General features: G+C 34.3%; 4 protein-coding genes and 1 pseudogene across 4 annotated transcripts; 4 read left to right on the plus strand and 1 right to left on the minus strand.

Annotated features, from left to right (window-relative positions):
- Window positions 1-10,617: 10,617 nt before the first annotated feature.
- LOC100023021 (olfactory receptor 14A2-like) lies at window positions 10,618-11,574 on the plus strand. The gene has a single exon (XM_001374652.3). The coding sequence runs from the start codon at window positions 10,618-10,620 to the stop codon at window positions 11,572-11,574; it is 957 nt and encodes a 318-aa protein (XP_001374689.3).
- Window positions 11,575-29,993: 18,419 nt separating this feature from the next.
- Window positions 29,994-30,920, plus strand: LOC100023047 (olfactory receptor 14A2-like). The gene has a single exon (XM_001374674.4). The coding sequence runs from the start codon at window positions 29,994-29,996 to the stop codon at window positions 30,918-30,920; it is 927 nt and encodes a 308-aa protein (XP_001374711.3).
- Window positions 30,921-40,811: 9,891 nt separating this feature from the next.
- LOC100023080 (olfactory receptor 14A2-like) lies at window positions 40,812-41,768 on the plus strand. The gene has a single exon (XM_001374694.3). The coding sequence runs from the start codon at window positions 40,812-40,814 to the stop codon at window positions 41,766-41,768; it is 957 nt and encodes a 318-aa protein (XP_001374731.3).
- A 9,471-nt stretch (window positions 41,769-51,239) lies between these two features.
- LOC100619381 (olfactory receptor 14A2-like) lies at window positions 51,240-52,194 on the plus strand (annotated as a pseudogene).
- Window positions 52,195-58,571: 6,377 nt separating this feature from the next.
- On the minus strand, window positions 58,572-59,519 carry LOC100619417 (olfactory receptor 13G1-like). Its single transcript, XM_007485197.1, has one exon. It carries the CDS (start codon window positions 59,517-59,519, stop codon window positions 58,572-58,574), a length of 948 nt encoding a protein of 315 aa, XP_007485259.1.
- Between the last annotated feature and the right edge of the window lie 12,570 nt (window positions 59,520-72,089).

The following is a 72,089-nucleotide window of genomic DNA, read 5'->3' on the forward strand; positions in this document are numbered from 1 at the left end:
GAGTTCCTTTATGGGGCCTCTTCTCTAAGATTTTGGGCTCAAAAATAGAGCCCTCATCAACGCACTGATAAACTACAAATCAAAAAAAGAATGAAAATGGGATAATCCCACTGACCTCTTATAGAAGAGGTCATAAACTTAAACTGCAAAAAAAGATATGTATTAGGGGGTTATGGTAAACCTAGTCATTTATTTTTATCATACTATGTATGTATGTATATATATATATATATATATATATATGTTCTGAGGGCTTTGGTTTTTCTTTTTTAATTTGTTCTGAGAGAGAGATTAATAAAATGAAATGAAGAGAGAATGAACAGGAAAGGGAAGAGAAGAGAAAGGAATAGGAAAGGAAGAGGAAGGTTAAAGAAGAGGAACAAAGAAAGAGGAATGGAAGGGTGGAGATGAGAGAGGGAAGAGTGGATACTATATTTCGGGACTGGCCAGGTACTTAACCCAGGATTACTACACTGTCTTTAGAATTTCCTGGTGAGCAACACCTATGTGTTGCTACTAGACTCTGATGAGGAGCTGAGTACCAAGAGACAAAAGGATGTACCATTAGTCATTGCAAAAATATCCAGGTCTCATTGTCCTGAATATGAGTATAATATTTCTTTCACTGATTTTAGAATTATATTGTTAACATTTCAGGTGAGTTAAAGGACATAAGCCTAAAAAATGTTTTCTTTTCAAAATTAAATATGTTGAAATTGATACTTCAGGTTTCTGATTCAAAACTTTTCTCTATAGCAGCAGTTCAAAATCCAAAAAGAAGACTGGGGATTTTGTTTTGTTTGTTTGTAATGCCAAGGTTTCAAATTCTCCTAACCCACTGGTAGTTAAAAGAGTTATATTGTCAATTGTTGGGAATTTTATTTCAATTATTTTTACATTTACTTCTAGATTTACATATGGAATATGTAGACTCATACTAATTTAACTGTGCCTTAAAACTTCTTTCTTTCCCACTGCAAAGGTAGAGCTTTATGATTCTTTTTCATAAGATTTCAAACTCTTGTCCAGGTCACACATGTAAATTAATATCAGAGCAAGTACACATTTGCTTCATCTATACCATAATCAGGGGAAAAAACAAAGTTATGATTAATTCACAAATATTCTAAAAGTTTTACTTATTCAGAGTCATTTAACTTTGGGATTAGAATATATGAGACCACACTTGGAAATTTATATTCCTCTAGATCTATCTTTGGTTATCAGCAAATTTAAAAGAATAAAATATACCTTAAACAAAATAAGGCAAATTTTAATTCAACAAAATGAAAAATAGCTTAGTTGGTTAGTTTTTGGTATAACATTTAATTTCAAGAGTTTCTGATAATAAAATACAGACATTACAGCTCTGCTGAGACAGCAATAAAAGTTCTTTTATACTGGGGAAATTATTATTAATACATGAATATGTGTTTCACAAAATATTCCCCTTCATAATAATGTTACTTCATGTGGAAGAACAGAGAAGGGAAAGAAGAAAAGGGGGGGTAAGAGGAGCAAAAAGGGGAAAGAGAGAAGGATTAGGTAAGGAGAAGAAAGGAAGGGAAGCAACAAAGGTATGTCAGAAAAGAATAATCTAAAAGAATTTAAGGATTCATTGTGCTATAAGAAATGATGAGAAAAATACTTTCATAAAAACCTTGCAAGACCTATTTTAATCAAAAGATATGGAAATATGCTTTACATGATTTAGCATGTATAATTGATTTCATAGTGGCTGCCTTTTTATTGAGTAGTGGAGGGGTGGGAGGAAGTGAGAGAATTCAAACCTCAAATTTAAAAAGAAAAGAAAATTAAATATTTTAAAAGGATTCAAGTATTTCAATGTCTAATAACCATAGTGCCTGGAATATACTAGCCATTTAGTAATTGCTTTACTATATAGTTCATCTCAATAAAACTCTTGTAGAGACTTTTCAAGAGGAAATTGGTATACAAAGTCAACCCTGTTATACTTTGCACTAAACCCCTCCATTTAATATATTATCATATATTACATATTTGCACATTCATCGTGTTATAAAAAAGACTCATATTCCTGACAGTAGAAAAGAATTCTTGAAAGAAATAAAGATTGGTATTTTTAAGTCTGCATGCAGTGGATATACTGTTTTGACATGAGAACTTTGGAGTTATCCAAGATCCTTGCATTCTTGATAATACATAAGTCATTCACAGTTTATCTTCATATATTATTATTATTATTTTGTAAGACATTCTCCAGGTTCTGCTCACTTCAGTTGGATTAATTTCATATAAATCTTTGAAGGTATTTTTTTGTGATCATCTTCTTTCTCATTACTTAAGGCGCGATAGTATTGTATTATAATTATATACCATAACTTGTTCAGCCATTTCTCAATTGATGGATATTCTTTCATTTTCTACATCTCTGCCACAACAAAAAGCTGTTATAAATATTTTTATACAAGTAGGTTCTTTCCCCTATCTTTAATCTCTCTGGGATACAAACCTAGTAGTGGTTTTGCTAGATCAAAGGATATACAGTTTAATAACCCTCTTAACATGGTTACAGACTGTTCCCCAAACCAGTGTATTAGTGTTCTGATTTTTCCACATCTTCAACATTTCTCATTTTCCTTTTTTTGTCATGTTAAACCAGTCTGATTGGTGTGAGATGATACCATAGAGTTATTTTAATTTCTATGGGTATTTAAATTTAACATATTAATCAACAGTCATTTGGAGTTCTTTTTTCATATGGCTAAAGATAGTTTTAATTTCTCCACCTGAAAATTGTCTGTTCCTCATCCTTTGATGATTTGTCAATTAGGAAATGCTCTGTATTCTCAAAAATTTGGCTCACTTCTCTATTTATCTGAAAAATGAAGCCATTGTCAGAGAAATTTGGTATGAATATATTTCCCAGTTTATTTTTTGTCTTTTGCTTTTATTTGTGCAAAACCTTTTTAATTTAATGTCCCCAAAGTTCCCTATTTTACATCTCATAATGTTCTACATTCTTCCTCTGTTTGTGTATATGTGTGTCCATACACACACATATATAGACACATATATGACAAGTAAATTGTTTTCTGCTCCCCTAAACTGTTGATTGTATCACCCTTTATTTTATAAATCATGTATGGCATGTGTCATTGGTCTATGCCTAATTTCTGCCATATGGTTTTCCACATTTCCTAGCAGTTTTTAGTGAATAGTGAATTCTTCCAAAACACTAGGTTACAACAGTCACTTCTCAATGTATGGGGAGTGACTAATCTATTCCATTAGTCATCCACTCTACTTCTTAATTACCACCAGATTGTTGTGATAATCGCACCTTTATAATATAGTCTGAGGTGCAGTACAGCTAAGCCATTTTTTCTATTTTATTTCATTTTTCACTTGATAATTCTGTATCTTTTGGGCTTCCAGTTGAATTTTGTTATTTTTTCTGGCTTTATAAGATAATTTTTCAGTAATTTGATTTGTATAATACTGAATAAGTAAATTAAAACAGGAAAATAGTCATTTTTATTATATTGGCTCAGCCAACACATGAAGAAATAACATTTTTTCCAATTTTTAGATCAGACTTTAATTCTAAAAAAAGTATTTTATAGTTGTAAACATATGGTTCTTGGATTTGTCTTGTCAGGTGGGCTTCAAGGTATTTTATATTGTTTGTAGATGTTTTAAATGGGATTTCTCTTTCTATTTCTTGTTGGACTTTTTGGTAGAATAAATAGATGGTTTGTGTGGATTTATTTTATATCTTGAAATTTTGCTAAGTTAATTGTACTGATTAGTTTTGGGGGGATTCTTTAGGATTCTTGAGGCAAGCCATCATATCATCTGCAAGTTGTCATAGCTTTATTCCCTCATTTTTATTCTAATACTTCAATTTCATCTTCTATTATTGTCATACCAAATATTTCTATTACAATATTGAAAATATATTGAAAAAAAGTGGAATTAATGGAAAACATTGTTTCACTGCTGATTTTATTGGGAACCCTTAGAGCTTATCCAAAATATAGATATTATTTGCTACTAGTTTTAGCTAGATACTATTTATAATTTTGAGGAATATTCCATTTACTCCAATGTTCTCTAGTATCTTCAAAAGGAATTGTTGGTGTATTTTGTCAAAGGTTTGTTTGTTTTTTTGTATTTATTGAAATAATCATATGGTTTTGTTGTTAATATAGTCAATTATGCTGAGAGTTTTTCAAATATTGAATCATCCCTATATTCCTGGTATTAAAACCCATTGAGTCAAAAGGATGTATGATCCTTTTGATACATTACTATAATCTCTTTCTTTATATTTTGTTTAAAATTTTTATATCAATATTCATTAGAGATATTGGTCTATAATTTTCCTTCTCTGTTTTTGTTCATCCTGGTTTAGGTATCAATGCTATATTTATGAAATAAAAGAATTTGGCATTCATCAGCTCTTTCCCCAAATACTTTATAGAATAATGGAATTGATTTTTCTTTTAATATTTGGTAGAATTTAATTATGAATCCATCTGATTCTGGAGTTTATTTCTCAGAAAATTCATTGATAGCTTTTTCAATTTACTTTTCCCAAAATCTTATTATTTAACCATTCTATTTCACCTTTTATTAATGTGGGCAATGTATATGTCTTTAAATAGCCATCATTTTCATTTAGATTATCAGATTTGATCATGTGATGAGTGAAAAAGCTGACTCCTTTCCTGGCTTTTCTGAAGAGACTAACCTCAGGAGAGACCTATCCTCTTGAGAGAGGCTCCCTGTATCTTCAGGTCCTCAGCTATAAGGGCCAAGGCCTCTCAGGTTAAGGACTAAACTCCCCTGCATGGTTTTGAGCTAGAGGTAGGAGAAAATTACTTAGTGCTTAAGTTAGATATCTTGCCCAATCCTCTCTCTGATTTTCTTACTTCACTCTTTCTATATTTTGTAAATAAATCTCTTTAGAATAAATTAAATTCCTGGCAACCCTATTCTTAAGTACTCCAGTACAACCTTTTGATTAAAAAAAACAAAACTGTTTCCCTTTAAAATGGGAAGGGCTTGGGGGAGAAAATTTAGAACGTGATCATTTTGATTGAATTCTGAAAATGTTTACATAGAATTGGGAATATTTACAGAAAAATATTCTTTAAAAAAGACTGAATATTGTACATTGGAAAAGGTGGGGAATTTGGTTAATTTGGTTATGCTCATGGGGTTTCATCCACTCTTACCATCATGAGAGGATTTGATTTCTTCTTGAGGCACATTCCTGAGCACACACCAGAAAATTACCCAAATGGTGTCAAAATAGGAATTACTTCCAAATTATTCAGGTATCTCATGGACACTAATAGCATTGTCAGTAGGAACACAAAAAGCATTCCCATGAAGCACATGAGGAAGCAGGTGGTGCTTTCCACATGCAGAAGGGAAAAAATAATTTGGGTAATGATGAGATACTTACAAGATGATTAACTAAAAACAGGTTTGGATTTCTGAATGTTGGTTTAATACAAACAAATGCCTCTTGTTTAGGAAGATAGTAACCCTAATAGAAGTTCATAAGAATGTATATGCTCCTACCACTACTAGGTTTGTGCCTTAAAGAAATAATAATGAAAAATATTTGTACAAAAATATTCAGAGCTGCACTCTTTGTGGGGGCAAAAATTTGAAAATGGGGAAGGGGGGTGTCCCTCAACAAGGGAATGGCTGAATAAATTGTGGTAGCTGATGGTAATGGAAGACTATTGTGCTGTAAGGAATGATGAACTGGAGGATTTCTATATGAACTGAAAGAACCTCCAGGTACTGACACAGAGTGAAATGAGAAGAACTAAGAGAATATTGTACACAGAAAGTGAAACATTGTGTAACAAAACAACATAATGGACTTTGCTAATACAAGACAATCCCAAGGGACATATGAGGAAGAATACTATCCACACCAAGAAGAAGAACTGTGGTAGTAGAAACACAAAAGAAAAACAAATGACTCATTTGTATATATAGACATATGATTTGGGGTTTGGGTTTTAAAAGAATGTTCAATTTCAAAAATGAATAATATGGAAATAGATATCAAGTGACAACATTTGTATAACCCAATGGAAGTGTTTATTGAATCCAGGAGGGGGGAGGGCAGAAGAGAGAGAGAAAGAAAACAAAATATGAAAATATGGGGAAATACTTTAAAAATAGAAACAGAAAAAAATTTAAATATATATGTTCACCTAAACACCTTTAAAGTGAAAAAAGATGAGAGAATGTTTCCTATTCATATCCACCAAGATAAATGGCATAGAGCAGGCATAAAATGGGGAAAGGATAGCTTTTGGGAGTCTTAGGAGGCAATAACAGAAGATCCAAGAATGGACCCAAAAATAATATTAATGGGTTATTTGTGTCTAAATATAGGTAACAAACAAGAAGAATTAGAGGTCATATTCAAAAAGCAAATTTGACCTCATATATATCACTGTTTCTGTCATAGTCAATAGGATTAGTTTATTTAAAAATACTAGGAGGGCAAGCAAATTATGGAGTGTGGTGAAGTAGTAAAATAATTTTAGAAATTATACTAATGGGAGGAAATCTTAGAAACATAAAATGGTATAGAGCACTTAAGTGGAGATCAGTGTATTTACTAACAGCATTGGTGTGCAGAGCATGGAAAAATTGCCTATATGTAAAGAGGAAAGCAATGAGAAATTACAAAAAATTATCAGAAAGCAGACACTGGGACAGGATGTGATAGTGATAGGGAGATTTTAATATTAACACAGCTGCTACAACACTATTTCTCTCAAAAACATAAAATTACATAGATTCATTATTACCTCTTTCTACATGATAATTAATACCTGTTATGTGTTAGGTACTATGCCAGGCACTGGGAATAGAGAGACAATATTTGTACACATTTGCTAAATGATGCCCCCTTTCTTTTAACAAATGGAAAATCACAAAATATAACAATTGTTAATAGACATGCTGCTTTTTCTGAGAACTGCAAAGGAATGTATTTTGTTGTTGGGTTAGTTTGTTGTTTGATGTATGACGTAGGGGTGGTATTAATGTTAGTTTGTAGGATATGAAACTTTTTCTGAATTAAAATTTTAATTTAAATATGATTTATGGTTATTGGGATGTTTTCAAGATAAGTCATGGGATATAGGCATCACAGAGTTCTCACATGCCCAAAACCTCAAGGGCCACCCTAACAAGCTAGCTGGTGGTTCTGAGATCTGAACTCTTAAGGGACTGTAGGGCCTAAAACAAATAACATCTGTAGAAACACTCAGGAGATCTCCAGTTCTATCATCCTCAGAGAATCTATAACACAAAATTAAAGGGCTTGAATCACAGAAGTAAAATTAAATGACCAAAAAATATAGCAAATATTTGAACCTCAGAAAAAAAACTAGACTCGATATTAAGAAATTTGATTTCTTAAAAATATTTAAATGTGACAGCCTAAGTACAAATCTGTTAATCATAGCTCAACAAACATCAGTACTACCCACCTCAATGTCTTACAGTGACTGATAATATTGGGGGATCCACAGGGATCAGAAATTAGAAGAAAAGAAATTAGAAATTTTTCTCAATTGCTTCTGACTCTACTGGGCATATGAATACACTACTGTTGAAAACTTCATATCCTTCTATATATAGGCCATAGGTCCCAAAAAAGAGAACTGAGACTCATCTTACAAAAGTACAGGGAATAAGAGGTATAAATTTCCATTTTTATTATCAAATATAGATATATTATTGATTTGATGACCAAGATTAGGAAAAAAGCAACAAAAACTATCTTACATATCTAGAAATATTAAAGACTATGTTAGCACAAGTAATAGTTTGTATTTGTGACTTTAAACAGTTCCTCAGGAATGAAGATCAAAGGCAAGTGTGGAAAAAATGAGGATAATGTGAACCTTGCTTTATGTAATCTTCTACTTCTTTATATTCTCTACTAAATTTTAGTACCCTCTAGCTCCAACACACTTCATCCTTTCTACCTACTAATCATTGTATTTAGACTCTTTATCTCTCAATTATCACTCTATTCACACAGGACTAACATTCTTTGAGATGTAGTCACCTTTAAAATCATATATCCTGTCTCTAGAACATTCTATCATGACACAGATTTGATGAATTTTGAAAAATAACATTTTAATTTTAGAAATATAGACACTGTCATTATACAGTACATATGGGACAGTATCTGGACTTATTTCACAGTCCCATGAATCAGTATGAGATCCTCCTTGCTTGGATCTATGTATCTACAGTTAACCAAAGTTAACTTGCATCTGGATTCATTCTCCATCTTGTCTTATCATAGTTAACATCATGCAAATCCCAACTCCTGTATTTCTTAGCCATCAGAATTTTATATTTTTAATCCTGGAGCTGGGCAAAGTCACAACTCCACTATTTGAATTCACTACCAATTTATGGCATATAATCACAATAGTTATTCACTTTAATCAGGCAGTCCTTTGATTCCTCTCATATAGATTCTTTATCCCATTCCTTACCTTTGCCAATCCAAATCTTAACTTCTCTATGTCTCCAGTACTTTCCCCAAAAAACATTCTCATAAGTAAAGAAAGAGATGAAAATAAAATCAGATCAAGAGTGATAGCAGATATATTGTTGAGTAGTCTAAGAACCAGAGGTCCTAAAGGAAAAAAGACCTAATAAAAATAATTAAGATGTGGATATTTTAGTAAAAGTACAAATTTAATTGAAAGTATACCTCTTAATATCAGTATTTGAATGTCAAATGACTTTTTAGTTAAGAAAATAAACAATCTTTCTTCTTTTTCCTGCTCATCTCTGCATTTGATTTTGCTTGTAACATACATGCAATAACTGCTCTTGGAACCTCAATATTTAGGACTATTTTAAATTCTTCCACAACTCCAAGGACTTCTCTATAAACTTCCACATACACTCCAGGAAGCAACAACAGTCAGAAATCAGGTGTCTCACATCTCTCTAGACACTTTGTTTTTCTTCTATAAATTTATCCCATTCTACTCTGTATGGTAATTATTTATATGTATTTCTTGCCCACCTGAGTCACTGGAAACATCTTGAAGCATATGAATGGAGATGATTTGTGGGGTTTTTTTGTTAACTATACAGGTTTAGAATAGAGACTTGTATAGATCAAGGACTTGGTAAGTGTTTTGTCAAACGTTCTGGTTGATTCATTCTTTTCAATTACCTTGACCCTTGCCCAAATGCATATATGTTTAGTTATGACCTTGTAGACATAAACAATAGGTTCAAGAGATATGTTCTGGGAAATAATTCATGAGTATATGAAGATATGACTCTCTGATCTTGAAGAGTGTTTTAAACTAGGGAGAAGCTGTGTGGCTCAGTGGATTAAGAGCCAGGTCTAGAGATGGGAGGTGCTGGATTCAAAACTGGATTAAGACACTTCCTACCTGTGTGACCCTAGGCAAGTCTTAACCCCCATTGCCTAGCCCTTAAAATACTTCTGACTTACTACCAATAGAAGGTACAGGGTTTTTTTAAGTGTTTTAACTAGGACCAGGTAAATCAAATACAAAGTGGACTTTCAGAAGTAGAAGAGCAGTTTTTCCACATTAGCAATTCCACAAATAAGTAGAAGAGAAGCAATACTGAAGAAAATGCATTGAGAGTTATTTTTACATTGAGGATAGATTTATTTATGACATGGCTGGATTGGATTGGTGCTAGCCAAAGAAGAGTTTGAAAATAAACATATAATGTGGAAGTCTTATACATGACGATGCATTCTTGTATATATCATTTGTCAGTTGGATTGACGATGATGTCAAAATGCCTTGAATACTGAATCAATCCAGGGAGTGGTTAGTCTTGAAGAATGGGAAGAAAATAATTTTTTTATAAACAACCTTAAGGTATTCCTCAACAAGAGAACATATTGGAACTTTTGAGACAGTCTTGAAATCAGGAAACATGGATTAACATATTTGTTCTAATGTTTCTTGTATAAAACTGAAAAGTTATATGACTTTTCTATGTTTTTTGTGTTTTATGAGTAAAATTTAATTTAATGCAATAAAATATAATGATACTAGTCAAACTGTCTAGCTCAAAGAAACTTATGAGGAATATACTTGCATGATAATGAAAATCATTTGCTGAGATAAAAATATTATTAATAACTTTTTCAAGGTAATAATCTTAATCATAAATTCCTAAACCATCTGAGGTATAGAAGAGCTTTGAAAATCATTTAAATAGGAGTCTTAGTATTTTTGTATCTTGGGCTCCTTTGGAAGTCTGGTGAAACTCATGAATCCATTTTTTATTATCATGAATTTCAATGTATAAAATATTTATGATTACAATGGAAATAAACCATATGGAAATGCATTTTATTTGTTAAAAAAAAATTTGGGCTATGGACCTGAGGTTAAAATCCTCTGAACTAGTTCCATTCATTCATTTTAAAGTTGAGAAAATTAAGGCAAATAATGTCATTTGCCCAAGAACATCTTGACACAAAAAACAATGAGTGTTTTCATAATTTACCATTTCTTTCTTTCATTCATGCAGACAGTGAAGATAATCCTCTATCAAAGAATGGCCAATCTCACCATAGTAACAGGATTCCTCCTCAAAGATTTTTCTGACATCTGGGAGCTACAAATCTTACATGCCATGCTCTTCTTGCTGATCTATCTGGTGACTCTGATTGGGAACTTCCTCATCTTCACCATCATCTCTCTTGATAGGAAACTCCATACTCCTATGTACTTCTTCCTAAAGAATCTGTCCTTTTTAGATCTTTGTCTTATTTCCATCACAGTGCCCAAATCAATTGCAAACTCTCTCAGTCACAACTGTTCCATCTCTTTCTTGGGGTGTGTATCGCAACTATTTTTAATGATATTGTTTGCTATAACAGAACTTTTTCTCCTAACAGCAATGTCCTATGACCGCTATGTAGCCATCTGTCAGCCCTTAAACTATGAAGTCATCATGAACAGTGAAACCTGTGTAAAGATGGCAGCCACTTCCTGGCTCAGTGGAGTCTTGTTTGGAGTCCTCTACTCAGCTAGTATATTCACTTTGCCATTCTGTCACTCCAAGGAGATCCATCAGTTCTTCTGTGATGTTCCTTCTTTACTCAGGATTTCCTGTTCAGATTCACACCTTGCAGTTGACATCACTATAAGTTTAGCATTTTCTTTAGCGGTTCTCTCCTCTATTTACATTATAATCTCTTATAGTTACATCTTCTCTACTGTCTTGAAGATTCCAACCACAGAAGGTAGGTCAAAAGCCTTCTCCACTTGCCTGCCCCACCTCATTGTTCTCATAGTATTTGTCACAACTGGTTCTATTTCTTATCTAAAGCCATCCCAAGATTCTGACTCAATTCTAGAGCTATTGTTGGCTATGTTCTATACAGTGGTGCCCCCAACCTTGAACCCTGTCATCTATAGCCTGAAGAATAAGGACATGAAGACTGCTCTAAGAAAGTTCATAACCTGGAAATATTTCTCAAAGGGATTAATACTAAAGTCTTTTCCATAATCATATGCCTATATGTACATGTTCATTCTTATATACATATTTTGTTGATATTTCATATGTATACACATTTATGCTTATGTATATTTGATATATTTCATATTGATATATCTTTTTTGTGTCTCCTGGTTTAAATTCTTTACCTGTATGGCCATATAAAGCTCACTAATTTTCTAAGGTTTCCTTGTATGGTACCTGAAGCAACATTACATTTTGCTCTTTAAAGTTCATAGTGGGTGTATAGCCACTCCAGCCCTAAAATTAAGAGGTGACCACTTTTCAGGAAAAGGGTACTTATTTGAAAATAATGAATTTGAGGACTCTTTTATCAATGTGTCAACTGATTACTTAACAACTGGATTCATGGAATAACAGAAATTACTATCTAACTTGAAAATAGATGAAGCATTTGAATGAGGACTCCACAAATTACTCTAAAGTACCAAAGTGTTCTACATGTCTATTTTCCTAAACAATTAATTTAAGTAGTTTCACAAAACATTATTTGATCACAACAATAACAGTAAAGAGTAATTAGCAAAGGCATGATTACCACGATTTTATATTTAAAGAAAATAAACTTCAACATTGGCAGTATGGATGGTATCCTGATTCAAATGTTTCATCTGTTTTCAAGTCAGAAGATATTGTTTTATTATTCCATGAAGCCAGTTTTTAAGTAATCAGTTGATATAAGTGGATAAGAGCACCTTTCAATACATCACATTAAATATGTAATTTTCTTTCAAGATTAAAATAGAATTACAGAAATACAGAAGGGGAGAGACATCAAAAGCCATTCTTACAGTCCAAACTATACCAGTACTAGACATCCATATTAAACATTTACAATTAGTGGTCATCATAAGTGGTCATCCTAACTTCATGTGAGCATTTTCAGGAAGGCAGGATAACTTCAAGCAAAGGCAACCCATTCCATATTTGGCAGTTTTTAATTGTTCAGATTTTCTTCACATTGAGCCAAAAGTTGCCTCTCAGTATTTTTGTACTTAGACCTTACTTAGTCCTTTAACTTCACTAGGACATAATTTACTTGGTCTTGTTGTATTGTGGAGAGGAAGGGGCAAATGATACATAAATTAGTGACTAAGTCTGTTGTGTTTTCTGACTATTCAGATCTATAATATATTTAATGTCTGAGATCCCATTTAAAGAACATTTCTTGTTGAACAAGAAGAGTGCATAACGTTATTTCTTTGACTTGCAATTTACATAGAGAAAAGACACTCTATTTGCTACTACTTTGTTATTCCAAAGATTTATGGCCTTATGTCCACATTGACAGGAAGTAAATAAAAATTCAAGACCATACTTAAAGGTGTTTAGCTAAGTCCATAATTTAAATATATGTTTAAAATTTTCTGTGAGGGGGCAGCAGGTTAGCTCAATGGATTGAGAGCCAAGCCTAGAGATGGGAGATCCTAGGTTCAAATCTGGCCTCAGACACATCCCAACTGTGTGACCCTGGGCAAGTCACTAAAACCCCATTGCCTAAACCTTACCACTCTTCTGCCTTGGGTCTAATACACAGTATTGATTCCAAGATGGTAAGGGTTTTAAATTTTTTTTTAAAAAATTTTGTGAATATGTATATCTATAGAGGACCCTTCAAGTAAGTAAGAGGTTTTTATATTAAATTTCTCATATTCAAATATGTATGTACTTCTCTCTATATCTAATATTATATAACATTATATTAATTTATAGTGATAATTACACACAAAACCACAAAATTTTATTATATAATATTCAATATTGGAGGGGAAATGGCTAAGAGAAAAGTACAATTGGAAAAATTGTCCCTGAAAAGAAAAAGACTGGCTTCAATCATGACTCTACTACAATCTCTCTAATACTCAACTCTTTTTTGTTCAAAATATAAGCATATCTTTGGTCTTGATAGGTTTTTCCATACAACTTTCATGAACTGTTTTAATGCCACTCTTTGGACTTACAAAAAAAAGGAGGAGGAGGAGGAGGAGGAAGGTAAGGAGAGTGAGGAGAAGGGTGAGGAAGAGGAGGAGAAGGAAGAGAAAGAGGAGGAGGAAGAAGAAGATGAGGAGGAGATGGAAGAGGAATAGGAGGAGGAGATGGAAGAGGAAGAAGAGGAGGGATAAGAGGAGGAGGAAGAGAAGGATAAGGAGGATAAGGAAGAAGAAGAAGAAGAGGAACCATTGCTATAATATTGCTATACATACCCAAACAGCTTCAGACTGTGGGAACCTGCCATTTATTGATAATTGTTATGGGACTGTGGTTAATGTTTGTGTCTGATTCTAGGAAATAGAATCAAAAAGGAGCCCAGACTTAACCTGAAAAGTGCAAAAAAATAAGTAAATAAAAGAGCACACAAGTCAAAAAAGGAGAAACCAATGCAGGTAGGATTGATGCACTTCTAAGCCAATACAAAGGAATTGAACCTAATGTGAGAATCGAGGTTGCAATGCTTGACTCTGTTAAGACATAGGCCTTCCTTGTATCTACACTCTTCGTGAAAATACTTACAGACAAGTACCAAAGGTTTCGCTATCATCATGGCTCCCTCTATCTCTGAGAGTGAAGGTAAAATCAGTCTGGGGAATGACACTTCCTTATCAAAATAAAAATCTGGTCCTTTTTTCTCTCCTATAGTATGGCAACTTCCTGTAGTCTTGGCTGCAAATGGGCAAGAGAAATATTACTGCATTCTGTCCTACAGACTTGTAGGATTAGAAATTACTTTAATTGGACCCTAATACAATAGCCTTTTAGAAATTTATTCTTGCTTACTCAAAATTTTGTATATGTAGATTTTTGATATTTTGATACTGATTTTGAATTCTTCTTAAATATATATATATGTATAATAAAAGGGTTTAATTTTTCTTTCATTATTTTTTCTCTTTTGCTTTTGTTTTTATTTTTTTTAATTGACTCACACACCCTCATAACTAAACCTTACATCCTGAGCTGAACTGGGTGGCTTTCAACACCTTCTTCAGGGAGAATTGTATTTTCATAAAATCCAAGATTTAAATGTTTGTTTGAGAAAGATCTTCAGAGAAGAAATTTGCTAACTCCTGAATCCAGAGAATGAACTGTTTGCAGAAAGATATCTAAACCCTTGACACTATAGGAAGATGCAGAATGAACCTTAGGGTGTGGTTGATTGAACTGAAGGTTGATTGAACATTTATTTTAAATGTACACTCTTATGCCAAAGGGGACTGCCCCCAAATTGGCTTTTGTCAATGTACCTAGCAAACATTGGTTTTGCTGTCTCTCTCTCTCTCTCTCTCTCTCTCTCTCTCTCTCTCTCTCTCTCTCTCTCTCTCTCTCTCTCTTCTATTTTCCCCTTATCTCTAACAATTGTAGTTTCTCTCATAGAGGATGAAATTTTGCATATATATGCAATTAGAAATTTTTGGTGTGCAGGATGCTTATGCTTAGTGATCAGTTGGGGAGATTAGTCTCCCAATCATTATCAGGGAGGATTGTGATTTTTAAATTTTCTCCATCTTGCTTGGTCAAGCACCCAGGAATGTGCACACCCACATTACACAGATATGTGCTAGAAAATGACAAATCAGAAACAACTGACTGTCCTCTGGGCTGTCCTAAGCCAAGCTTGTGTCACAATTGGCACATGTCAGACACAGGAAGTGATGTAGAGAACTGCCTCTGGAGTTCCCATCCCTTCCTGTGGAGAGGACTAGTTCAATCCTGGAGCTTGAGCTTAAAGGAGATCCGCAGACAGATTTCCTTCAGATTGGTCACATGAGTGATAAGGACTGACTCCCTTCTTTCCCTTGGTGCTCCAAAGCCTTAAACTCCTGCCTGGCTCAGCCTGAGCCAGAGCAGTTTTGAGTTAACTCCTTTCCCTCTCTCCCTCTCTCTCTCTCTTAATTTCTTCCTCCTGCTGTAATTAAATCACCATAAAACTCCATTCTGACTTGAGTGTTTCATTTAGGATTTTATAAGTAAAATCCTTGGTGACCAAATAATTATTACATTCAGTCTCAACCCTAAATTTAACCCTTACAATACCATTCATGCAGTAAGAGTAAAAGGAAAATTAGTTGGAGTTCCATAGGGTAACATACAACACAAGACCTTATGAAAATGAAGACTAGTCTTAGGTAGAAAAGAAAATATTCCAGCAAAAGAAGAACAAGTAATTCAACAACAATAATAACACTCCTAAGCTTGAAGCATAAAACTGCAATTTCATAATTATAAGAGACACAACTACATAAAATGATAGAGAAGCATAGATTCATATTGGATGCATTTGTTATCAAAGATTTTAACATCAAGTAATAGTTGAGAACTGAAACAGGTTATCCATATCTCTCAACCTTCACTCTAAACAATCTCTACTGGGAAGAGATGGGTGGTATACCACGAAAATATTACTTCATAGTTTCAGATAACTCACTAGACACAACAATATGATCATGTCAACAATAAAGATACATACAAATGACATATGATAAGAATAAAAAAGCCCTAGTCATGAGAAGAAACACAAGTAGCCCTAGAAAAATAATCAACAATTAATAACAGTCCCTATAGAAAACAAAGGAAAGCATACACAAAACTACTCATCAACAGATAGTACAGACAAGAGAGTATTGCACATGTTAAAATGAAAACCTACGAATGGAAAACAAAGGAAAGCTCACACAAGACTATGGTATCAACAGAAATTACAGACAAGAGAGCATTGCACATGTTAAAATGATAACAGGAAAGCACCCCTGAAGCAAATAGAACAGTTCCAGAAAGAAATACAGCCAGTAACACAGACAGAGTGAAGGAAAATATAAATTTAAAAGATTAGCACCAATGATAAAGTCCTTACATTTTCTACACAGACTCTCTGCCAACCATAGTAACAGAAAAGAACGAAACAATGTTATCTCAAATGAAAACATACTCCATGACCAAACAAAATACATTATATCCAAATTCTATCTCCAAAACATAACTAAAGACATGCAATAAATCTCTGTGAAAAATTCAAACATCAAAAAGATAAGAAAACTTCAAATTCATTTTCTTAACAAAATTCTAAGAACGTATGCACACTGCTATACTGTTTACACCCACCCATGAAGATGAACGCAAGTAAAGCTGACTTCCATGGATGAAGATGAACACATGTAATGTTTACTTCCACACATGAAGAATAACTGATGAATTCTGACAAGCACTCATAAAGAACTCTTAGCTTACTTCCATGCACAATGAAAATTTCAAACTTACATACATGCACATGTAAAAACCTTACACACATGCATGTTCCTGATTGTTCCACTATGTTCTTGATTGTTCTAGTTTGTTCCTGAATTGAAGAACACAGGACTACAATCAAGAGTGACAGCAGACATTAGTGGCATGCTGACCAGATGATGAAGGACACCCAGAGTTTCTACAATCAACATCGAAGGACAAGGAAGGACTTTAAAAGTTTGGACTTATGATCGATCATGAGGTTAGGTAAGAATATGGCATACATGTTAACATCATATATATGCATATACATGCTACACTAAAATATGATGTAGGGAGATATCTCATGGAATGGGTAAGTATACAACATAGTTGCAAAACTCAAAAGTCACACTGATATAAATTTCTATGGAAAATTCAAACAGATAAAGATATTCCTTTGAGTTTGCACAGAAATCAAGAACAATGTATATGGATGTACATATGTAAATCTGTATAAGTATAATCTATGTACATATGTAGATACTAATGTGCTAACAAACTAACTATATTAGAATAATTTATTAATTTCTAATAATTAAACTATAGGGACAGTTTAGAATTTGTTCAAAGTTTAGGGAATAGAACTACTTAAGTATAGAAGTTAGATTACATTACGATTTTACGTTAGCAATTGTTAGTAATAAAATTATACTTATTTGAATTATAGACATTAGGAGATAAAGCAATTATATATCAAAAATGCTATTGAAATTGTTTAAATTGTTTAAATGAGTTGTTATGTCAAAACCATGTTCATGTACAATCCCTATTACCTAAACCTTTTTCCTATACCCAAACTTAGCACAGAACTAGATAGACAGAATAGCTAGGAGAAGATTAGGATTTGTTATTTTGGGAGAGTAAAGGAATAACTAAAAGGTAAGTATCATTAAAAATTGCAAGGTGCAATTTTTTAAGACAAAAAGGGAGGTATGCAGAAGAGAGAATTTACAAGGCATGCAAAGTACAGAAGCTGGAGATGGATCAATCAGCCCCCAAGTCAAATGAAGATTCCATTTGGAATGTGACTGGGAAACAGTTGGAGGCAACAGTCGACTGCTAAACTGTTTTTCTGTTCTTTGGGAGCTGATGGTAGTGACCTGAAGAAAGGCTTTTGGCTGGCTGGCTGATGTGGAGAAAGAAGCTACTTTTATCTCTGGGATTTGGGATAATCAAGTTGGAGGTGACCTGGCTGACTTGAAGGAAGAAGAAGGACAATTTTCCTTATATCTCTCTCTGACTGGAATTCAAGCTATAGTGACTGAAATGCCATTTCTCTCAATATCCTCCATCTAAAAAATAAGACTCACTGTAGAGAATAGGGATATCCCACCACTCTTACATTATCCTCCACCCTTGTCCTATCTTCCTGAAATAAACCCATTGTTTGACAAAGAAGATGAAAAACTATTTCATTGAAACCTCACAGCTCACACTGAGTGACTTGAGGGAGACTGAAGAAAGAGGGAGTGGAGGCTGAAAGGCTTCTGAAGAGGGAGGAAAATGGGAGGCCTAGGGAGGAGGGTAGGCAAAAGAAGATAACTATCTGATCGATTAGTTATCTAGTATACCAACAAATATACCCTCTAAAATATTATCTATTACAAAACTTACTGTAAAGCAACAAAACTGTTCTTCATGTCTTTTTTCCTAAAGTTAATTTAAATAATTTCACAATCCAATATTTGATCACAACAATAACAGTAAAGAGTAATTAGCAAAGGCATGATTACCACGATTTTATATTTAAAGAAACTAAGCTTCAACACTGACAGTAGGTGATGACATTCTGATTCAAATGTTTCATCTATTTTCAAGTCAGAAGATATTGTTTTATTAATCCATGAAGTCAGTTGTTAAGTAATCAGTTGACATAAATGGAATAAGAGCACATTTGAATACATCACATTAAATAAGTAATTTTCTTTCAAGCTTAAAATAGAATCACAGAAATACAGAAGGGGGAGAGACATCAAAAGTCATTCTTATAGTCCAACCTGTACCAGTACTTGACATCCATATTAAACATTTACAATTAGTGGTCATCATAAGTGGTCATCCAAACTTCACGTGAGCATTTTCAGGAAGGCAGGATAACTTCAAGCAAAGGCAACCCATTCCATATTTTCCAGTTTAATTCTGAAAATTTCCTTCACATTGAGCCAAAAGTTGCCTCTCAATATTTTTGTACTTTGATCTTACTTAGTCCTTTAACTTCACTAGGACATAATTTACTTGATCTTGTATTGTGGAGAAGAAGGGGAAAATGATACATGAATAAGTGACTAAGTCTGTTGTGCTTTCTGATTATTCAGATATATAATAAAGTTAATGTATGAGATCCCACTAAAAGAACATTTCTTGTTGAACAAGAAGAGTGCATAACATTATTTCTTTGACTTGCAATTTACATAGAGAAAAGACATTCTATTTTCTACTACTTTGTTATTCCAAAGATTTATGGCCTTATGTCCACATTGACAGGAAGTAAATAAAAATCCAAGACCATACTTAAAGGTGTTTAGCTAAGTCCATAATTTAAATAGATGTTTAAAATTTTCTGTGAGGGGGCAGCTGGGTAGCTCAGTGGATTGAGAGCCAGGCCTAGAAATGGGAGATCCTAGGTTGAAATCTGGCCTCAGACACATCCCAACTGTGTCACACTGGGCAAGTCACTTAACCCCATGTCTACCACTTAACACTCTTCTGTCTTGGATCTATTAATTTTTTTTTAATTTTGTGTGAATATATATACCTATCAAGGTCTTTCAAGTAAGAAAGAGGTTTTTATATTAAATTTCTGATATTGAAATATGTATGTATTTCTCTATATATCTAATATTATATAATATTATATGAATTTATAGTGATAATTATGTACAAAACCACAAAAAATTTATTATATATTATTCAATATTAGAGGCAAAATGGCAAAAAGAAAAGCATAATTGGAAAAATTGTCCCTGAAAAGAAAAAGACAGGTTTCAACCATGACACCACTACAAGCTCTCTAATACTTAACTCTTTTTCGTTCAAAATATAATCATATCTTTGGTCTTGATAGGTTTTTCCCTACAACTTCCATGAACCATTTTAATGCCACTCTTTATCATTACAAAAAGAAGGAGGAGGAGGAGGAGGGTAAGGAGGCTGAGGAGGAGGGTGAGGAAGAGGAGGAGAAGGAAGCGAAGGAGGAGGAGGAAGAGGAAGAGGAGGAGGAGGAGGAGGAAAGGAGGCAGAGGAGAGAGAAGAGGAGGAGGAAGAGGAAGAAGAAGAGGAAGAAGAAGGAGGAGGAGGCAGAAAAGGAGAAGGAGAAGAAACAGAAGGGGAGGAGAAGGAGAAGAAGGAGGATGAGGAGGAGAAGGAAGAAGAAGAAGAAGAAGAAGAAGAAGAAGAAGAAGAAGAAGAAGAAGAAGAAGAAGAAGAAGAAGAAGAAGAAGAAGAAGAAGAAGAAGAAGAAGAAGAAGAAGAAGAAGAAGAAGAAGAAGAAGAAGAAGAAGAAGAAGAAGAAGAAGAAGAAGAAGAAGAAGAAGAAGAAGAAGAAGAAGAAGAAGAAGAAGAAGAAAAAGAAGAAGAAGAAGAAGAAGAAACATGGAAAACCTTTTTAGAACAGCCATGGATTCAGACAGCCTTACAACAACTACAATATACCAAAAAAAAAGTGTGTCTATGAGAATGGATGTATAAACCCTTATCCTGTTATCAGTCAAAACACTAAAAAGACCAAGAGATTTTAAAGCTGAGAGATGATAATTAAGAGAAACTATTCTCAAATCAATCAGTAGTTCAAAATAAACAAATAATTAAATCATTGATTTTGGTATCCCTTGAATGGATACCCCAAAATAGGTAACTGAAGTAGTGGTGGGTACCACTTTATATGGGTTCTTTTATAAGCAGAGACAAAAATGTGCTCCTCATCTGAAAGTACCCAAAGAGAGTGGGGTCAAAAGCAACTGCATTCTTAGCTCTCATTATCAACCTGAGGTCCAGACACTTTGAGATTCCATATATTTTTCAATTAACTTCACTAGGATATATTGAATGTTCCACTGACTTTTCATTTCATTTTCCTGATAGGTCTGCCTGCTTGCCATACAGTAATATATATAATGATGATTCAGCACCAGATATCAATTACCTCTCTGACATCCAATTATAAATCACTTTATAAATCAATGCATGAAACAGCTTAATTTGAGTACATCAAGGACAGTAATATTTGTATTATTCCTCTCATACTCCTTTATCCCAAGGAGATCATCTTCAAATAAGAGGAGACAACAGAATTCATAAGGGAGAGAGATGGAAAGGTCTAGTTGTCTTTAGGGTACAACAGCAATACAAGTGCCTAGACATCTTCTTCAATGTTATTTCTGCTGATAAAATTATATGAATTTCTGATATGCCATTTGACACGGTGGAGGATCTTTTTTCTGAGTCATCAATTGCTATGGCTACTGAAAAATAACTGCAGAAGAAGTTGCAAAGTCACTTTTCCATAGGGGTAATTCCCTGGATAGTAGCTATAGAGTCTAGACTAGAAACTAAAGTGGTCTAATGGGATACTATTTCCAGCATAACAGGGCTCAAAGTCAAAGACTGTCTCCAACCAAGTTTAAGGAGTAGAATTGATCAATGTAGACATCATAATTGGACTTACCTGACACATGAATCCTTCTATCTTTTCCCTAACCTCAGCTACTTCAGGTAACCTGACTATATAATCAGTTGTCAAATATTGCCCTTTGTCCTCCACAAATCATTCGGAATTGATCCCTTCTCTCCACTCAATCATTATCATCTTAGTTCAGGTTTTCATTTATAGCCAAGATTACTGCAACATTTTCCAACTCAGCCTTCCTGATACAAGTCTCTCATTTACTCCAAAAAGATAGAACAAGGAAATGGAAAAAGTTACTTTAGTTCCTCTGTTTACAAATGTAATTGAAATCATGGCTCCTTTGAGGAAGGCATAAAGACACTTGCAGACAAAGGGTCAATAACATGCTATTCCTGGTAAACAATGCCATATTGCTGCAAACTGTAGGAACAATAATTAGGATAATAGGAATAGAAGCTGTAGAAATAATGATAATAGAACCTCCAAATTGGGCTAATGATTAAAATGGGGAAAATCATAACTCAAATCAGGCAACTTGTACTCAATATGGACAGAGAAATAGAAATAGAAATCTTTATGGTCTTGTGAGGGAGAAGAGACCTTGGAATCAGGGGTTTAGACCTTCATATTCCCAGATCTGGATTTTTAAAAGCAGTTATTCCAAAAGTTTGTAACACACATTGTGATTGCCTCCTTAATACTATAACCTCTAGGTCAGTTTTAGTGAGAAAACTTAATTCTGTATGTAATTCTATTGGTTCTTTAAATGTAATAGGTGTGTAAGGAAAGTATCAAAATGTCCCTAAGCTCTCTCTTCACATGGTAGAGGAAGGCTCTCTGATCTCTTCCTGGACTTCTGCAATAGAGACAAGATAGCCTTGCTGCTGCTGGGTTAGCCAACCAAATAGAGAATCAATCCTAATCAAGTTAATCTTTCCTCAAGGGAAATATGATCTATATCTACTCTCTCTCACCTCTCACTCTCTCATTTTATTAACAAGTGCTTATAAATCCAGCCAGACCACTTTTTATTCCTAACAATTGAATTTAAAAGATTTTCCACAAACAGAAACAATGTTGTCAAGATATTAAGGAAAGCAAGAAATTAAGGGGAATTTTTTACAGAATGTTTCTCTGATAAAGATCTCATTTTTCAAATTTCTAAAGAAGATTCCCCATTCATATTTTGTCAAATACAAATAGAAAGTCATTAGGAAAAGAAATTAAAGCCTTCTGTCATAACAAAAAATGCTCTATTGAGTAATGCAAATTAAAACAATCTGAGGTATTGAATCACCAATCAGATTGGCAATGACAGAAGAAAATGACAAATATTGGAGGGGATATGGAAAAATTGGAACACTAATGTACTGTTGGTGGAGTTGTGGACTGATTCAAATATTCTGAAGAACAATTTGGAACTATGCCCAAAGGGCTATGAAACTCATCATATCCTTTGATTCAGAAATACTGTAATCGAAATCAAAGGAAAAGGACTATATATATACACAAATATTTATAGCAGTCCATTTGTGGTGACAAAGAATTAGAAACAGGGTGAAGGCTCATTGATTAGGGAATTGCTAAAGGAGTTTTGGTGTGTAGTTGTCACAAAAAACTATTATCCTATATGAAATGGCAAGCATCATTGTTTCAGGAAAATATGAAGTGAACAGAACCATAACATTATAAACAATAATAGCAATTTTGATCAATGGTGAATGACTTACATATTCCAATCAATACAATTATCCTAGATGATTCAAAATATGAAAAGATAAAAAATGGCAACCACTTCCAAAGAAATGATGAAGTCTGAAAACAGATTGAAGCATTATTTTTCTCATTTTTTTATTTTTTCCTGCTTTTTTTCAACAAAGCTAATATTTAAATGTTTCTGTATAATTTTAAATATTTTCACATAATTTCAAATGATACAACATTTCATGTTTTTTTCCTAAGTGGAAGAGGTGCAAGAGGTTGAGAAAAAATGTGGAACTTAAAAAGTTTTTATTAACATTGAAAAATGAATAAAAATCCAGAAAAGATATGAGAAAAAAATTTCATGGGATAAAAAGTCTATTCATAAATATCTTCAAAGTTTAGCAAACAGAAAGTTATAGTTGAAAATAGAAAACTTGATGCCATATATGTAATTGTAGTTTTAGGGCATGAATCCTATCACTAGAAAACAAACTAGAGATGGAAATATATTATCAAAGAATTTTTAAAAAGAGAAGAAATAAGAGATGGAGCATGGAGTAGCAGCATAACAATTAAGAAATTCTACTCAGGGGCAGAAAAAATGAATTAAAAGAAAAAAGAATTATCTAGAGTATTTAGTGAAAGATCAATGGAGGAGACATTCTCTGTAAACAGAGTGTGCTATGAATAATCCAAATGAAAAAGAGAAGAGCAATGAAGAATTTAGGAAACTGATCAAAAACAAGACACAGAAGCATCATATGTTAGTGGTGTGGGAATTTTGTTGAATAAGATTTTTACTAAAAGAGATGCTTTGATTTCCATCAGAAGATATGAAGTGAATAATGTCATGAATTCACTCTAGAATTCAATAAATACCTACGCTGTGCCAGGCACTGGGAATGCAAAGACAACATATGTGTCAAATTTAAAACACATTCTGTTTCTCTTAACAAATGGAAAATTATAAAAAATTAATGCTTGTATGACAGTAATAATCCCCTTTCTGTGTAGATTTTCCTGACACTTTAAAGAGCATTTTTGTTATTGGGATTGTTTTCTTTTGCCAGGGTGAGCACTTAATTTATATTTATCTGTAGAACATGAATATTGGGGGTTGGGTAAATAAAAAAACTAATAAATTTAATTCAACACTGGGATTTAATAAGATTGTCAGAATGAGACATAAGATATCACAAAGTCCAAAACTATCACTCAACTCCCAGGAGTTGTACTAATAAGCTAGCAGTAGATTCATGAGTCTGAATTATTCTGGGACTTAAGGCACTGAATGTTTGTAGAAACACTCTGGAGAATGCCTACTCTATGGATCTGAAAGAGTGCCCAAAAAGTCAAGGACTTGTATCCCTAAAGGAAACTAAAATGATGAAAGCATCTAGCAAGTATTTTAGAATCAAAGAAAACATTGAATTCTAAGAAACTTGATTCTTTACTGACACTGAATGCTATAGACAAGGTAGAAAGGTATTAAATTGTAGCTAAGATGAAAAGGTTTCCTATCCCAATAGATTTGCAGTGAATCTAGGAAATTGTGGGGTCATACTGGATTCAAAAATTAGAAGAAGGTTCACTAGACTATTTTGTTACCTTTCATGTCACAATTGGAAATAGGAATCTATTCCATTTGTGAAAAATTATGCAAACTCCATTTAAGTATCTTGGATAATGTATAGAGAATTCATGTTATAACCCTCAAGAAATAAATGGAAAACAAGGTATGAATTTCAATTTTCCTTATGTAAGAATATGTGCTTAAGTATTTTATAATTAATATAACTTCATAAGATTATGAAATTATGTTAACCAGAATCTGAAATTGTCAAAGATGAGAAAGACCATTTATGTCAATGTAGAGAGAATTTCTGGAAAATTGTGTAACTATAAATAAGGTCTCAAGTACAAAAATGAAGGCAACATGTAAGAGAAATTGAAAAGAAAATGAAGATTGCTTTAGGCATCATCTTACTTCCTTTTTATTCTCTCTTAAATTTTGGCACCTTATCTTCTTTATGCTCTAATAATATATATCCCTGATGCTGCTCTCTTGCTTTTCAGTCAGACTTCAGAGTTGGCTCTCCTCTTTGCAAATGCCTCCTTAACCACTAACTTTCTTTATGCTTTCTCCAGTTCCAAGAGTAGACATCTATTTTCAATAAGACATTCAAAACATTCATTCTGTGTTCAAAACACTCATTAAAAAACTCAATAACCTATTAAGAGGTTATTGAATAATTTACTGAAAAAGGATTAGAGACTGAACTATGGTGGTGGTTGAGTGAATGAAAGTAAGAGACAATATAAGATGTGGACATAAAAAGCACAACATGTAGAAATTCACTGGATGACTCTGGCAGGTGAGTAAGTTCATAACAATATCAGTAAAGTTCTGAATCTGAGAATCTAAAAGAATTAGAATGTCCCTTGTTCAGAAGAAAGGATTCTATTGAAATGTGATGGAGGAAGAGTTAGTAGAGATTATAATTTCTCTTTTGGATGTACTGACTTTGAGATTTCTATAAGATATCTATTTTGAAATGCCCAAAAGGAATTTCCAATAGGCAGTTGGTGATGCAAAATTGGTGCTCAGGAAAGAAACCAGGTCAGGAAATATACATTTCCATGGCCAATTTCCTTTTTTTTTTTTTGTTTCTCAGTTTACTTTAATTTTCCAATATTGATATTTCATTTTGGGCCTCAAAATTCCAAGCACAATTCTTTTTTTTTTAATTTTTAAACATTATTTTATTTGGTCATTTTCATACATTATTCACTGGAAACAAAGATCATTTTCTTTTCCTCCCCTCCCCCCCACCTTTCCCTCTCCCATAGCCGACGCACGATTCCACTGGTTATCACATGTGTTCTTGACTCGAACCCATTTCCCTGTTGTTAGAATTTGCATTATAGTGTTCATTTAGAGTCTCTCCTCAGTCTTATCCCCTCCAACCCTGTAGTCAAGCAGTTGCTTTTCATTGGTGTTTTTACTTCCACAGATTATCCTCTGCTTGTGGGTAGTATTTTTTAGATCCCTGCAGATTGTTCAGGGACATTGCATTGATACTAATGGAGAAGTCCATCACCTTCGATTGTACCACAATGTATCAGTCTCTGTGTACAATGGTTTTTTTGGTTCTGCTCCTTTCACTCTGCATCACTTCCTGGAGGTTGTTCCAGTCTCCATGGAATTCCTCTACTTTATTATTCCTTTTAGAACAATAGTATTCCATCACCAACATTTACAACAATTTGTTCAGCCATTCCCCAATTGATGGGCATCCCCTCGTTTTCCAATTTTTGGCCACCACAAAGAGTGAAGCTATGAATATTCTTGTACAAGTCTTTTTCCTAATTATCTCTTTGGGGTACAAACCCAGCAGTGCTATGGCTGGATCAAAGGGCAGACAGTCATTTATCACCCTTTGGGCATAGTTCCAAATTGCAAGGCCAATTTTCTTAACAAAAATAAATAAACCTCTGTGAATTGATCTCTTTATAAAGAAAATCTAGGAAGAGTATAAAAAGCAAAACTTGGCTCCTAACCACTCTTAGAAAGCATATTGTAAGAATGAAGCAACAAAGAGAAACAGAATGATTCATAAAATAGATAAGCAGAGAACCAATTGTGGGCAGGGTCAAAAAAATCCAGAGAGGAAAGCCTATAAAAGCAACTACCAAGCAGTTTCAGATAGTGCACATGAGCCAAAAGTGAGTCTGGAGAAAGGAAATCAGAACAATCAAGAAAAAATTGATTACATGGGGAAGCATCATTTCAAGTGACTGATGAGTAATATAGCAGGTTAGAAAGTATGAGAGTCCAGGAAATGTAGTCCAAAAGTATAAACCACATTTTTCTAAGAGTTTTCTAGGTTAAGAAATTAAAAAAAAAAGCCAATGAAAGATAAGTCGTCAAAAACCTTAATGTCTAATAAGAATTTTTTTGGAATAGGAAAAATTTAAATGTGTTTTTAAGTAGCAGGGAAGAAATCAGTAGATAGAAATGATTAGAGAGAAAAGCATGAAATCAATGAAGACAGAATGGGAAAGAATCAAGGATATATGTAGAGTTTCACTTTTGTCTGGACACATCACCTCACATTTCTATCAAGTAGGGGTAGAGGAGAAGAGAATGGAGGATTTCAATGAATGGAAAATAAAAATCTCACCAAGAATGGTTTCTATCTTTTTAAAATTAAGAATGAAATGACATCTGGACTTACAAGGATATTGAGTTTTTAAAGGGTGTTGGAAATTTAAAGAAAGAAAGTTAGGGAGAAGACAAGGTGAAGAATGTGATTAGAAAATAAAATTAAGAGAAGATAAAAAAGAATTGCCTGGTTGAATTGAGAGAATTAAAATTTACAATGGCCCCAGTTGGTACAGTTTTTTACTTTCATCAGTTCCATTCAGTAGCACCAATGTAGGATTAATGCAGGTGGATTGAGAAGTATAAACAAGTTGATTTTGTTAGGTTGTGATCTGCAGGAATTTAACAGGACACAAATTGATTAAGTAAAAGGTGCCAATTAGGAAATTTAAATCAGAGCAGGGGTGACTGCCAAGGAGAGCACTGAGGAATATGAGGTCTAGAGGATCCAGGGAAGACAAAGAAGATGATAATGCAAAGTAAGATTTGGGAAAATGTGAATATTTTATTAAATAACAAATTTCCAGTTTCTAGCACACCTATGAAAATAAATGTTTGTGATTTTAAAGGTCTTTATGTTTAAAAACAAGTAGAGAATTCAACTTTCCCAACTTGGACCTTTCCACTTCTACATCTGTGTATTTGCTAGCAAGGTATATGGAATATTTGCTTTAAAAAACAAAATATTTCTGGCTAAGAAAATCCAATTTTCTAAAACCTACCTTACTACATAAAGTAATATGTGTGCATGTGTCAGAAGTTAACCCTCCCTCATATCTCCTTTGCTATTATTTCATGCATTTATCAACCTTTAATTAGTATTCTAATTATTTGCATCTTTTTCTTGCCCACCAGGCAAAAGTCTAGAATATTCATAAGTTCTACAAATGGACATTATTCATCTATATGACCTATATAGTCCAGAACAGAGGTTTGTATACAATTGATAAAATTTATGTTGAAAAGTATATTTAAAGATTCTTATTGGTCATTCCATTGTCTCTGTCCTTATTTGTTTCTGTATAACTTTAATGAAAATAGAGGGCCCTACAGGCATCAGTTTCTATGTTAACTCATAAAGTTATAAGAATAGATAATAAAAAACAAGCTAACATTTATGTAAACACATATCAAATGACTGATACTGTTCTAAGAGCCTTACAATTATTATCTTATTTGAGACTCACAATAACTTTGGGAAGAAAGAATGGTTTCTTTTGAAATCTATGTATTTCAATTTATGCATTAATTATGCAGTTCTATGGAAGGGGTGGTAGGCTTCACAAGAACGACCCAGGACAAAAGACTAAGATCCCCTGTGAAAGATGTAGCTTTGGCCACTCAAAAAGGTTAGTAAAAGCAGAAGTCTGTTGTCTCTGCTTCTCTCAGGCTCAGAGGGCAAGATGACAGCCCTCAGTCCTGGACATCCTACAAATGCAATCTGACTGCTGTATAGTTATCCCAAAAACTTTTAATGAAGTAAAATAACAAGAACTGGGTGTGGGACAAGGGACAAGGTGGTCCCTAGGCTAAGAAATCTAGACTCCACCCACCAATTACTAGGATTATAAAAAGCTTTTTTTCAGTATCTTCTAAACTATCTCACACCCTAACCTGACTCTGCTGTAACCCCAAAATCCCTGCCCTGGTTGCCCTAATCTATAACCTCTCCAAAGCAGTCTTCAGAAAAAGTCAATAGATCAAGTTGGCTGGATAGGATTTTGATGACCAGGTGAAAGGGTCACCAGGGTCTGCAAGCTACTTCCTGTAGAAGTGATGGAGTAATCAAATCAATTCTGGTTCAAGCTGGGTTTCCTCTTCAGAGTCAGACAGGTAGATTTATAACAAGATCAGGAACAGACTGGAATAATTCAGGAACAGACAAGACTCAACAATCAGGACCACACAGGGAACAACAAGCAGGATCAGAGAGAGAAATAGTAGTCCAGAAGTTGAGAACTTTTCTCATTGCCCCAAACAGCTCCTCAGGGCTGGCAGTTAACTCCCAGAAGCCCCTCACAGTTCTGAGGGACCCAGGAACTCCCCAACTTCAAAATCATCTCCCCTCTTTATCCTGGTTTTCCATTGTTTTTCAGAATCCTTCTCCTTTGCATTCCAGTCAAGACCTTGAGCTTTTCACTCTGCATCTCTTTGCGCTTTTCTTACTCTCTCACTCCATGCTATCACCTGAACTAGATAGTTTTTGAAGACATAGAAAGGAATATAGTTTTCAAAATATATTTATTTCTAAATGGCAGTTTTTAAATTGTCTTTATTTTTACTTTAATCAAAAATTTCCACCTAAGTCTTTTGAAGTTATCTGATCTATATTGTCTCCCTCCCTTCTTCCCTTTCCCCTCCCAGAGTTGACAAGCACTTCATTCCGAATTACATGTGTATTACCATGTAAAATATTTCCATGTATTCATTTGTATCAAAATCTATTTTTGAAAAAACAAATTCATGGGCATAAGGATAGTACTCTAATTGATTTTCATCTTCTCATTAAGCAAATAGCTAAACCAAAGAAGAGTGAGACTGTGATTTATAAACATTCACAGAGTAGACCTGAATCAGTCTCCAAATAGCCAGAGCTCCTCCTTATCTGATACCTGCTCCTTTTCTCTGTACAGTCACAAGAACTCCCAGAAAATGGCCAACCTCACTCTAGTGACAGGATTCCTCCTCTTGGGCTTCGCCAAATCTTGGGAGCTGCAGGTCTTACATGCCATACTCTTCTTGCTGATCTACCTGATGTCTCTGATGGGCAACTTGGTCATCTTCACCCTCATATCTCTAGATGAACACCTTCACTCTCCCATGTACTTCTTCCTGAAGAACCTGTCCTTTTTAGATCTTTGCTTTATTTCTACCACACTCCCTAAATCTATCACAAACTCCCTGAGCAACAGTCATTCTATCTCCTTCATGGGGTGTGTTTTACAATTCTTTTTAGTCATTTTGTTTGCAGCATCTGAGTTGTTTCTCCTCACAGTGATGTCCTATGACCGCTATGTGGCCATCTGTCAGCCCCTGCACTATGAAGTCATCATGACCAGGGGACTTTGTGTGAAGATGGCAGCTGTTTCCTGGTTCTTTGGAATTGTGTTTGGAACTCTGTACTCAGCTACTACATTCACTTTGCCTTTCTGTCATTCCAAGATCCATCAGTTTTTTTGTGATGTCCCTTCATTACTTAGGCTCTCCTGCTCTGATGTACACATTGGCGTAGATGTTACTTTGGCTGTTGGTGTTGCTATTGGGATTCTCTGCTTTATTTCCATAACTATCTCTTATGGGCCCATCTTCTCAACTGTGCTGAAGATTCCAACCACAGAGGGTCGCTCAAAAGCCTTCTCCACTTGCATCCCCCACCTCACTGTTCTCATGGTCTTCATCACAACCTCAGTCATAGATTATCTAAAGCCACCTCAGCAATCTGATTCAATTCTAGATCTATTGTTGTCTATGTTCTATGCAGTAGTTCCCCCAACCCTGAACCCTGTCATCTATAGCTTAAGAAACAAGGACATGAAGACTTCTCTGAGAAAGCTAATAGCCCGAAACCATATCCCATAGACAAATGCTAAAGTCTTTTTTTCCAAATTGTGGGATGGCTTTACTGAAAAAGAAATCAGCTGTGCTTTTTCTGTGCTTACTGGCTTGAATTCTTTCTTTGTTTCCTCAGGTCCATGTCATTAGATGTGAAATGCTGTCTCTTAGGGCAACCATATATTATTAATCAATGGTTTTCAAAGCATATAGGCCTAAATAAGTACAAAAAATATATTAGTACTTTATATTTTTTAAATCTTTCTTTTGTTTAATTGCCTTTGCAGTCACTTAATATCTCATCTTAAACTAACTACAAATATGCTATTTATCTGCTTAGGGAACTGCTTTTCGTAGAGGTTAAAAGACTTGCTCAGGAACAAAGAATGGATCAGTCTTGACTAAACTACAAATGCTTTGTTACAAAGCTTAATTAATTCCCCAGTAAATCATACTGAGTAGATAATTTTTTAAGTAAAAAACTCTCAGTTCACTTTTTTTTCCTTTTGTGCAGAAGATAAGTAACCCCTGATGAGGAATTTGTTATTATTTATTAATTTTTATTTTTAATATTTTCATATATTGACATATTTATTAATTATTAAATATGTAACTAGTTATGTATTCATCAATGTAGTCTTAGAGAATTATGGGAGGAAGTGAGAACTTAAGTGTCTTGTGTACAGTTACAATATTAGTATTTGTCAGAAACAGAATTTGAACCCTGAATGATCAAGGTCCATTTCTTGAAAGGGATGAATGGTGCTGGGATGCAGCAACTTCTAATAGGGTCTTTGGTCCCCATAGCTGTGCAAATGTATTGAGAATGACTAGCTACCCACACTCTGTGGTCTTTAAGAACAGTGAGCAAAGTGGTTCCAGTTCTCTTGTGGAAAATTCTTTGGAAAAAAATTGATATATTATTGTATCCCTTTACTTCCTCTCAAGCTCGGAAGTCAAGTGGAGCTCCTTTTCTTCTCCCCTCATCATTCCCTAGTGACCATAGATTAATGCAACTGCATGACACCACTAAAACATGCTTAGAAAAGAGAACAAGAGTGCCTACTAGTATTCTCTGGTTCTTGTTTTTTTCTTCCCTGAGCACAGACCAGCAATGAAAAACTTTGAGCAAACACTGTTTCTTGCCCAGGAGGTAACCTTGAATGCCAGTAAACCAGAAAGAGAAGAGCTTCTCATAGCAGAAGACAATCACTTGATTCTTTCCTAACTCAAGAAATCCAAAAAAGTTGCTCACATCCTATATGACAGGGAATACTAGTGCAGCAATGACACAAAGGGTCCTTTCCTTTGGAGGAAGACTATGAGTGTAATTCATTAGATATCTTTTACAGTACTTGTTGTGCTACTTTTTTTTAACATATTTGAGTTTCTCTGTGTCCTGAGCACTTCTTTTGGTTTGAGAAAATAAACTAAAATATATATAATGATATCCATATTGTTCAAAGAGTATATTTTCTAAAAGGGAACATTTTAGGAGTCCATACATACATTTTGCATAACAGATTTCCCCTGTTTTATGATTAGATGAGGACAGTCAACTAAAAGCATAGAAACCTGATCATAGGTTGCTAGATTGAAACCAGATTCATGTGAGTCTATAGCCAAAGTCATGGGTGAGAGGCCTCCCTCAGTCTTTAGTGAGTGTTAAATAAATATGATAGTTAAGTATATAGATGCATCGTGGATGGAGCACTAGAAGTAGGTCAAATACTGTCTCAGAATTTACAAAATGTATGGCCCTGGGCAAGTCACTTAACTCCTTGGCCTCAGTTTCTTCATTTGTAAAATGAAAATAACAATACTAATATTTTTTGGCAAAATCAAACAAAATACCATATATAAAATATTTTCAAACCTCAAAGGGAAACATAAATGCTAGCTAATGATTAGATTTTTAATGATTAATGAAAGCTTTTTTCTCATTGCTGTCTTTGAATATCTTTAGTTCTTTTAAGGGGCCTCCTCTCTAAGATTTTTGGCTCAAAAATGGAGCCCTCATCAAAACACTGATAAACTACAAATTTAAAAAAATGAAAATTGGATAATCCTACTGACCTCTTATAGAAGAGGTCATAAACTTAAACTGCCGAAAAAGATGTGTATTAGGGGAATATGGTCTACCTGGTCATTTATTTTTACCATAGTATATATGTATGTATGTTCTGAGGGCTTTGGTTTTTCTTTTTTAATTTGTTCTCAGAGAGAGATATTAATAAAAGGAAATAAAGAGAGAATGAACAGGAAAGGGAAGAGAAGAGAAAGGAATAGGAAAGGAAGAGGGAGGTTAAAGAAGAGGAACAGAGAAGAAAGAGGAATGGAAGGGTGGAGATGAGAGAGGGAAGAGTGGATACTATATTACGGACTGGCCAGGTACTTAACCCATGGGTTACTACACTGTCTTTAGAATTATCTGGTGAGGTAGGTGTTGCTACAAGCCTCAGATGAAGAGTTGATTACCAAGAGGCCACGGGATCTACCATTGGTCATTGCAAAAGATTTCAGGTCTCATTCTCATGAGTATGAGTATAGTATTTCTTTCACTGATTTTAGAATTATATTATTAACATTTCAGATCAGTTAAAGGACTTAAGTCTAGAAAATGTTTTCTTTTTAAAATTAAAAATGTTGAAACTGATACGTCAAGTTTCTGATTAAAAACTTTTCTCTAGAGCACCAGTTCTAAATCCAAAAAGAAGACTGATGATTTTTGTTTGTTTGTTTGTTTGTTTGTAATGCCAAGGTTTCAAATTCTCCTAATCCACTGGTTGTTAAAAGAGTTATATTGTCAATAGTTCGCAATTTTATGTCAATTTATTTTTACATTTACTTTTATATTTACATATTGAACATGTAGACTAATACTAATTTACCTATGCTTAAAACTTCTTTCTTTCCCATTGCAAAGTTAGAGCTTTACGATTCTTTTTCATAAGATTTCAAACTCTTGTCCAGGTCACACTTATAAATATAATATCAGAGGAAATACACATTTGCTTCATCTATACCATAATCAGGTGAAAAAAACAAAGTTATGATTAATTCACAAATATTCTAAAAGTTTTACTAATTCAGAGTCACTTAACTTTGGGGTTAGAATATATGAGATGACACTCAAAAACTTATATATTCCTCTAGATCAACCTTTGGTTATCAGCAAATTTAAAAGAATAGAATATACCTTAAACAAAATAAGGCAAATTTTAATTCAACAAAATGAAAAATAGCTTAGTTGGTTAGTTTTTGGTATAACATTTAATTTCAAGAGTTTCTGATAATAAAACACAAACATTACAGCTCTGCTGAGACAGCAATAAAAGTTCTTCTATACTGGGGAAATTATTATTGGTTCATGAATATGTGTTTCACAAAATATTCCCCTTAATAATAATGTTCCTTCATGTGGAAGAACAGAGAAGGGGAAGAAGAAAAGGAGGGTAAGAGGAGTAAAAAAAAGGGGGGGGGAGAGAAGGATTAGGTTAAGGAGAAAGAAGGAAGGGAAGCAACAATGGTATGTCAGAAAAGAGTAGTCTAAAAGAATTTAAGGATTTGTTGTGCTATAAGAAATGATAAGAAGAATACTTTCATAAAAACCTTGCAAGACCAATTTTAATCAAAAGATATGGAAATATGCTTTACATGATTTCACATATATAATTGATTTCATAGTGGCTGCCTTTACATTGAGTAGTGGAGGGGTGGAAGGAAGTGAGAAAATTCAAACTTGAAATTTAAAAAGAAAAGAAAGTTAAAATTAAATATTTTAAAAGGATTCAAGTATTTGAATGTCTAATAACCATAGCACCTGGAATATATTAAGCATTTAGTAATTGTTTTCGATATAGTTAATCTCAATAAAACTCTTGGATAGACTTTTCAACAGGAAATTGGCATACAAAGTCAACCCTGTTATACTTGTACTAAACCCTTCCATTTAATATATTATTATATATTTGCATGTTCATCATGTTGTAAAAAAAAAAAAAAGACTCATATTCCTGACAGTAGAAAAAAATTCTTGAAAGAAATAAAGATTGGTATGTTTAAGTCTGCACGCAGGGGATATACTGTTTTGACATGAGAACTTTGGAGTTATCCAAGATTCTTGCATTCTTGATAATAGATAAGTCATTCACAGTTTATCTTCATATGTTATTATTATTTTATAAGACATTCTCCAGGTTCTCCAGAGACCTATCCTCTTGAGAGAGGCTCCCTTTATCCCCAGGTCCTCAGCTACAAGGGTCAAGGCCTCTCAGGTTAAGGACTGAACTCCCCTGCCTGGTTTTGAGCCGGGGGTCAGAGTAAATTACTTAGTGCTTAAGCTAGATATCTTACCCTATCTTCTCTCTGATTTTCTTACTTCACTCTTTCTATATTTTGTAAATAAATCTCTTTGGAATAAATTAAATTCCTGGTGACACAATTCTTAAATAATCCAGTCAAACCTATTTATTAAAAAAAAAAAAAACCTTTTTACTTTTACAATGGGAAGGGCTTGGGGATGAAAATTTAGAACTCAATTATTTTGATTGAATGCTGAAAATGTTTACATAGAATTAGGAATATTTACTGAAAAAACATTTTTTTAAAAAGACTGAATATTGTACATTGGGAAAAGATGAGGAATTTGGTGAATTTGGTTATGCTCACGGGGTTTGAGCCACTCTTACCATCATGAGAGGGTTTCATTTCTTCTTAAGGTACAATCCTGAACACACACCAGAAAATTGCCCAAATGTCAAAATGGGAATTACTTCCAAATTTTTCCAGGTAGCTCATGGACACTAATAGTATTGTCAGAAGGAACCCAGAACACATTGCCATAAAGCACATAAGGAAGCAGGTGGTGCTTTCCCCATTCAGAAGTGAAAAAATAATTTGGGTAATGATGAGATCTACCAAGATGATTAACTAGAAACAGGTTGGGATTGCTGGATGTTGGTTTAAAACAAATGAATGCCTCTTGTTTAGGAAGATAGTAACCCTAACAGAAGTTCATAAGATTGTATAGGCTCATACCACTACTACGTAAGTGCCTTAAAGAGATAATAATGAAAAAGGTTTGTACAAAAATATTCAGAGCTGCACTCTTTGTGGGGGAAAAACATTTGAAAATGGAGAAAGGGTGTATCTGTCAACTAGGAAATGGCTGAGTAAAATGTGGTAGCTGATGGTAATGGAATGTAAAGAATGCTGTAAGGAATGATGAACTGGAGGATTTCTATTTGAACTGAAAGAACCTCCAGGAACTGATGCAGAGTGACTTGAGCAGAACTAAGAGAACATTGTACACAGAAAGTGAAACATTGGGGAACAATACAACATAATGGACTTTGCTAATACAAGGCAGTCCCAAGGTACTTATGAGAAAAGAATACCATCCACATCCAGAGAAAGAAATATGGGAGTAGAAACCCAGAAGAAAAACAAATGACTTATTTGTATATATAAACATATGATTTGGGGTTTGGGTTTTAAAGGACTATTCAATTACAAAAATGAATAATATGGAAATAGATATCAAGTAATACCATTTGTATAACCCAGTGGAAATGCTTATTGGATCCAGGAGGGGGGAGGGTAGAAGAGAGAGAAAGGAATCAAAATATGTAAATATGGGGAAATAGTATAAAAATAAAAAGAGAAAAAAATTTTAAATACATATGTTCGCTAAAAGAGATTTAAAGTGAAAAAAGATAAGAGAATGTTTCCTATTCATATCCACAAAGATAAATGGCATAGAGCATGCATGAAATGAAGGGGAAAGGATAGTTGTTGAGAATCTTAGGAGGCCATAAGAGAAGATCCAAGAATGGACCCAAAAATAATAATTATGGGCCAAGATTTCTTTATACTAATGTCTAAATATAGGTAACAAACAAGAACAATTAGAGGTCATGATTCAAAAAGCAAATTTGACCTCATGTATATCACTGAATCTACCATTATTAATGGGATTAGTTTATATAAAAATACTAGGAGGGCAAATAAATTATTGAGTGTGGTGAAGTAGCATTATAATTTAAGAAATTATACTCATGGGAGGAAATCTTAGAAACATAAAAACAAGAATGGTAAAGGGCACTTAAGTGCAGATCAGTATAGTTACTAACAAGAATTATGTGCAGAGCAAGGAAAAATTGCCTATCTGTAAATAGAAAAGCAATGAGAATTTACAAAAAATTATCAGAAACGAGACACTGGGACAGGATGTGATAGTGATAGGGAGACTTTAATATTAAGACATCTGCTACAACACTATTTCTCTCAAAAAAGGAAAAGTACATAGCTTCATTATTATCTTTTTACATATCAATAAATGCCTGTTATGTGTCAGGTACTATGCCAGGCACTGGGAATAGAGAGACAATATGTGTACCCAATTGCTAAATGATGCCCCCTTTCTCTTAACAAATGGAACATCACAAAATACAACAATTGTTAAGAGACATGTTGCTTTTTCTGAGAACTGCAAAGGAATGTATTTTGTTGTTGGGTTGGTTTGTTGTTTGATGTATGAAGTAGGGGTGGTTTATTAATGCTACTTTGTAGGATATGAAACTTTTTCTGAATTAAAATTTTAATTTAAATATAATTGATGGTCATTGGGATGTTATCAAGATAAGTCATGGGATATAGGCATCACAGAGTTCTCACATGCCCAAAACCTCAAGGGCCACCCTAACAAGCTTGTTGGTGGTTCTGAGATCTGAACTGTTAAGGGACTGTAGGGCCTAAAACAAATAACATCTGTAGAAACACTCAGGAGATCTCCAGTTCTATCATCCTCGGAGAATCAATCCCACAAAATTAAAGAGCTTGAATCACAGAAGCAAAATTAAATGAACTAAAAATAGAACAAATATTTGAACTTCAGGAAAAAAACTAGAGTAGATTTTAAGAAATTTGATTCCTTAAATATATTTAAATGTGACAGCCTAAGTACAGAACTGGTAAGCATAAGTCAGCAAATATCAGTACTACCCACCTCCATGTCTTACAATAACTGAGAATATGGTGGGAAACAAAGGATCAGAAATCAGAAGAAAAGAAATCCGAAATTGTTGTCAACTGCTTATGTATCTACTGGGCATATGAATATGCCACTATTGAAAACTTCATGTCCTTCTATATATAAGCCAAAGATCTCTGAATGGAGAACTGAGAGTCATCTCAAGCAATGGATTAAAAAAGTACAGGGAAAAAGAGGTATAAATTTCCATTTTTGTTATCAAATATAGATACATTATTGATTTTATGATCAAGATTGGGAAAAAAGTGACAAAACTATCTTAAATGCCTAGAAATATTAAAGCTATGTTAAAACAAGCAATAATTTGTACTTTTGACTTTAAACAGGTCCTCAGGAATGAAGATCAAAGGCAAGTGTGGAAAAAATGAGGAAAATGTGAACATTGTTTTATGTAATCTTCTACATCTTTATATTCTCTACTAAATTTTAGTACCCTCGAGCTCCCTCACACTTCACCCTTTCTACGTACTAATCATTTTATTTAGACTCTTTTTCTCACATGGATCAGTCCCATGGATCAGTAGATCCTTCTTGCTTGGATCTATGTATCTACAGTTAACCAAAGTTAACTTGCATCTGGATTCATTTTCCATCTTGTCTTATCATAGTTAACATCATGCAAATCCCAACTCCTATATTTCTTAGCCATCAACGTCTTATATTTTTAATCCTGGAGCTGGGCAAAGTCACAAACTCCGCTATTTGAATTCACTACCAATTTATGGCATATAATCATAATAGTTATTCGCTTTAATCAGGCAGTCCTTTGGTTCCTCTCATGTAGATTCTTTATCCCTTTCCTAACCTTTTGCCAATCCTAATCTTATCTTCACTTTTTATATCTATAATATTTTCCCCAAAAAACATCTTCCAAGTAAAGAAAGAGAGGAAAATAAAATCAGATCAAGAGTGATAGCAGATATATTGTTGAGTAGTGTGAGAACTGGACGTCCTAAAGGAAAAACAGACCTAATAAAAATACTTAAAATAGGGATATTTTAGTAAAAGTACAAATTTAATTGAAAGTATACTTCTTAACATCAGTATTTGAATTTCAAATGGATTTTTAGTTAAGAAAATAAACAATCTTTCTTCTTTTTCCTGCTCATCTCTGCATTTGATTTTGCTTGCAACATACAAACAATAACTGCTCTTGGAACCTCAAAATATAGGACTATTTTTAATTATTCCAAAACACCAAGGACTTCCTATAAACTTCCACACACACTCCAAAAAGCAACAACAGTCAGAAATCAGGTGTCTCACATTTCTCTGGACACTTTGTTTTCCTCCTAAAAATTTATGCCATTCTATTCTGTATGGTAATTATTTGCATATATTTTTTGCCCACCGGACTCAATAGAAATGTCTTTAAGCATATATGAATGGAGATGATTCATATTTTTTTTAATTATCCAGGTTTAGAATCGAGGCTTGTATAGAGCAGGGACTTGGTAAGTGTTTTGTCAAATATTCTGGTTGATCCATCCATTTCAATTCCCTTGACCCATGCCCAAATGCTATTTCTGTTTCGGTATGACCTTGTAGATATAAACAATGAATTCTAGAGATATGTCTTGGGAAATAATTCATGAGTATATAAAGATATGACTCTCTGACATTGAAGAATGTTTTAACTAGGGAGCAGTTGTGTCTCAGTGAATTGAGAACCAAGTCTAGAGATGGGAGGTCCTGCATTCAAATCTAGCTTCAGACACTTCCTAGCTGTGTGACCCTGGGTAAGTCACTTAACTCACATTGCCTAGCCCTTAAAACTCTTCTGACTTAGAACCAATAGAAGGTACAGGGTTTTTTAACTGTTTTAACTAGGACCAGGTAAATCAAAATCCAAAGTGGAATTTCAGAGGTAAAAGAGCAACTTTTCCAAATTCTCAATTCCACAAATAAGTAAGAGAGAACAGTATAGAAGAAAATGCATTGAGAGTTATTTTTCCACTTGAGGATAGATTTATTTATGAAATGATCGGATTGTGTTGGTGCTGGTCAAAGAAGAGTTTGAAAATAAACATACATGATGCTGCATTCTTGTATATATCATTTATAGTCAGTTGGATTGATGATGATATCAAAATGCCTTGAATAATGAACCAATCCAAGGGTTAGTCTTGAAGAATGGGAAGAAAATCATTTGTTTACAAACAACCATAAGGTATTCCTCAACAAGAGAACATACTACAACTTTCAAGACAGACTTGAAATCAGAAAACCTGGATTAACATATTTGTTCTAATACTTCTTGTATAAAACTGAAAAGTCACATGACTTTTCTATATTATTATGTTTTATCAGTAAAATTTAATTTAATGAAATAAAATATAATGATACTAATCAAACTGTCTGCCTCAAAGAAATCTTATGAGGGATATGCATGCATGATAACGAAAATCATTCACAGAGATAAAAATATTATTAAAAACTTTTTTCAAGACAATAATCTTGATCATCAATGCCTAGGTCATCTGAGATGTAGAAGAGCCTTAAAAAGGGTCTACATCAGGAGTACTTAGTATTTTTGAGCCCTGGGCCCCTGTGGAAGTCTAGTAAAACTCATGAATACGTTTTTTATAATCATGATTTAAAATGTATAAAATATTTATGGTTACAATGGAAACAAACATTGTGGAAATGCATTTGATTTCTCAAAAAATAAATTTGGACTATGACCTTCAGGTTAAAATTCTCTCAACTACTTCATTATCTTCATTTTAAAATTGAGAAAATTAAGGCAAATAATGTCATTTGCCCAAGAATGTCTGACACTCAAAACAATGAGTGTTTTCATCATTTACCATCTGTTTCTTTCCTTCATGCAGATAGTGAAGATAACCCTCCACCACTAAAGAATGGCCAATCTCACCATAGTAACAAGATTCCTCCTCAAAGGCTTTTCTGACATCTGGGAGCTACAAATCTTACATGCCATGCTCTTCTTGCTGATCTACCTGGTGACTCTGATTGGGAACTTGCTCATCTTCACCAGCATCTCTCTTGAGAGGAAACTCCATACTCCTATGTACTTCTTCCTAAAGAATCTGTCCTTTTTAGATCTCTGTCTTATTTCCATCACAGTGCCCAAATCAATTGCAAACTCTCTCAGTCACAACTGTTCCATCTCTTTCTTGGGGTGTGTATCACAACTATTTTTAATGGTATTGTTTGCCGTAACGGAACTTTTTCTCCTAACAGCAATGTCCTATGACCGCTATGTAGCCATCTGTCAGCCCTTAAACTATGAAGTCATCGTGAACAGTGAAACCTGTGTAAAGATGGCAGCCACTTCCTGGCTCAGTGGAGTCTTGTTTGGAGTCCTCTACTCAGCTAGTATATTCACTTTGCCATTCTGTCACTCCAAGGAGATCCATCAGTTCTTCTGTGATGTTCCTTCTTTACTCAGGATTTCCTGTTCAGATTCACACCTTGCAGTTAACATCACTATAAGTTTAGCATTTTCTTTAGGGATTCTCTTCTCTATTTACATTATAATCTCTTATAGTTATATCTTCTCAACTGTCTTGAAGATTCCAACCACAGAAGGTAGGTCAAAAGCCTTCTCCACTTGCCTGCCCCACCTCATTGTTCTCATAGTATTTATCACAACTAGTTCCATTTCTTATCTAAAGCCATCCCAAGATTCTGACTCAGTTCTAGAGCTACTGTTGGCTATGTTCTATACAGTGGTGCCCCCAACCTTGAACCCTGTCATCTATAGCCTGAGGAATAAGGACATGAAGACAGCTCTCAGAAAGCTTATAACCTGGAAATATTTCTCAAAGGGATTAATACTAAAGTCTTTTCCATAATCATATGCCTATATGTACATGTTCATTCTTATATATGTTTGTTGATATTTCATATGTATAAATATTTATGTTTGTATATTTGATATATTTCATATTGATATATCATTTTTCCTTATGTGTTTACTGGTTTAAATTCCTTACTTGCATGGCCATATGAAGCTCTCTAATTTTCTAATGTTGAGTCACATGGTACCTAAGCAACATAACACTTTGCTTTTTATAGTTCCTAATGGGTGTATAGCCACTCCAGCCCTAAAATTAAGAGGTGACCACTTTTCAAGAAAAGGGTACTTATTTGAAAATAATGAATTTGAGGAGTCTTTTATCAATGTGTCAACTGATTACTTAACAACTGGCTTCATGGAATAACAGAAAATACTACCTAACTTGAACACAGATGAAGCATTTCAATGAGGATACCACAACTTACTGTAAAGAACCAAAGTGTTCTACATGTCTAATTTCCTAAACAATTAATTTAAGTAGTTTCACAAGCCATTATTTGATCACAACAATAACAGTAAAGAGTAATTAGCAAAGGCATGATTACCACGATTTTATATTTAAAGAAAATAAACTTCAACATTGGCAGTATGGATGGTATCCTGATTCAAATGCTTCATCTGTTTTCAAGTCAGAAGATATTGTTTTATTATTCCATGAAGCCAGTTTTTAAGTAATCAGTTGACATAAATGGATAAGAACACCTTTGAATACATCACATTAAATAAGTAATTTTCTTTCAAGCTTAAAATAGAATCACAGAAATACAGAAAGGGGAGAGACATCAAAAGCCATCCTTATAGTCCAACCTGTACCAGTACTTGACATCCATATTAAACATTTACAATTAGTGGTCATCATAAGTGGTCATCCAAACATCATGTGAGCATATTCAGGAAGGCAGCATAACTTCAAGCAAAGGTAACCCATTCCATCTTTGCCAGTTTTTAATTGTTCAGATTTCACTCACATTAAGCCACAAGTTGCCTCTCAATATTTTTGTGCTTTGACCTTATTTAGTCCTTTAACTTCACTAGGACATAACTTACTTGGTCTTGTTGTATTGTGGAGAGGAAGGGGCAAATGATACATGAAAAAGCGACTAAGTCTGTTCTTTTTCCTGATTATTCAGATCTATAATATATTTAATGTGTGAGAACCCATTTAAAGAACATTTCATGTTGAGCAAGAAGAGTGAGTATCTTTATTTCTTTGGCATGCAATTTATATACCAAAAAGATATTCTTTTTGCTACTAGTTTGTTATTCCAAAGGTTGATGGCCTTATGTCCACATTGACAGAAAGTAAATAAAAATACAAGACCACACTTAAAGGTGTTTAGCTAAGTCCATAATTTAAATAGATGTTTAAATTTTTCAGTGAGGTGGCAGCTGGGTAGCTCAGTGGATTGAGATCCAGGACTAGAGACGGGAGATCCTAGGTTCAAAGCTGGCCTCAGACAGATCCCAACTGTGTGACCCTGGGCAAGTCACTTAACCCTCATTGCCTAGCCCTTAACACTCTTCTGCCTTGTATCCAATAAACAGTATTGATTCCAAGATAGAAAGTAAGGGTTTTAAATTTTTTTTTAAATTTTCTGTGGATATGTATACCTATAGAGGTCCCTTCAAGTAAGAAAGAGGTTTTTATATTAAATTTCTCATATTCATATATGTATGTCCTTCTCTATATATATAATCTAATATTATATAATATTATATTAATTTATAGTGATAATTACACACAAAAAAATTTATTATATAATATTCAATATTAGAGGCAAAATGGCAAAAAGAAAAGTATAATTGGAAAAATTGTCCCTGAAAAGAAAAAGACAGGCTTCCATCATGACTCCACTACAATCTCTCTAATACTCAACTCTTTTTCTATCGAAGTATAGTCATATCTTTGGCCTTGGAAGGTTTTTCCCTACAGCTTTCATGAACTGTTTTAATGCCACTCTTTGTCAATACAAAAAGGAGGAGGAGGAGGAGAGTGAGGAGGAGGAGGGCAAGGAGAATGAGGAGGAAAAGGGTAAGGAAGAGGAGAAGAAGGAAGAGAAACAGGAGGAAGAGGAAGATGAGGAGGAAAGGGAAGAGGAAGAGGAGAAGGAGGAAGAGGAGGAGGAGGAGGAGGAGGAGGAGAAGCTAGAAGAGAAGGAGAAGGAGAAAGAAGAGTAGGAGAAGGAAGAAGAAAGAAAGAAAGAAAGAAAGAAAGAAAGAAAGAAAGAAAGAAAGAAAGAAAGAAAGAAAGAAAGAAAGAAAGAAAGAAAGAAAGAAAGAAAGAAAGAAAGAAAGAAAGAAAGAAAGAAAGAAAGAAAGAAAGAAAGAAAGAAAGAAAGAAAGAAAGAAAGAAAGAAAGAAAGAAAGAAAGAAAGAAAGAAAGAAGAACCAGAACCAGAAGAAGCAGCGAGAAAATCTTTAAAAAACATTAAAAAGCAGCCATGGATTCAGAAAGCTTTTTAATAACTGCAATATACAAAAAAACTAAAGGTGTGTCTATGAGAATGAATGTATAAACTCTTATCTCTTCAGCAGTCAAAACACTAAAAAGACCAAGAGATTTGAAAGCTGAGAGATGATAATGATGAGAAAGTATTCTCAAGTCAGACAGTAGTTCAAAATAAACAGATAATTAAATTAGTGATTTTGGTATCCCTTGAATGGATACCCCAAATAGGTAACTGAAGAAGTGGTGGGTACCAGTTTATATGGGTTCCTTTCTAAGTTGAGACAAAAATGTGCTCCTCATCTGAAAGTACCCAGAGAGAGCGGGGACAAAAACAACTTCATTCTTAGCTCTCATTATCAACCTGAGGTCCAGACACCTTGAGACTCCACATATTCTTCAATTAACTTCACTAGGATATATTGAATGTTCCACTGACTTTTCATTTCACTTTCCTGATAAGTCGGCCTGCTTGCCATAAAGCAATGTAAATACTGATGATTGACCATCAGATATCAATAACCTCTCTGACATCCAATTATAAATCACTTTATAAATCAATGCATGAAACTTAAATGCATCAAGGACAATTATATACTCTTTTGTATTATTCCTGTCATACTCCTTTCTACCAAGTAGCTCATCTTCAAAAAAGAGGAGACGATAACAGAATTCATATATGAAAGAGAGTTGGAAAGGTCTAGTTGTCTTTAGGGTACAATAGCAATACAAGTGGCTAGACATCTTCTTCAGTGTTATTTCTGTTGATAAAATTATATGCATTTCTGATATGCCATTTGACACTGTGGAGGATCTTTTTTCTGAGTCATCAATTGCTATGGCTACTGAAAAATAACTGAGAAGAAGTTGCAAAGTCACTTTTCCATAGGGGTAATTCCCTGGATAGTAGCTATAGAATATAGACTAGAAACAGAAGTTATCTAATGGGATACTATTTCCAGCATAACAGGGCTCAAAGTCAAAGACTGTCTCCATCCAAGATTAAGGGATCAATGTAGACATCATAGTTGGGCTCATCTGACGACTGAAGCCTTCTATCTTTTCCCTAAACTCAGCTACTTCAGGTAACCTGACTATCAAATCAGTTGTCAAGTATTGCCCTTTGTCCTACACAAATCATTCAAAATTGATCCCGTCTCTCCACTCACATAATTATCACCTTAGTTCAGGCTGTCATCTATAGCAGACATCTGTCACATTCTCCTACTAGGCCTTCCTGATACAAGCCTCTCACTACTCCAGAACCTTCTATATGGTAATGACCAAAAAAAAGTTACCTTGGGGCAAAATGGCCATGTCACTATCCAATTCAATCAACTCTTTTAATTTCCTCTTCCCTCAAGGATAAAACATAAATTCCTCTAGTCTGTTTTTAAAGCGCCATAATATCTGCTCCCCCACACCAATGTTTCCAGCTCTTTGGACATTTTAATCACATGTTGCAATTAGATGAAATGATCTTTTCTTTGTTCTCACTACAAGTCACTACCTTTCTACCTGTGTTTATATTCAACATTTCATGTCTTGAACAAAGTCCTGTTGTAACTCTGCTTCACAGAGTTCCTTCTCATTCTATTGTATATAGATGAAGCAACATCTTCTCAATGAAGTCTTTTCTAATCTGCCCATCTCCTAGTGCACTCCATTAAAATGTACCATGTAACTAAAGACTTCATATTTATACTTATTGCCTTTATATTTATGCTGCATATATTTATATAACTATTTTGTATTTTTGTCCTTATAATGTATGGTTCTTGAGAATTGAGGTTCTTTCATTCCTTGTACTTATGTCTAGAACTGTTTACCCGGCATATTATAGGTCCACAATAAATGCTTACTGAATAATTGATCAATTCTCATTTCTCAGGACAGCTAGGGGAATTAGGAGAAAAGTTTCTTTTTACCACAACTCCAGAGAGACTTGCATTTTTTTTTTTGAGAGAAGAAGGGATTGTGTGATTGAATTTAAAAGCCTTTAAGTGACATATAAAGATGATATGGTCATGGGCATGTTTGAGAAGGAAATTTCATATGGGTTTTTGTTGTTGTTTTTTTAATGGGTCTTTTTAAAAAATGAATTAATAAGTTAAGCATTACCACTTTAGAGGGAGAGTCCTATAGTGAGATTTTCTGTTCCGTTTTTTCTCTGTTTTTTGAGGAACTTTTTTCTTAAGCTTGGACAACAGGAAATACACTGTCACCCCTAAAATTCCTAAAGAGATAACTAATGAAAGTCCATTGTATAAAGTATTGGTTTCATGTGAGGATGCTAGTGTTCCCATAGAACCATGGATGATGAGGAAGGATTTCTTTCGTAAAGCTTGGTCAAAACAGATTTTCTCAGAGCTCTATTACAGACTTTTTTTACTTTAAGACAATAAAGGAATTAAAGATGTCAATAAGAGCAAATAATCCCAAAGAAATGTTTTACTGGTTTGTTTGGGGTCATTTTGCTCCCCTTTCTACCAAGCCAATTTCTAATTGTTTGGTTAAATCTGAGATAGTCCAGCTTTCAAATCCTGAATCTAGCTTTACTTCATTCAGATGGAATCAAGAATCTAAAAGTGACAACCTGGATTCTTCCAGTCCCTCCCATTATAATTCGGGGAGAGGGCAGGGCTTGCCCTCCCAACTTCCTAATTTCTCTTCTCTTATTCCTCCTCCAGCTCTTCCTCAATATCCTGCCTTGCCTCCTTCTGGCCAACCCCTGCCCTGACAATCTCCACTTCCCTGCCCATTTCCCCTCCCACTGTCCCCATCTCCCCTCCACCCATTCTGCCCCTCTCTCCTTTCTTACTCCTCCTCCTCCTCCCTCACCTGATACTTCACCATTTCACTTTCTACTCTTCCTCCTCTTCCCCCCATACTGTGTAAGTCATTCCATTTCTACTCAAAATATAGACTTGCTACCAGATACCAAAGAAAACTCAGATAAAGGCATTTTACCCCTAAGGGAAATAACACAGGATTGATGATGGAATTTAATAAACATGAGAAATTATGTTCCATTCAGCAGTCATGATACTGATAAGTGGATAGATCATAAACCTTCTTTTAATGAGGAACTTTTGCCAGTAAACCAGAGGTTTAAAAATATATTTAGAAACTATAATACAAGTTGGACTGATATTATGGATCTCTTCTATGCTTTATTAAATGAAGTGCAAGACATGATTTTTTGAGCTGTAAATGGGTCTCAGAATGAAAATGCAACAAAATGGACTTTAAAAGACCAAAAATCAGACCAAAATATACCTGAGGGCGATTCACAATTATGTGAAGTCAGAGAGGTTTTATTAAAGGGTCTGAAGACTTGCTCTTCCAGAGCACAGAACTTGGTAAAATTTGAATATATTAACCAAAAAAATAATATAATAGGATTACTGAGTTAGGGGCTAAATATCTTGGGCTAGCTGTATCATAACAGATAGAATCTAGTATTATAATAAATTAATTTTTAAATTACTCTTCCTGAGAAATTAGGGAATATTTTCAAAACAGTTGCCCACACTGGGCTAACATGAACATAGAAAAAATGAAGAGAATGGCAGTATATGTTTTTGAAGGCTGTGAAAGGCAAAAAAACTAAATAGCTAATAAAGATGAATTAGAAAAGAAAAGATAGAATAAGGAAATGGAGACAGTAATTTTAATCGCTGTATTTACAAATGTAATTGGAGAAACCATGGCTCCATTGAGGGAGACATGAGGACACTAGCAGACAAAGGGTCAATAACATGCTATTCCTGGTAAACAATGCCATATAGCTGCAAACTGTAGCAACAATAATCAGGATAAAAGGAACAAAAGCTGGAGAAATAAGGATAGTAGGACCACCAACAGGGCTAATATTTCAAATGGGGCAAATCATAACTCAAACCACAGCACCTATCAGGCAACATGTACTCAATAGGGAGGACCCCAGAGAAATAGCCAGAGAACTTTATGATGATGTGAGGGAGAAGAGACCTTGAAATCAGGGGGTTAGGCCTTCACCTTCCCAGATCTGGATTTTTAATGTCAGTTATTCCATAAATTAGTAACACACATTGTAATTGCCTCATTAATACTCCAGCCTCTAGGTCAGTTTCAGTGAGTAAACCAAATTCTGAATGTAATTCTATTGCTTCTTTAAATGTAGTAGGTGTGTAAGGATAGTCTCAAAATGTCCCTAACCTCTCTCCTCATGTGGTATCCACGGGACCCCTATCAATACAACATTCATTCCTCTTAATGTCTAATTCCTTTACAAATCTGTTAGGGAAAGATCTCTTATATAAACTAAGACTCACTATAACATGCTCCTCAGATGGCTCTATGTCCCTAGAACTGGGTTAGAATTCCCTGACCTTCTTTCCAGTCCTTCTTTCTAATGGTCAGGAGGGGAACACACCTGCCTTTGAAATCGCAACAGCTATTCCCAAGTCTCTGTAGGCTACATAATTTACCTAGTCTCTCTGTAAAAAAAAAGCCTAAGCAGGCTCAGATGGGAAACCTATTTATTGGTTTGTATCATACCTAAGGGCAGTAAATAATCATGTGATTAATGACATCCTGTCATCTCTAACCCAGTTACAATGAACTCCTTAATCTCCAGTATATCCACATATTGTACTGTGGTGGATTCGTGCTTTTCATTTTTTTCCCATCTCTATCCATGGTCCCTATGAATGCTAGGTCTGTCACCAGATCCAAAGGAGTTCTGTTTTGTTATAGGCAACAATTCCAGTTCCTTGGGAATGAGACTTTGCCATAACACATACTACAGGAACATCATATGTGACCTAAAAAACTTTTTACTCCTTTTGTTTTTGTTCCCTGTCACATAGATAATGATAGATGGACTCTCTCAAATTGGTTACATCCTGTAGTAGTGATATTTGATGAATTTAAGGAAATGAAAAATCTCAGTTGACTTTAATAGGTCTTCAGAAATGGTTTTCATATACCTAGGAGCACCATTTCCTCTAACTGATCATGTGCCTACCATTGACTTACATGTGAAGAGAGGTACGGGTACACTGAGCATTAGGTATATGGGTGACAATGTGAAGTGCAACCTCAACATTCTATTCCCTACCTCAATATTTATTTGTGCTAAGGTAAAGCTAGGAAACACAAAGGATGAGACACGTAAATACATGTCTTTTACAACTGTTACTCTCTCATCCCAGCTAGAGGTAGATTCCCCATGTCCTTGGTGATCCCTGGGCAATTCTGTGTTTGTAACTATACAGTTTATTCTCCCACTCCCCAAAGATGGCATGGTACCTGTGGTATGGCCTATGTCACCCAACCAGTATCAGTGAATGACCACTATATTGGCCAGGTGAACAAGTCCACAGTCACCATTTTTCCATTCTTTCTGATTAGAATTTATTTTTTAACTTGAATATATGGAATCAGTATTGATATTTTGATATTGAAAGGTAATTATTTGCATATATTTCTTGCCCACCTGACTCACTGGAAACATCTTGAAGCATATGAATTGAGATGATTAATGTTTTTTTTTTAATTATCCAGGTTTAGAATAGAGGCTTGTATAGAGCAAGGACTTGGTAAGTGTTTTGTCAAACGTTCTGATTGATCCATTCATTTCAATTCCCTTGACCATGCCCAAATGCATATTTCTGTTTAGGCATGACCTCGTAGACACAAACAATGGGTTCACAAGATATGTCTTGGGAAACAATTCATGAGTATATGAAGATATGACTCTCTGAGTTTGAAGAGGGATTTAACTAGGGAGCAGCTGTGTTGCTCAGTGGATTGAGAGCCAGGTCTAGAGATGGGAGGTCCTGCATTCAAATCTAGCTTCAGACACTTCCTAGATGTGTGACCCTGGGTAAGTCACTTAACCCCCATTGCCTAGCCCTTAAAACTCTTCTGACTTAGAACCAACAGAAGGTACAGGGTTTTTTTAAGTGTTTTAAGTAGGCCCAGGTAAATCAAAATCCAAAGTGGACTTTCAGAGGTAAAAGAGCAATATCTCCACATTCTCAATTCCACAAATAAGTAAGAAAGTACAGAAGAAAATGCATTGAGAGATATTTTTCCACTTGAGGATAGCTTTATTTATTTATTTGTTTATTTATGACATGCCTGGATTATGTTGGTGCTGGTCAAAGAAGAGTTTGAAAATAAGCAGGTAATGTGGAAGTCTTATACATGATGTTGCATTCTTGTATATATAATTTGTAGTCAGTTGGATTAATGATGATGTCAAAATGCCTTGAAAAATTAACTAATCCAGGGGTTAGTCTTGAAGAATGGGAAGAAAATCATTTGTTTATAAACAATGTTAAGGTATTCCTCAACAAGAGAACATATTAGAACTTTCAATGTAGTCTTGAAATCAGAAAACCTGGATTAACATATTTGTTCTAATGCTTCTTGTATAAAACTGAAAAGTCATATGACTTTTCTATGTTCTTGTGTTTTATCAGTAAAATTTAATTTAATGAAATAAAATATAATGAAACTGAACAAACTGTCTGCCTCAAAGAAATCTTATGAGGGATATGCATGCATGATAATGAAAATCATTCACAGAGATAAAAATATCATTTATAACTTTTTCTAGACAATAATCTTGATCATCAATGCCTAGGTCATCTGAGATGAGCCTTAAAAAGGGTCTACATCAGGAGTACTTAGTATTTTTGAGCCCTGGGCCCCTGTGGAAGTCTAGTGAAACTCATGAATATGTTTTTTATAATCATGATTTAAAATGTATAAAATATTTACGATTACAATGGAAACAAACATTATGGAAATGCATTTGATTTCTCAAAAAATAAATTTGGACTATGACCTTCAGGTTAAAATCCTCTCAACTACTTCCATATCTTCATTTTAAAGTTGAGAAAATTAAGGCAAATGATGTCATTTGCCCAAGAATGTCTGACACTCAAAACAATGAGTGTTTTCATCATTTACCATCTGTTTCTTTCCTTCATGCAGATAGTGAAGATAACCCTCCACCACTAAAGAATGGCCAATCTCACCATAGTAACAGGATTCCTCCTCAAAGGCTTTTCTGACATCTGGGAGCTACAAATCTTACATGCCATGCTCTTCTTGCTTATCTACCTGGTGACTCTGATTGGGAACTTGCTCATCTTCACCCTCATCTCTCTTGAGAGGAAACTCCATACTCCTATGTACTTCTTCCTAAAGAATCTGTCCTTTTGAGATCTCTGTCTTATTTCCATCACAGTGCCCAAATCAATTGCAAACTCTCAGTCACAACTGTTCCATCTCTTTCTTGGGATGTGTATGACAACTATTTTTATTGGCATTGTTTGCCGTAACGGAACTTTTTCTCCTAACAGCAATGTTCTATGACCACTATGTAGCCATCTGTCAGCCGTTAAACTATGAAGTCATCATGAACAGTGAAACTTGTGTAAAGATGGTAGCCAGTTCCTGGCTCAGTGAAGTCTTTTTTGGAGTCCTCTACTCAGCTAGTATATTCACTTTGCCATTCTGTCACTCCAAGGAGATCCATCAGTTCTTCTGTGATATTCCTTCTTTGCACAGGATTTCCTGTTCAGATTCACACCTTGCAGTTGATATCACTATAAATTTAGCATTTTCTTTAGCGGTTCTCTCCTCTATTTACATTATAATCTCTTATAGTTACATCTTCTCTACTGTCTTGAAGATACCAACCACAGAAGGTAGGTCTAAAGCCTTCTCCACTTGCCTGCCCCACCTCATTGTTCTCATAGTATTTATCACAACTAGTTCCATTTCTTATCTAAAGCCATCCCAAGATTCTGACTCACTTCTAGAGCTACTGTTGGCTATGTTCTATACAGTGGTGCCCCCAACCTTGAACCCTGTCATCTATAGCCTGAGGAATAAGGACATGAAGACTGCTCTCAGAAAGCTTATAACCTGGAAATATTTCTCAAAGGGATTAATACTAAAGTCTTTTCCATAATCATATGCCTGTACATACATGTTCATTCTTATATACATGTTTGTTGATATTTCATATGTATAAATATTTATGTTTGTATATTTGATATATTTCATATTGATATATCATTTTTCCTTATGTGTTTACTGGTTTAAATTCCTTACTTGCATGGCCATATCAAGCTCTCAACATTTTCTAATGTTGAGTCGCATGGTACCTAAGCAACATAACACTTTGCTTTTCAAAGTTCATAGTCGGCGTATAGCCACTCCAGCCCTAAAATTAAGGTGACCACTTTTCAAGAAAAGGGTACTTATTTGAAAATAATGAATTGAAAATAATGAAATTATCAGTGTGTCAACTGATTACTTAACAACTGGCTTCCTGGAATAACAGAAAATACTGTCTAATTTGAAAACAGATGAAGCATTTGAATGAGGACACTACAAATTACTCTAAAGCACCAAAAAGGTTCTACACGTCTAATTTCCTAAACAATTAATTTAAGTAGTTTAAGTAAGTTTATGTAGTTTAAGTAATTTATGTAGTTTCACAAAACAATATTTGATCACAACAATAACAGTAAAGAGTAATTAGGAAAGGCATGATTACCACTATTTTATATTTAAGGAAACTAACCTTCAACATTGGCTGTAGGGGGTGGCATCCTGATTCAAATGCTTCATCTGTTTTCTAGTCAGATAATATTTTTATTATTCCATGAAGACAGTTATTGAGTAATCGGTTGACATAAATGGATAAGAACACCTTTGAATACATCACATTAAATAAGTAATTTTCTTTCAAGCTTAAAATAGAATCACAGAAATGCAAAAGTGGGAGGGACATCAAAATTCATTCTTAAAGTCTAACTTTTACCTGTACTTGACATCCATATAAAACATCTACAATTAGTGTTCATCATTAGTCAACATCAATACTTCATGTGAGTATTTTCAGAAAGGTGCCATAACTTCATACAAAGTCAACACATTCTATATTGTTGCAGGTTTTTAATCATGCAAACTTTCCTCACATTAAGCCAAGTATTGCCTCTCCATATATTTGTGCTTTGCCCCTACTTAAACCAATCCTTTCTCTTTGCTGAAACATAGTAGATTGATTGATAGACAGACAGATACATACATACATTATACATACATACATAGGCAGATTAAATCTTCCTCATGAATAAAGCTAAAATAAAAAGAACTGTTTAGTGAACATTTGGAATTAGGGCAATAGTGCAGGTATTCTTATCAAGCCTGGAAATTTGGTAAATTCTATGATCCCAAAAATCTCTGACATATAAACAACAGCCTGGGAACAGAACTTTGATCCTATCTATTGAAAGTAGTGAAGTTATCCAAACAACACTTCCCATAAGGCTCAACTTTTTCATCGCAGAATAACTGATTTAGAAATGGAAGGGAACTTGGATACTATCTAGTCCAGAAGTATCCAACTTTCCACCTGCAACAAAACTCTTAAGTATAGGCCATAACCTAATTAAAAGGTAATTGGGAAGAGTTTTTAAAAATGTAATATATCAAAAATGTTCATTTTTTTCATGTTTTCTAAATTAATATGAAGTTCTGGCGATTTGTTTCTTGCTTCTTGTTTCTAGTACATATCAGGTTTTTTTTTCTTATTGTTATTCCAAATTTTATCAAATGAAATAAAACAAGCATTTGCATATGCAAAGAAAAAGAAGACTATACATAAATGAAATCACAAATTTCTTATATGTTTAACTTACTTTTCTTCATATTTACATAATAAATCCCATTCACAAGTGATACAGACCCTACCCACCCTCCCTGCATCACAGAAGATATCATCCAGGAGACCAACTTCATACAAATTAATTATTTAATGCTTTCTCCTTTTATTTCACAATCTGGAGGTAACATTCACAATTTATTCTTCCAGTATTTATTATGTACCTGTTACCTGTGTACAATGTTCTTGGTTTTACTCTGTTCATTATGCCATGTAGTTCTAAGGTTGTTTTTTTTTTTTTTTAATTAGCCTGCTCTTCTCTTCTTATGGTGCAATAGTATTCCATCACAATCATATACAATTTGTTTAGCCATTTCCCAGTTGATGGACATACCCTCTATTATGATCCATTTCTTTTTTAATTTGACACACCACTGACCTAATTCAATCTCTTCATTCCCTACAAAAGGAAACTGAGGCACAAAGAGCTCAAGTGACTTGACAAAAGTCATATAGCTAGTAAATGGCTAAAACAGGATTTGAAGCAAGGTTGTTTTCATTTCAAAGCTAATAATCTATCAATTATTCCACACTGCCTCTCATTTCCAAAATTTTAATCATTTCTTTGGGTTGTCCTATTTTTTCCTCACACTTCACAAATGTTACATTTTTAAAAGCTGTTCCAAATTGCTCATGAGAAAAGCTTTAGCTGAAGTAGAAGAAAAAGACATTAATTTAAAATCAGAACTAGTTAGATTTTAGTCCTATCTTTGTCAGCCAGCTATGATATGATGTAAACTCATAAGAACTTTCTGAGCTTCCATATCCTTTTCTATTAAATAGGGATTGATAATATCTTTTTCCTACTGATCTGCTTAGTTGTTGTATGGTTCAAATGAATTAATAAATGTGAAAATTCTTAATAACTAAAAGATATCATACAAATATAAGGCATTACTAGTAACAAAGCTCTTCTAAACTTGTGAATTTTTGCTATCTCTAGTCAAAAAAAATGTTCCCTCAACTTTTCCAATGTGATCCTCCAAATGTCTTTTTTATATTTAAATGCATTTGTATTTTTATACTTGAGCAACATAGTATCCATAGAGTTATGGTTTACTTTTGAGATTATTTATAATATTTGCACTTCCTGTGGTCTCCTCCTCCCTTTCCTTCCCTTCCTTTTGTCAGAATGTACGCTTTCAGTTTTTTTACTTTTTTTCAATTTCATGTAGAAACAACTTTTAACAATTGTTTTCTGAAATTTTGCAATCCAAATTCTCTCCCTTTGTCCCCTTCGCTTCCACTCTCCAAAATAGTAAATAATCTGTAGGTTATGCCAGGGCTGTCATGCAATACATATTTCCACATTCCTCATGTTGTAAAAGACACATGTCACAAAGACAAGAGATAAATTCATAAAGGAAATAAAGTGAAAATAGTATGCTTCAATCTACTTGCAGACTTCAACAGTCCTTTCTCTGGCTGTGGATAATATTTTTCATCATGAGTCCCTTGACATTATCTAGGATACTTGCCTTACTAAAATAGTTAAGTCCTTCACAATTAATCATCATACAATATTTGTTACTGTATACAGTGTTTTTCTGGTTCTACTCACTTTATTTTGAATCAATTCATAGAAGTCTTTCCAGGTTTCTCTGAACTCATCCTGTTTACCATTTCTAAAGACACAATAGTGCTCCATTACTGTAATACACCACAATTTGTTCAGCCATTCCCCAGGTAATGCTCATCCCCTCAATTTCCAATTTTTTCCACTACAAAAAGATCTGTTATACATGTTTTTATACATACTGTCCTTTTCCTTTTTCTTTGATCTCTTTAGGATGCAGGCCTAATAGTGGTATTTCTGGGTCAAAGAGTATTCCCAGTTTTATTGCCATTTGAACATGGTATCATATTACTCTCCAGAATGGTAGCATCAGTTCACATCACCACCAACAATATATTAGTGTCACAATTTTCCCACATCCCTTCCAACATTTACCACTTTCCTTTTTGGTCATATTAGTCAATTCAGCCTTTTTGCAAGATCACTCTCTGTTCATATAAAAAACAGTTCTATTAGCCTAATCTATTAGTTGAATTAAACTACCCATTTAATTGAATTCTCATCCACTAACTAGAATTACTAATGATAGGAAAGAAAATTGTCCTTGACATCAGGAAGACCTGATTTTATGCCTTGTCTCTGTCACAGACTAAGCGTGTGACCCTGAGCAAGTCACTTAAACTCTCTGTGCCTGAGGAAATTCTCCAACTGTCAATTAAAGGCAAGTTGTTAACAACTGCATCTTTGATTTAAACGAAACTCAGAAAGAAACATTATGACTGAATTTATCAAATAAACCCTTTATTTTAGAATCATACCTAAAGATAATGAATAAGTAGATAAAGAACACAGTAAACCAAGACAATTTACAATACTAAAATATTGCAAGACATTGCATGGTATACAGGATGTGTTTTGTCAAAATAGGGTTGGAGTTCTCAATAAGAAGTTAGCTTGGTATACTAAACAGAATGCTGGACATCCAGGAATATGGGAGATAGGAATTTAAATCCTGCCTCAGATAATCAGTATTCCAGGAATTTAATTTCATTCAAAGTCAGGTTCCTGGTTTGTCAAATGGTTGTTGCTATTTAGACATTTCAGTCATATCCAATTCTTTATGATCCCTTTTTGAGGTATTCTTACCAAAGATACTATAGTATTTTGCCATTTCCTTCTCCATTTCCTGTTTATTTTACATATGAGGAACTGAGGCAAACAGTTAAATGACTTGCTCATGGTAATACAGGTCATAAATGTCTGAAGTCAAATTTGAACTCTAGAAGAGTTTTCCTGATTCCAGAATTTGTACTCTGTCCTCTGTACCATATCTACCTATTCCCCTCTGTCAGATAGAGATAAAAACAATGTTTATCTCAGTCTTGCTGGGAGCATCAAATGAGATATGTGTAAGGTGTTTTGAATACTCTAAATTACTACACAATTGTTAGTTATTGTTGTTATCATTACTATCAGCATTATTATCATAATTTACATGGACATACTGTGATGAGGAAGAAGTAACTCTTTCATGCTTTTTTTCATTTCATGCTCTTTCTCCCACACCTAAATCAAGCAAGGCAAGACTTGATAGATGATATTTTAGAAATGTTGCTGACCATTGTGATAGAATGACAGCAAACACTAATATAACCCCTTTCTTCTGGCCATCAATTTCCATCCTTAATCTATCAGAGAGAATGCCTGGACTAGAGTATTAACCTCATTCTTCTCCAATGTCCCTGACTGTCCCTTTACTGACAGATTTGGAGATACGTGCTCTCTCTTCCCTTCTTCTCTCCCTTCTTTATGTTCCTGATAGCAAGATTGAGAATGAACAAAGGTTTCCAGTGCTATGATTTTCAGTCCAGATAACCAATTCTTTCTGACTGTGGACAAAAGTTGGAGCTAGGGATATGGGGAGTAGAAAAAGGAAAAATCAAGCTCACTGACAGGAAAACTTTATTATTTAATAGAGAATTGGGAGATGGAGATGCATGAATGTTCAGGCTCCATCACTTACAGTCACCCCTAGGATGGGAGATTCTTAACTCTGTCATATTAAACAGTCTTGTCAGCTGGAAGAACTCCACATCATTTGAGTTTGCATTGAAGTTCAGTGACCAATCCTGCTTTATTATTCAATTCTATTAGATTCTTAATAGGGAAAGTGTCCATAAGAACAGCATTAGCTAATTCAGACCTTATATCTCAATGATACTTTGTCAGTTCCCAAAGGACTCTTCTTCTCAGGCTACATGTTAGATCAATATCTAACACATGTTATGATCTCCAAATCATGAGGACAGGTGAGATACTATCCTGTTTATTCTGGGCAACCAGACATATACACATTTAAATCAAAAAATTTTATTACCAACAGTGATAGGACCCAAGACAGGCTACATAACAGGACAAAGGTACTAGCTATAGGATATTATGTAGGTGCCACTTGCTTTTGATGCCATACTGTAAAATAATAAAAATAAATATCCTATCCATCTTTCTTAACACATATTTATTCATCCCTTCTTAACCAGGCATGGGAGTCAAAAAGAATGCACTTGTCCTTTGTGAGTGTAGCTCATCTGAAATTGTCTTTGGATTCTAAGACATGTACATTATCACCAATAGAATATCTAAGGCTAGGAGAATTTTTCCACATCTAAACATATGTGTGTGTGTAGCCCCTCAGTGATAAGGCAAAAATCTTGCAATGCTGCATCTAATTGATTTAATTATAAAAGTAGGCATAATTGTCACATCATGAGTCAGAGGTTATGAAAGAGAAGTGGTTGTCTATGTGATACCATTTAACAAGTATTAAGGAAAGTCTCCTATCCTCTCCCCATATTTAAATTAAATTCTCTGAAATCTCACAATTAAACATGCATTTCTTTGATCTTACCAGTACCTCCTTCAAAGTTATAGTTTTAGATTTTGAAATGATTTCTGATAATAGCAAGTTCAAACTCTACCTGAAGCATGAATGTCTTCTACCACATCCTTGAAAAGTGTCCATTTAGCCTCTGTTTTGGTACCGCTAGTAATAGAAAAAGGGGTTGAGTCAGAACTAAAATGGGTGATTTCTTAGACTAAATTATAAAGTTCTTCCTAGAGGAAAGAATAAAGTCCATCCCAATAGTCTCCGAAGGGCTCCTTTCACTTCTCTGTTCCTGAAGGAATAAATCATTGGGTTGAGCATAGGGATAATGACAGAATAGAGGGCAGTGATGACTTTGTCCCTTCCCAAGGACAGGTTGGAAGTTGGGCGGATATAGGTATAAATTACAGTGGAGTAGTAGAAGGAAACCACAGTAAGGTGAGAAGAGCAGGTAGAAAAAGCCTTCTTCTTGCCCTCAGAAGAGCGAATCTTCAGAATTGTCCTTATGATACATCCATAAGAAACTAAGATAAGGGAACAACTTCCCACACCAAATATTACATCAGCACAGAAGGCTAGAGCTTCATTGAGGCTGGTATCAGAGCATGACAGCTTCAGTATGGGTGGCAGCTCACAGAAGAAATGGTCAATGATAAAGGAGCTACAGAAGGACAAGGGGATTGCCAAGCTAGTATGAACTGCTGAGTTGCATATACCAATGGCCCAGATGCTTCCTGCCATCCCAATGCAGACATGACTCCGCATGACCATTGAGTAATGGAGCGGATGGCAGATGGCTACATAGCGGTCAAATGCCATGAGGGCCAAGAGGAGAACCTCTGAGACTAAGGCCCATGTGAACAGATACATTTGAGCCATGCAGCCTAAAAATGAAATGTCAGCTCTCTGAAAATAAAGGTTGGCTAGCATCTTGGGCATGATGGTAGAGGTACACAAGACATCAATGACAGACAAGTTGCCCAAAAAGAAGTACATAGGTGTGTGAAGCTGTTGGCTGGCACAGATTGTGAAGAAGATGAGAGAGTTGCCCACCAGGGCAGTTACATAGATGCACAGGAAGGACACTAATAGAAATAGTTGTAGCTCTGGGAGGCTGGAGATTCCCACCAGCATAAATTCTATTTCCATAGACTGATTCTTCATCCTAATAAAATAAAATTGGCCTTGAGAAGAAGTCAAAGAAATAATGAACTAGACTCACCCTTTCTTTCATCTGAGTCAGTTAAAGCCACTTCAATAAGTATTTTTGAATCTCTTATATCTAGATCCTAGGATATCCTTATAAGAACAAAGCCTTAGGAGAGTAAAGCCATATTTTATATTTTATTTTATATCATCTTCATTTCATGTCCAATATTTACTTATTAAGTCCATATTTCAAGGACATTCTATATGCATGACATTATTCTAGTAGGTGCAGTGGAATGTTAGAAGGAAGGGGAGTGTCAAGGAACATTCTTCTTTTCTAAGAAATGCCAATCTAATATAGTTGAGGGAACAGCATATACATAGAATTGTGCATTAGGTGAAAACAAGATAACATTTTACAACAAAAGGCAAATATATTTACATAGCAAGTTATGCTTACAAAATATTTTATCTGTTCTGATTTTTATAATAACATTTTGAATAATTATTATCATGTTATAGATGAGGAAATGGGTTTTCAAACATTCACTGACATTTCCAAGTTCATAAACAAATTCAGATGGTTATTGTAGTTTTCATAAATTTTATTTTATACTTCAAATGCTTTCTACCACACCATACTGCTTTAAACATTCAGAGGAGGAAGAGGTCAGTGCATGCTAAAGATGTTTAGAGCAAAAGGGAAAAAAGAAGAAGTGAGACTTGCACTAGACATTGATTGAAGTATATGTAGGATTTGGATACTCAGAGAGGGGAGGGAGAGTATGTATGAGCAAAGGCTGAGTCAGAATGAGAACAAAATGATTAGGAAATTATTAGGAAGCTAATTCTAATCCAAAAGTTATTAAAGAATAGAGGAAAATAAGGAGTTTAAAATATTTTTAAAATTCCCTTGCATGTGGTAAGTATTCCATAAATAGGTTTTGAATGAATAAATACATGACTGCATAAAATTTCTTAACTGGGAGCAGACAATTCTGGGTCTTATTGTTAGCTGTGACCACTTGGATTCTCTTTTTTCAGTTTCCTTATCTGTAAAATGAGGGTGAAGACTACTAAATTATCTCATGAATCCCTTCCACATCTAGCATCCTGTGGTTATATGAATTATTAAAATAATTTCAGTTTTGAAAAAATCTTTGTAAGTTACCCTTATCATGTTTGGCCAGGAAGTCTTTTCAGTAATATACTGCTTATAATTAGACCTAGATTAGAGAAATGAGCTCAAGTCTCACACACTCAGCTCTTTTAATAAGCATAAAAATTACTCAATGGTTTAATGAAGCAAAAGCATTAAAAATTTTTTGAAGACTGCAATTAATACATTTTCTAGTTTCTGATAGCCTCATTTCACACAACTTGTACATATTAGAAAATCCAGATTTTATATTGTTGAGTCTAGTTCATATTTATTATATATTATGGTTAGTCATTGTGTTGATTTTTTTTAATTTCTGAATTATAAAGGAGAAATGAAGAATTTACATTATTTCTATAGCAAATGAATTTAAAATAATTTGGATGTTGGTCCCTAAGTCCCTTAAGGAAAAATAAGAAACCAAAGATACTCCATACTATGCTGCATCCTCTCTGAATATTAGTTCCCACTTCTGTAAAGGAGATAGTATATAGTTAATAAAAATATTTCCAAAAGTATTAGGAGGATCAAAGAAGATAATCAGAATTTTAAAACTTCATAAACTATAAAAATCTCTATAAATCTCAAATGAAGTTACCTCTATTATCATTTGTAGCACCTAACAGTACTAGGTACATGGAATAAAAAAGATAGAAGCACAAATTGATTAACATTAAAGAAACATAAAGACTCACCTACACAGCAGATTGTTGCTTTTCCTTTTATAAAGATTTTCCAGAAAAATAAGAAAGGCTTTCAAGGATTTGCAAACTTCAGTCATTATACACAAGGCAGTCATCATCATCATTGGCATCATTGGCAATGGATATCAAAAGAAGAAATACAAAGGGAATAATGTTGTTAAATTTTATAAGTTATTTTTTAAATTAAAAAAGTACATAACAAAAGTTCAATTTTTATTCCTTTCTTTTTCTTTGTGTATTGAAAAGTGTGCATTTGCTAATAATAAAGTACATAATAAAAAAAATTCAATTTTTTAAAAAGAGAAACTAAACAGACATATCTATAGGTCCAGAGCATGAAGGACTTTTTTGGAGGAGTTACTGCCAATTCTTTCATTGGCTTTAGTATCAGAGCTAAAAATATATCACCAGACAGGATGCCATAGAATCCTCCTGGTTATAAAATCCTTACCTGCTACTGGAATACCATATGCTACCTTTTTCCTACTGTCAGACTAATAGGAGCCACAAATTTTCTTGGTTATCTGCTCCAATTATGAAGTAATTTCCCTTATATTTAATCAAAGTTCCTCATGATACAATTAAATTCTATTTGATTTCCTCTATCCTTGTTAGAGATGGAGAAATAGTAGATTGTCCATACTTAGACCTGGCCTTTCAAAGAAGTAGATGCTGTAAAGAAAAAAAAATCATAGCCTCCAAAAATTAGAAAAAATATTGGTATAGCATTGAGTTCAGTTCCTTGTATTCAGGCAAATAAATTTCTAACTCATTCTGGACATGGTGTTGTCTATTCTCTTCTTGAAGGCCTTCAGGGATAGAAGTCCCACAGCCTCCCTCAGGGACCCATTATGTAGGTCTATCACTCTGAAAGTCTTTATCATTTCTAAATGATGTATGTTTGTCTCTAGTTTCTCCTGTATTACTACATGTAATTTCTCTGACCCTCAGGTTCTCATCTGTAAAATGATGATAATAATCCCTTAATTGTCTATGTTACATGGCTCTTGTGAGACTCAAATGAGATAATACATATGAAGCATTTTTGAGCTTTAAAGAAGAATATTAGTCATCAAGCATTTATTAAGTACCTACTGTGTGCCTGGCACTGGGGGGGAGGTAAAAATACAAAGAATGAAACAATCCATATTCTAAAAGAGCTTACACCCAATCAAGAGAAACAAGCATATATATATATATATATATATATATATATATATATATATATATATATATATATATATTAATATATAAGTGTATTATACATCAGTATGAAGAGAATTAATATAAAGAAGTTAAATATATGATTATCAGGATAGACAAGCAGTTACAGTTGGAGAGATCAAAAAGTTTTGATGTAGGACATTACATTTCAGCTGCATCTTGAAAAGAGAGAGAAATTCTATAAGGTGGAAGTGAAGAAGAATTTCAAAGGCTTAGAGATGAATGTCATATTTTAAGAAGAGAGGGAAGGCCAGAATAGGCAGATTTTGAAGGATGGGTGGTAGAGTAATGTATGATGGCTAGAAATATAGGTTGGGTTGAGACCAGTTGTGAAAGGCTGTTAAAAAAGCCTGTATTTTTTTTTCCTAGAAGCAATAGATGGTAGGATTAAATGAATAAATGAATGATATGAACAGATCTTCACTTAATCACAGTTCTGCATGCCTCTCTACATGAAAGAATGTATGCTAGACACATTTTAAAATTAAATCTGCATTATAAACAATTCCTTCATTAATTTATTCAAACTAGATAATAAACAAAGTAATAAATTGAGCTTTCTTTGTACTTTGTCAATTTCTGAAGTATGAGTGCTCACACTAAAAATTTAACCCAACCAGTTAAATCTGGCTCTAGCATACCAATTTGGAAGCAGTGTACAGGACAAACTGGAACAGCAAAAGACATTAAGGTGGGGAAATAATTTGGAAATTATTGTAATACTTCAGATGAAAGATATTAAGATACTAAATGATTGATATTATTATGCAAGTTGAGAAAAGGTACCAGCTCTAAGAAATCTTATAGAGATAGAAATTTTTAAAAATTGAAAATTTCAATTTATTTATTAAAAGAACAAAATAATAATTTCCAGGAGTTTTTTAAATAGATCTTTTTATTTTGAGTGATTTTTATAGTCCTGATTATCTTCATCTCAGTTATTCCTACAAAGAGATTATAAATGAAACTACTTAATATAGTGACATCTCCAGAAGAAGAAACTGAACAGCTTTGTTTAGTATCTCTTCTCCCACTTCCAAGAAGTTATTAAGAGTAAGAATACTTTCTACAAAATGTAAACATTTGTGAAATTATGAGACCCAGTGAGACCAAATTCCAGAAGATTTTGTTTTAGTGGCTAGGATTTTCAAAGGATACTGAATGACAGTTTCTTATTCAATACAACCCAATCCACTCACTCCCCCCAAAAATATACAAATTAAGAAGTCACATTTATTTGTAGCATGAGAAATTATACCTGTGACAACACAATGGAATACAAAAGTGTAATGCCCTGAGAGTCAAAATAACCTTAGATTACATCTTGAATCTAAAGCTAAAAAACTGAAATATTATGCAAGTCATTTAATTCCTCTGATCTTCAGTTTTTTAATCTGCTGAAAGGGGATGATATTACTTCCACTATTAAGCTCATTACTATTGTGAAGGTCAACAAGATAATAAATCAGTTTAGAGTAAAAATGGAAATACTATGTGAATATGAATGGGGTATGATTTACATTATTATTATTTACTTCAAATTGAAGTTCATCTCAGGGTGAGATGAACCATGTCTGTTATGGATCCTCATCCCCACTGCACTCCCTGTTAATGTCCTCTATAGTTTATTTTCTTTACTCTCTCCTTTCCCTTTTCCTACCTCACTTCCTTTCCTTCTTTTCTTCTTGTTCTTTATCTTCTTACCCTTTGTCCTCCTTTCTCTCCTCATCTAATTTATCATCTCTTTTATTGCTATTGTTCAATTATGTCCAAGACTTCATGACCCATTCGGGGATTTTGTGGCAAAACTACTCAAATGATTTGCTATTTCCTTCTCCAGCTCATTTTATAGGAGGAACTGAGGCAAGTAATCTTAAAAGACTTGCCCAGGGTCATGTAACTAGTGGTAGAGACAAGATTTGAACTCAGAAAGATGACATGTCTTGGAGAATCCAAGCCTGTCATTCTATCCACTGCACCATCTTGCTGCTGCATGCTATTCAAATGATCATCTTTATGTAGATGACTCCCCAATACTGTAATTCCAACCTCCTCTATGGCCTGAGCTCCCACTTCAAATTTTCAACTGCCTACTAGACATTTCAAAGACATATCAAATTTAACATATCCAAAACTAAAGTTATTATATTTGCTCAAAAATATTACGCCTCTTTTGAGCTTCCATCATTCAATCAACAGAACACTTCCAATCTCCCAGGTTCAGTTATAAAATGATCCATTTGGTATTTAAAGACATCTATAAATTGGATCCAATCTTCCCCATCAGCACATTACACCTCCCCACAAACGTGATGATCCAGTTATACTTTTCTTGCTGTTCCTCATGACTAATACTTCATCTCCTGCCTCAAAGTCTCTGCCCTGACTTTCTCAGTGCATGTTATCTTTCTATTTATCTTTCAGAATACCTAGTTTCCTTCAAAGTTCAGATCAAAAGCCACTTCTTACAGAAAGCCTAAACTGATACACATCAGTTACTAGTACCATCCTCTAATAATTACCTAACATACATTTACCTAACATATAATTACCTAAATATATATATGTGTGTGTGTGTGTATGTGTGTGTGTGTTATCTCCTCCAACTACACTACTAGCACCATAAGAAAAGAAACTATTCTTGCTTGTATCTCTGTATCTCCCATGTCTGGCACATAATAGGCACTTAATAAATATGTGTGAGTTAATTAATTAAAAGCATACACTTGAATTTCAAAGAGTGAATTATTTCTGGCATTTTGTTGTAGAAAGAAATATATCTTACAGTCATGAACCTTATAGTCATATCTGAGAAAGGGAAGATAATAAACAGTAAAATATGAGAAAGAGCTTGTGATGTTTTTTTTTTTAATCCTGAGGAAGGTAAGCATGTTTTTAAGAAACAAAGAAGGAATAAGCAGGAAGGAAGTGACTGAAGGTTAGAAAGAGAGAAAGGACTTCTGGGTAAGCATGGCAGCAGTCTAAATGTGGGACACTTCCTCTCCCCAGCACACACCGACAAAGACTACCTCAAAAGATCTAAAAATCATTTACAGAAGAATGGAGAAACTATACAGTAGGGCACAGCACTGAAGGTACATGGGATTGGGGCATTTCCAAACTACAAGAGGGTGAAAAAGCTTCCACCCAAATGCGAGCTGATCCACCCTCCCTCACCCCACCTACGGAACCAGAGTCAGAGCCAGCGCACTCCAGAAGAAGTGAACGAGTGAGGGGCATCTCTAGAGTGAGCAAGGGGCACCTCAAAGTCCTTGGGAGCTGACTAGGACTTCTGGGGACCTACCCCTGAAAGCAGTTGGCAGGGAAACTCAGTGTGCAAGGGACTGCAGACCTTAGGTCCTCTGAGCCAGCACACCTGCCAGAAGCAGGGAGTGAGCAAGGAGCACATCTAGAGTGAGCAAGGGGCACTTCTAGGTCCTTGGGAGCTGACATGGACCACTGGGGACCTACCCCCAGAAAGCAGCTAGACAGGAAACCCAGGCAGGTAGGAGAGTGCAGACCTTGAGCTCCCGTGGGAAGGTAGCACAGAGAAGAGCTACAAAGGACTGCTGAGATCTAAGAGCTTGCCTCAGGCAAAACAGAGAACCTGCCCAGCTCACTCAGATTTCTGAGTAAAAAGGGAAGGAAAAACATCCATGGAAATGGCTAATTGTGCACAGGAGCCTCAAAATCCTTCCAAAAAAAAAAAAGACAGTAACCCTGGAGAATTTTTATGGAGGAAAAACCCAGACTACACAGGAAATACTGGACAAAATTCAAACAAAGGCAAAACCTTCTAAAAAATGGAAATTGTCCATAAGCCCTGGAAGAATTTCAATTGGAGCTTATCAAAAAGATGGAGGTCCTCTGGCAAGAGAAGTGGGAAATGGTTTTAAAAAATGAAGAAATCATAGCTGAATGTCAAAACGTTAAAGCAGAAAATGAGGTCTTAAGGACCAGAAGTGAGCAACTGGAAACCAATAATCTTGCAAAAGAGCAAAAATAAATAAAACAAAGTCAAAAGACTGACAAAATAGAAGAAAACATAAAATATCTCACTGACAAGATGACAGATGCAGAAAACAGAGGAAGGAGAGACAATTTTAGAATCATTGATCTACCTGAAAAGCCAAAAATAAACAGAAACCTTGACACCATACTGCAAGAGGTCATCCAAGAAAACTGTCCTGAAGTTCTTGAACAAGGGGGCAAAATAGACATTGAAAGAGTTCATAGAACACCCTTTACACTAAACCAAAAAAAGAAAAAACAACTCCCAGAAATGTAATTGCTAAATTCCAGAGCTTTCAAACTAAGGGGAAATTTCTACAAGAAGCCAAAAAGAGACAATTCAGATACCAAGGAGCACCAATCAGTATCACAAGACCTGGCAGCTTCCACACTAAAGGACCACAAGGCCTGGAACATGATATTCAGAAAGGCAAGAGAGCTGGGTCTTCAACCAAGAATCACCTATCCATCAAAACTGACTATATGATTCCAGGGGAAAGTATGGGCATTCAACAAAAATAGAAGATTTCCAAGTATTTCTAAAGAAAAGACCAAAACTAAGTGGAAATTTTGATATCCAAATACAACAATCCAGAGAAACATGAAAAGGTAAATATGAATGACAGGAAAAAGGAGAAAAAAATTTTATTCAAACTCTCTTCTTTAAGGGCTACAATTAGATCAAATTATATATATATATATATATATATATATATATATATATATATATACATATATATACATATATGGGGGAAATGTTATTTCTAACTCTCAAAAAATGTTTTCATTATTATAGAAAATAGAAGAATCATTCATAGGAAAAGATTGGGGCATTAAGGGCTATAAAATTATATGCAAAAAAAAGGGTGGGGATCGATGATGGTACCAAGAGATACTTGAAGAAATTAAATAAATAGAATAATCTTTGTCACATAAAGATACACATGGGAAGGGGAGAGGAAGAATACTCTTATAAGAGGGAGAGGAAGAGAGTGCTAATAGGTAATACTCGAACATTACTCTCAGTAAAATCAATTCTGAGAGAGAAGAGCATCTAAATCCTTTGGGATATTGAGTCTATCTTATCCTAAAGGATAAGGAAGAAGGAAAAACTAATGGGGGTAGGGGGAGGGAGTTCAAAAAAGGGAGAGAATGAGAGGGGGGAACTTAACAGACCCTAAAAAAAACAAGAAGGGAACAAAAAGGGAGGGGCCAGAAATGGAAGCATATTAAGAGAGGGGAATAAGGGGATTGACTAAAAGTAAACCACTAGGTAAAAAGGATATAGCAAAAGAAGAAAAGACAGAACTAGGAGAGGATATCAAAATGCTGGGAAATTCAAAAGTGACAATCATAACTTTGAATGTGAATGTGATAAACTGACCCATAAAACATAGATGAATAGGAGAATGGATTAGAATCCAGAATCCTACCATATGTTGTCTACAAGAAACACACCTGAGGAGGATAGATACTCACAAGGTCAGAATTAGAAGTTGGAGTAAGACCTATTGGGTCTCAACTGACAGAAAGAAGGCAAGAGTTGCAATCATGATATCTGACAAAGCCAAAGTAAAAATAGACCTGATTAAAAGGGATAGCTAAAGTAAATATATCCTGATAAAAGGGAATATAGATAATGAGGAAATATCACTAAACAACATTTATGCACCAACATTTCTAATGGAGAAACTAGTAGAATTGAAGGAGGAAGTAAATAGAAAAACTATACAAGTGGGAGATCTGAACCTACCATTATCAAATTTAGCTAAATCAAATAAAAAAATAAATAAGAAAGAGGTGAAAGAGGTGAATGAAATCTTGGAAAAATTAGAGTTAATAGATATATGGAGAAAAATAAATAGGGACAAAAGGAATACACCTTCTTTTTAGCAGCACATGGTACATTCACAAAGATTGACCATATAGTAGGTCATAAAAACATGGCATACAAATGCAGAAAAGCAGAAATAATACATGTAACCTTTTCAGATCATAAGGCAATAAAAATAGTGATCAGTAAGGGTACATGGAGAGCCAAATCAAAAATTAATTGGAAATTAAATAATATGATTCTCCAAAATAAGCTAGTTAGAGAACAAATCATAGAAACAATTAATAATTTCATTGAAGAAAATGACAATGATGAGACATCCTTTCAAACTCTATAGGATGAAGCCAAAGCAGTACTCAGGGGAAAATGTATATCCTTAAGTTCATATATTAAGAAATTAGGGAGGGCAGAGGTCAATGAATTGGACATACAAATCAAAATACTTGAAAGTGAACAAATTAAAAACCCACAGGAAAAAAAAACAAATTAGAGATCCTAAAAATTAAGGGAGAAATTAATAAAATACAAATTGATAGAACTGTTGAACTAATAAATAAGGCTAGAAACTGTTTTTTGAAAAAACAAAAAAAATAGAAATAGTATTGGTCAATCTAATAAAAAGAGGAAAGAAGAAAACCAAATTAACAGTATCATGGATGGAAAGGGAGAACTCACCTCCAATGAAGAGGAAATTAAGGCAATCATTAAAAACTATTTTGCCCAATTATATGGCAATAAATATGCCAATCTAGGTGACATGGATGAATATTTATAAAAATATAAATTGCCTAGATTAACAGAAGAAGAAATAGAATTATTAAATAATCCCATGTCAGAAAAAGAAATTGAACAGGCCATCAAAGAACTTCCTAAGAAAAAAATCCCCAGGGCCTGATGGATTCACAACTGAATACTATCAAACATTCAAAGAACAGCTAATTCCAATACTACACAAATTATTTGACATAATAAGCAAAGAGGGAGTTCTATCAAATTCATTTCATGACACAAATATGGTACTGAACACAAATCCAGGCAGGCCAAAAACAGAGAAAGAAAACTACAGACCAATCTCCTTAATGAACATAGATGCAAAAATCTTAAACAGGATACTAGCAAAAAGACTCCAGAAAGTGATCAGGAGGGTTATTCACTATGATCAGGTGGGATTTATACCAGGAATGCAAGGATGGTTCAATATCAGGAAAACCATCCACATAATTGGCCATATCAACAAGCAAACAAACAAAAATCAAATGATTATCTCAATAGACACAGAAAAAAACCTTTGACAAAATACAACACTCATTCCTATTGAAAACACTAGAAAGCTGTAGCAATCCACATCTATCTATGGACAAGGGAAACAATTAGAATGTAAAGATTGTCTTAGAAGAGAGCATGCTCAGTCTTGGGCATGGCTAGTAAAACCTGCTGACCCTTGATCCCAGCTTCCCCCAGGTTAAGAGCTAAATCAGGTTTCTTTGTGCTCACCTGGCTAAGACAAACCACACCTATACCTTTTCATTAACCAATGATAATACACTATGCACTCATCCATATGTATTGTGCACATTTGCATCTCAAAGGAAATAAATAGGAGCTCCACAGAAGGCCAGGTCTCTCTTTTCTGCACCACCTCTCACCTATCTCTGTAGTTCCTGGAACTTAGCCTATGGCTAAGCTCACTCTTTAACTTCCTCTCTCTATCCTTTCTTATTATCTTTCTAATCCTAATGCCGAGAGGTCTGGATTTAGAGTATTCACTCTAAAAGACCGGGTTTTCCTCTTAGCTAATCTCTATACTCCAATTTCCACATATGTTAATTTAGGACTGCTTAGTGGTATCATGTCCTCTGATAGCTAAGTAGTCGAGGCTTTCTGTGGAGCTCCATTTTCAAATATTACATGTGTGCCTGCCTGTTACTTGTCCATCTCCTCGACTGTAGTCCTTCCCCAAGGTCAGCTTTCTATCTTTCCTTTTGTGGGCAGGCTGTGGGCCCGCCTTCCTGCTTTAAAAGCATAGGAAAAGAAGGGTTATTCCTAAAAATAATAAACCTTATCTATCTAAAACCATCAGCCAACATCATCTGCAATGGGTATAAACTAGATGAATTCCCAATAAGATCAGGAGTGAAACAAGGAGGCCCATTATCACCTTTATTATTTAACATTGTATTAGAAACACTAGCAGTAGCAATTAGAGAAGAAAAAGAAATTGAAGGTATTAAAATTGGCAATGAGGAGATCAAGCTATCACACTTTGCAGATTACATGATGGTCTACTTAAAGAATCCTAGAGAATCAACCAAAAAGCTAATCAAAATAATCAACAACTTTAGCAAAGTTGCAGGATTCAAAATAAACCCACATAAATCATCAGCATTTCTATATCTCTAACACACCTCAGCAGCAAGAATTAGAAAGAAAAATTCCATTCAAAATCACCTTAGACAATATAAAATATTTAGGAATCTATCTGCCAAGACAAACACAGGAACTATATGAACACAATTACAAAAAGTTTTCCACACAACTAAAACTAGATCTGAGCAATTGGAAAAACATTAACTGCTCATAGGTAGGACGAGCTAACATAATAAAAATGACCATTGTACCCAAACTTATCTATTTAGTGCTATACCTATTGAACTTCAAAAAAACATTTGTATTGAATTAGAAAAAAACATAACAAAGTTCATTTGGAAGAACAAAAGATCAAGGATATCCAGGGAAGTAATGAAAAATAAAAATACAAAGGAAGGTGGCCTTGCAGTCCCAGATCTCAAACTATACTATAAAAAGCAGTGGTCATAAAAACAATTTGGTACTGGCTAAAAGACAGAAAAGAGGATCAGTGGAATAGATTTGGGGTAAGTGACTTCAGCAAGACAGTCTATGACAAGCCCAAAGATCCCAGCTTTGGGGACAAAAATCCATTATTTGATAAAAACTGCAGGGAAAATGGAAGAAAGTGTGAGGGAGATTAGGTTTGGATCAACATCTCACACCCTACACCAAGATAAATTCAGAATGGGTGAACATCTTGAACTTAAAGAAGGAAACAATAAGTAAATTATGTTAACACAGAATAGTATACATGTCAGACCTTTAGGAAGGGAAAGATTTTAAAACCAAGCAAGACTTAGAAAGAGTCACAAAATGTAAAATAAACAATTTTGACTACATCAAATTAAAAAGGTTTTGTACAAACAAATTCAATGTAACCAAAATCAGAAGGGAAATAACAAACAGGGAAACAACATTCATAACAAAAACCTCTGACAAATGTTTAATTACTCAAATTTACAAAGAGCTAAATCAATTGTCCAAAACATCAAGGCATTCTCCAATTGAAAAATGAGCAAGGAACATGAATAAGAAGTTTTCAGTTAAAGAAATCAAAACTATTAAGAAGCACATGAAAAAGTGTTCTAAATCTCTTATAATCAGAGAGATGCAAATCAAAACATCTCTGAGGTATCACCTCACACCTAGCAGATTGGCTAACATGACCGCTATGGAAAGTAATGAATAATGGAGGGGATGTGGTAAAGTCAGGACATTAATGCATTGCTGGTGGAATTGTGAATTGATCCAACCATTCTGGAAGGCAATTTGGAACTATGCCCTAAGGGTGATAAAAGACTACC

Source organism: Monodelphis domestica, chromosome 2 (assembly GCF_027887165.1).
Source record: "Monodelphis domestica isolate mMonDom1 chromosome 2, mMonDom1.pri, whole genome shotgun sequence".
Lineage (NCBI taxonomy): Eukaryota > Metazoa > Chordata > Mammalia > Didelphimorphia > Didelphidae > Monodelphis > Monodelphis domestica.

What these genes read in the sequence shown, in the direction of transcription:
- LOC100619417 (XM_007485197.1), bottom strand. Translation starts at nt 59,519, where the DNA reads ATGAAGAATCAGTCTATGGAAATAGAATTTATGCTGGTGGGAATCTCC.
- LOC100023080 (XM_001374694.3), top strand. Translation starts at nt 40,812, where the DNA reads ATGGCCAATCTCACCATAGTAACAAGATTCCTCCTCAAAGGCTTTTCT.
- LOC100023021 (XM_001374652.3), top strand. Translation starts at nt 10,618, where the DNA reads ATGGCCAATCTCACCATAGTAACAGGATTCCTCCTCAAAGATTTTTCT.
- LOC100023047 (XM_001374674.4), top strand. Translation starts at nt 29,994, where the DNA reads ATGGCCAACCTCACTCTAGTGACAGGATTCCTCCTCTTGGGCTTCGCC.